Below are 71,832 nucleotides of genomic sequence, written 5' to 3' on the forward strand. Positions count from 1 at the left end.
ATGAAAGGGGCCAGCTCGGTGAAGAAACGTTTCAAATTCGGCCGCGTCGCTGGAGCATAAATGTTTAGTGCACGAAATTTTTTTTCACCCCAGAAAAAATCAAAGGCAATCACTCGGCCTTCCGTGTCAAACAAACGAAAACTGCCATGCAGTAATGGTCTGCAAAAAACCACTACGCCCACACCACGACTCCGTGAAGGGCTATAGGAAAAATAAGCTTTAACGGAGAACTCTTCACAGAATCTTTTGACTTCTTTTGAGTTCCGCAGGTTACATTCCTGCAGGAACAGGAGATCTACTTTGTTTTCTCTTGCAAAATGGACTATTTCTCTTTGCTTGTTTCTATTTCTAAATCCTTGTGCATTGAGTGTTACTATGTGTAAGTATGCCATTTCTATTTATATGAAGGGCATTGAAACGCTGGCTTACCGACTTGAACAAAAAACTTTCTGCGGCCCAACGGCGTACAGGCGGGGTACAATGCGACGCACACGCGCTGAAAAAAGTGCACAGAATAATACAGGAGTAACTGCAGACGGCAGATGCGGCAAAGCGGGCAGTGTCCGAGATGCAGACGGTTGGCGTGGCGACACGTGCGGGCGGCTGCCGGAAGATGACTGCGCCGTTGATAGCGAGGCTGGGTAGGCGTGGACAAGGCATTCCAGTTCTGTTGAAAGGAGAGAGGGGGGGAAAGAAGGAGGGGAAGAGAAAAAAAAGAAAAAAGAGCGGACAACGGTGCAAGATGACTGGCTCTAAGGCGATTCCGCATCTGAAGTGAAGTCCATGGCGCTTTCGTCCGGTGTCTTTTTTGACTTCTTAAGCGGGGCAATATCTTTTCTTGTCGCCATGCTGCTGTCTGAGGAGGACAGTTGTCTTTTAGAGTCTTCCGCTTGCGGTCGACTTCTCCCTGTGCTTGTATTTCTCCTGTTGGTGTTTTCTTCTGGTCTGGGCTCGAGGCGTGGCTCTGTTATGTTACTGGGACCGTGCGTGTCGTCGGGGAGGCCAAGATGGCTGCTGAAAGGGGCGTGGCCGCTGTATAAACTATGGCTGCTGGTAGCGCCATATTCAATGCTGCCCGACTTTCGCGCTGCTTCCAGGAGGTCTGATACTTGACTTATAGGGTTAACAAGGCGTGGGTCTTTGGGAATGTTCTGTCTTTCTGTATGTAGGCGTCTTTCTTCTTCCTGGTCTTGCTGAGAGCTTGAGTCTGACAGCTCGGAAGCGTTGTTGTCAGTAGACGTAGTCTCACCCGTGGTCGGCGCGTTCCCTTCGACTGAGGAAGCATCTGTGTTTTGAGTGGTGACCGACGTGACCTGTGTCTTCTCAGAGTCATCTTGTACTGCATCTCGCTGTAGGGAACCTTCTTCGGGATTCCGAATTCCTTCACTTACAGCGGGTGTGGGGGGTTGCTGGGGGGGCAGAGTGGCGGCAGCAGCGTATGAGCGCGGCTGGGCACAGTCAACTGTAGCGTGACTTCCCTGACAGCGTCTGCATGGCTCTTTGCACTCACTAGTTGCGTGGCCGTAAACTGCGCACCGCGCGCACCTCGCCGTCTTGCATGCGACTTTGAAGTGTCCTTCGACACCGCACCTGGAACACACTCTTTTCATTCCTTTATACTCTATCATAACGCGGTAGCCAGCCACAACGATGAAGTTGGGTGCCGGCTTCACCATTTCTAACTTGACAAGTCTGGTGCCGTTGGAGATGTCCGAGCGGTCCTTGAATACGACGTCCGAGACGCCGTGACACTTCCCGTAGGGAGCAAGGGCTGCCACAAGGGCCTCATCGCTGATGCACGGTGGCAGGCGATACACGGTCACGTAGACCACAGGTGAACCCATCTGTTCCAGAGGAACAACCTTGTTCGCAAGCTTGATTGATCCGCTTGCCGCCATCTTAGCCGCCTGGGCCGCTGAGCGGACGGCAGCCAAGAACCTCGTGCCTCCGTGGTGCTGCAGGTAGATCAGCCCACCGGCTCCGACGATTTCTTCGATTGCGTCGATGATAGCATCCACTGGTGTATGCTCCGGCGCACTGAAAAAGAAACACTGCGCCTTTGACGGGCGCTGTAACGGCGATTGGCGGTTCATCCTTGCGATGCCCAAGCAACCACGCTGCGCGCGGCGCCGGGGCCTTAATCACCACTTCTCACCCGCAAATGCCTCTCACCACCGTCCGGTACGACGCACTATACTAACCCTAAATTAGTAAAAGGCGAAAGATTAGTACGTGGATTTGAGGAGAGAACTGAGCGATACATCAACAGCGTTTCGCTCGCCACCCTATTACAGCCGTGCCGCCTACAGGTGTTAGTTGTATGTCCATGCTATGATTAGAGTACTGCCTAACTGCTTCGTAAAATGATTTCCTAACAAAGCATAAGCACTATTATATCTAATAAGCTTCTTCTGTTAGCAAATATTTACAAGATATTGCATAAATTCGGACCTTAGGCTCAACGCATTTCTGGAAACGCACACATTTTATGGTCCATGCACTGTGCGCGGCAATCGCCATCTAGTGACGGTAGCTAGAGGTGCACGCCGAGACGGCGCGCTGCTAGCGCCACCGCTAGCTGGGCGCCGCGGCGCACACATGAAGCACGGCAGGTCGCGTCTCGAGGGAGAGCGCGCTGCCGCCGCGAATTAAGGCCGGCATAACCCGTGTCCGGTCCCCCCCCCCCCCCCCCCCCCCGAGAATAACCCAAAGACCCCAACCAACCAACCAACCCCACTGCTGCGCCTCTGCTACCGCCGTTCACGCGCGAGGAAAACGCGCGCTCGCTCTTCGCTCCTGACATTTCACCCCTTATGGTTTATACAAAGACACCGTATTCAGCGTCTAAGATTTATCGTGTACGAGGAATAAAATATAGTAAGCACCGCACACGCGCGCACGCGCCTTTGCGCCGAGCACGGTCGAATGGAGAACTTTTGAACAGAAATAAATTTGGCTGTGGCTAATGGTCTTAAAGGTACGTCCGACGGACCCGGTGCGTTTTTCTTCGGGGTGCGACGGACGGATCCGGCAAATATTTGTCAGAGGTACGGAGGACGGACCCGGTCGGTGGGGTTCAAGTTTAACGTCCGACGGACCCTATGCATTTTTCTCCGGGATAGGCAAGGTAGATGGATGGAGATGGGCCTTTTGGACTTGGGATACGTCGGAAAAGCCAGATGTGTAGATTGTAGTGTTGTAGCATCCCTTTTTATTTTTTTTTTCTTTAGCCATCTTCGGAAGGACGCTAGCGTTGCTGTGTTGAAAATATAATGGTTACTTGGTAGCGATAGCCAAATGTAGCCAAATCGAAGTTGATACGAGGTGTGCGAGATCCAAGTAGTCCAAGCACGGTGGATCCAAGCATACGTGAAATGTGAAATTACGAGGAACAAATAGTGCCTGGAATGGGTGATAGACTACGTGATGGCATGATGATAGATTTACGTGAGTGCAAGCACGACCAGAGCGCAAGCGCATGTAATCGCGGTGTTGACGGCCAGCCCGAGGCCCGCACGCCCGCTCATTTGGTCCTCGTTATAATGTGGATTATCGTCTACGACGATAGTTATGTAGTTTTGATTCTTCAAAGTTTCCTCACTTCAATCTTGCGATGAGATGCGTCACGTAACGCGTCGCTTTCTGCTTGTATTGAGGTTTATATATGCTTTGCGGTGCTGCAAGTTCTACATACATACAAGCGGCGCTGAGAAAGCTGGGTACCGCCGATGTGTCTCTAGCCCAAGCATCGCGTCATCCTTGTTTGTTGTGCGAATGGAGGTGTACGCGCCGGGTTCTGCCTTCCGTGAGATGCTATGATGTCCATGCTACGTCGTATCGAAAGTGCTGTGTGAGACTAAGAGAGTGCCGTGATGATGTGATGCGTGCGCCGATGTCCGCACAGACGACAGCGTGTACATTTATGATCACCGATGTTCCGAGTGCATTCCAGTGTTTATTAGGTGCAGTGGTAAGTCCAAAACGTGGCGTAAAGAGATCCACACGCACAGTGCGCGACTGTCAGGTGACAATAAGTCATCGACGTGTTATCAGACTGCACTACAGAGCTCAAAACTCGGAAAATGTGGTGTTTCAACAAAGTACCCCCATTGTTTACATTAGTGCGTTTTGAAGCCTCGAAAAAAAAAATTAAAAGCAATATTTTAACCTAGCCTTGCACAAAGTTGTTGGGAATGCACATGATACAGTTTTTGCATGTTGGAGCACGGCCGGTCTCGAGGGAGAGCGCGTTTCTCTCTTCTCTTACGGCCTCTCCAATGGGGTCTGTTTCCACCGCCCGCCGCGCCTCGGTGGGGTCGCCACCGCCCCACTGCTGCTCCTCCGCTACAGCCGTTCACGCGCAAGGGAAACGCGCTTTCGCTCTTCGCTCCGCCCGCATCGGTTGCACCGGCAGGTCCTGATATTTCACCCCATATGGCTTATAGGAAGAAGCCGTAATTAGCGTCTGATTTATCGTGTATGAGCAATAAAATAGTCAATAATGCGCGTGCGCGCGAGAGCGCGCGCTCCTTCGTCAGTGCTGTCGCGCACGGTCGAATGAAGTTTCGGGTGCACTTACATCAACACTTTTTGCCCCTAAATTTTTCACAAAACTATATGTACCATTTTATGCACTGTGCCTTTGAAAGCTGTAAGCATGTAGAGCGCGACCTGACGCTAGTGCATGGCAAACTGTTCGGTGGATATTCTGTCAACCGCTGCCGTTTTCGTTTAGAGCAAAAGAGGCCCTGACGAAAATTCATAGCACGTCTCAGATTCAGAGTAAGGAACAAAAATTTACGCATACAGTTAAAATTTCAGTTGTCTAGTGAAGTGGGCTGTTCTAGCTTCGTTTAAAAAAAATCAGTAGGTTGAAAGAAAGCAGATGTATACGTAGTCTCGCGACTGACGCACACGTAGACAGTCGTAGTCAGTTTAATACAGTGATAAAAAACATTTAATCAAGGAAATGGGCACAAACAGATATGCATAATTGAAAAGAGCGGCAAGCAAATAAAAAAAAAATGTCCTTCAAAGTTAACACATTGCACTCATTCATCAAAACAGTACATGCAGCTAGAAAATTAAAGTCTCAAAATCTTTCTGGACGGTTTGTGCACATAAGGAGCTGGCCTTTCGTTCCTGTCTGTCACTTTCTTAGCATAATTGACAAGAAGGATTCTGATAAATTTCTCACATATTAAAGAAGCGGACCTTATAGCATGGCTATTGTCAATGCCTTCCGGGCAACTCAGCAAAGGTGAGTTCTCAAGTTCTGGCTGGATTAAGATTTGAAGGACTTCAAGGACATTTGTGGTAGGTGCACGACAGCTTTTTCAAAAAAAGACACAACCTTGTCCAAGAGGGCTACAAACTCTGCTTTTGGATAATGTAGTCCGCTAGAATCTTGTCCTCGCAGAATAGTGTACATGGGGCTGCTTCTTTCGCTGGTTTCAAGAAGGATAGCACAAGCGTCACACCCGAAGTCACTGATTAACTTCACAATGTATCCAGCGACGTAAGCTAAACCAGAATACGTGACAGTGGGTAATGGGATGACAGGAGATACCATCACTTCTTTCAATTCCTCAGTTACTGATTGCGGCAGAGCTGAAATGATTTCGTCGGTGTCGACACTAGATGCCTTGATTTGGCTCCCAGATGAAACTTCCATCTTGACAATGTGGTCAAGTGCCGCTGTTACGGCTCTCGCATCTAGCATGTCGTTCCCTCCGCACATTTGCCTTAGTTTTCCGAAGAGAGCCTCAATATTATGCCATGATAGGATCTGCCCCACTATGCGCAGAAGCAGATCCGATCATGGCATAATATTTGAAAAAATTTTATTCGCGATTCGTTATTACGGACAACTCGTTTTAAGGACAACCCGAGAACAAAACTGTCCATATTAATGAGGCACTACTGTAATTAATTTTTTTGTTCTCCTCCACTTCGGCCCAGCTATCGCTCAAAATATTACAGTAGTGTTCAATTTCAGTTTTGGTCAAATGTTATTTCGGTGTTCCTAACGTTCTTTTTTTTTAACGCCTAATAGAGCTATAAATAAACGTTAGCATAACCTTTCTATAAATATTTTAACAACATATATCTAATATATGTGCAGCATTATACTAGCGTTCTTGAAAATGATAAAACAACCCTGCACGAGCATGTAGCCTACGTACCATTGGTGACGGTACACAGCTACGCAATACAGCGCGACATACAACTCCTATAGTCACCTCTGAATAAATAGCACAGAGAAAAGTTTTTATATCCATTATTGAGGAGTGTCCCTTGAGTAACAGTGCCGAATGTGTAATAAGCAAAGCATTCTACCAAAATAATGGGACAGCGATTGCTCTCTAAGGCAGGCATTACTGCACAGATAGTTACAAGGAATTATTAGTTCAAAAACATACTAGAAAAAGAAAGAAAATATTGCTAGGAATTAGTGCTTGAAATAGATTTCCTGTTCTTTTTTTTTCATGAAATAGTTATGATATCATGCAAACATTTCATTAAACCAACGTTTATTTGCAAAATTAAAATAATGTTTATAATACAACATAAAACATTTGCTGGTCTATAAATTATAGCAAAATTGATAACAAAACTTAAAAGCGTTTTGTCATGTAAGCATTGTGCAACTTACATTACATTTTTATAAAATTATTTTCATCTTCGGTGCTACATCAATGGTTTCTCGCTGAAAGACGGTTTTGCTATTGTCGCTGTTATGTTTGCCTTGAAGAAGCTTCGATGTGATCACTGCTCATTCATTTTTTTTTTATTCATCTTCTTGTACAGGCTTGGGAAAAAATTCAGATTAAAATGAACAAAAGTAGATACCATGCCGCAATACATGTCATATGCTTGTCGAACGTTTGCTGAGTGACAGTGTTTTTTTAATATAAAGACTCCATTCACGTGTGTAGCACGTTGACAGGATGCCGCTGCAGCATCTACCTTCTGTAATCTTTCATTTAGGGGCTGCACTCACCACGAAACCCGCGGGCGACAGCGCGAAATCAGGCAAAAGCTACCCGCCGCCACTGAAGCAGATGCGGAGCGAACGGTGAGCAGGTCGCGCCCCTTGCGGCGGCGGAGAGCGTGACTCAAGGAGAAAAATTCCCATTGTTCACGCGGCGATTGAGAAGGCCGTAAGAAAGAGCGCGCGCCCTCTCCCTCGAGACCGGCCATGGTTGGAGTAGACAGAAAAATAAGTGCCCAGCCCACACTGTCGAGATATTACAGGTGAAATGGTTCAGGCTTCTGGGAAATATTAGCTGCCTGGCACAGCATCTTCCTAAATGTTCAGGCTTTGTACTATTGTTGAAGGCCACTTTATCATTAATAAACGAACGAATATGGTTTATGTGGTAATGGCTAGTGCTTTTTCAATGTATTATGTTCTTTTTGTTAGTTTTTACCTTAATTTCTTTTGTTTTTTAGTGCTAGAGAAACACGAATGGTTCACTTTTAAACTTCTCAGTCCAAAGCTGAACATGAATATCTACCATGCATATGACAGCTGAAATGCAGGGCCAGTATTCCGCATTGTTATCGAAGTGTCGCTATCTCACGTAACCTCGAGTCATCTGATTGGTTGAAACGCTGGAACCGGGCGGTGCCACTACGGAACCTGAAGAGGTAGCAAATACATGTTCCGGCGTTTCCATCAATCAGGTGACTCGAGGTCGGGGAGATAGCGACGCAAACTTGGAATACGGGCCCTGGAAAGGTTGACATGCATAGCATGTGCGTACACACTGCAACATCTGAGCGACGCGACGCGTTCAGCTACTTGACCCAGTGTCGTGATATTTAATCCTAGTGATGGCAGCCGCACTTTGGTGGAGGCTAAATGCGCGCATTTGTTTCCTGCGAGATGTCAACGCAAAGTACAAAGTCCAGGCAGTCAATTTATCTAGAGCTCTCCACTGCAGTATTCTTCATAGCTACATATGTCACTTTAGAATGTGAAACCCTACATACCACATGTAGGATGTGTTGCTTTGTTAGATTTTGTAACCTCTCATCTATGTTGCGCAACATTTGGCTAATTGTAGTTCTCAAACAGTTGTTGAAGATGAAACCAAAGCAGTTCTCGGCACGGTCTCCCGCTTGGATTGATTTGCTAACTGCAGTTCTTTGAAACTTGCATCACTGCTAGACAGTTCAAATAGCAGGCAGTTGACTTACAGGAATGATGTGGATCATGCACTTCAGTTGACAAATAGAATGTAATGGTCCCCTCCATGCATGCACCAGTGCCCTAGATAAATATATAATCGGGTGTGTGATCGTGAAACATATCAAGGTTCTACAGAAAGCCATGTGGAGCCAGTGTGATATTCTTCATGAAGACTAAAATAACATTGTACAACAGCTGCTGTCCTTTGCAGAAAAATTTGGTCATTTTGTGTGTGATTAACTGACCATAAATAGCATTTTAATCAGAGTGATATATAATATCTGGTTTAGCATCCTAAAACAACTATGAGGGACACAACAGTTGAGGGTTCCTGTATTATTTCGACCAAGTGGGGTTCTTTTACATGCACTGACACAGCACAGTGCATGACAACCTATTATTTTGCCTCTATTGAAATGCCGCTGCTGTGGCTGCAATCAAATCTGCATCCATGGGTTCAGCAGCCAAGCACTATAACTACCGAGCCAGCACAACGGGGTCAAGTAATAAAATGCACGCCATTACATTTCCTTCTGGCCTGTGGTTTCCTTTACAGAACTAATGTATACAAGAAAAAGCAAATAGCAAATAGCTTTTTATTGCACATTATATTCACACGTCAGTAAACATTTTCTAGGAAGAAATTTCTCATCATATTTGCATGGAAACAATGAACTTCTTACAAAAACAAAACAATGCACTCACTGCACTCCAATTGTTAATGGGCAAGTTGCATTTATGCTACTATACCACTGCACTTCTCACCAAAAAAAAACCACAAGCCCCATCTGCTTTGGCCAATCATTTGATGAAACTAACAGAGACAGATGTTGCACACCACAGACTGGTCGCCTCGCAACATATCTGCATTCGTTGGATTTCAATTTCATGCCTTTCCACTTAGCTTCAACTGTTGCCAGCATTACTAGTCGCCCATCTTTTGTGAAATATTTTTTACGCTGTTCAGATCGGCATCCTTGTTAACGGTGGTCTCGGGCATTCTCTATGCTATCATTTGCACATCTTTCTCACCTGAAAGAATGAAGAAAATGACAAGCCTTGAGAAGACAAAAAATTAGGCAGGCACCTAATCTCCACCTGTAAGGGTATGATGGACCAGTGTTAATGGCTCTTGTCTGCAGATCCTGCTCTGGATTCCCATTCATTTACATGCCCTTTGCTACAAACTTAATCACTAATTCCTTAATTCATGTCTCTGTTATCTCACACTTACTCATTAGCATATGGTAGCAGGCTGCCCTGTTATGCGATAGACAACCTGGCGTTGACCTTTGTAAGCCTCGCTTTAGCCACACTGTACAAGCATGCCTCCATGGCCTAGGAGTAACCTTTTTTACTCAATGCTGAAGCGTCCCGGAACATATTTCAAAATATAACTTTGTAAGCTCGAGTTAATAGCTCCTACCATGTCGTGTGGCCTTGTGACAATTGGCTCGTGGTACTTTTGGCTTGTGCGCAGGGTCTGTATGTTAATCATGGTGGCTAATAAGCATAAAAAAGACATTTTTGCACAAACATTGGTGGCAAATCGTCAAGTGGTGCACTGCAGATTCTGAAATGTATACCTATATGCATGCAAGGGAGGCATTATCTCATAGCATAATCACGAGTTCTGTCGGTACCTGCAGTTACATGGCACTCAAATGTCCATTAAAGGACCACCTCAGACAATGGTTGTTGTTACCACAAGACCTGTTCTAACAGCGTGCTGGCACCATTCCATTGAGCGATGGACATATATATGCATACCTTAGATAGCTCATGATTATGGGTCGTGTTTATTTCTATGACTGCCAAGGAGTTCTTGTCGTCAGAAGCCCTGGACTTTATGAAAGCGGGACAGCTGTCTTGAAAGGTGATGAAAAGAAATAACCAGGTTACCTTACCACAACGCTAAATTACAGAGGGTGAATATGCTGAATGAAGGTACCAAGAAGCTTGTACAAAGAAATTTGAAAGCAAAATGGCAGGATTTTTGAAACATTGAAATAAACAACAAACTAAACTTTGTCGAACCTGTCATCGAGGAATGGAAATCATGCAGTCATCAAAAACACATCATGGAGTACATTTTAGGTCATGTTCACAAAAGACACTCCCACACCTGACACGCAGCTTCATACTTATGAAAGATGACAAACCAATATGCAAGGAAAGTGGATATGAACTAACAATAAACCATATCTTACATGTGTGCCAGACTCGAGAAAATAAAAGGAAAACATTTTGTACAATTTTGCAACATCCTTTTCCATCCCGGCATGATCCTAGGAGAGACTGCACTAGTCCAAATACTCTGCATTTTTGGTTTCCTAAAATGAAGCAATGTTCCTGAACAAGCCACATCCTAAAGAACACAAGTCATTACACACAAAATAAATACATTCAACCTTATTCTTGGTGCATGGCAGCATTAGTCGCTTATGCACCATAAAAATCAACACAACACTTATAAGCTTTCGGTCTGGTGTGGTCCTTATTCACATGACAGCGCTGTCATGCGGGTCTCCCAGCGATCGGAAAGTAACCTTTTCCAAATGCTATCATAAATTTAAAAGCTGTGAAGGCGATTCTACAGATATCTAAAGACTCGCAGGTGTTTGGTTTTGGCTAGGGTGCTCAAGTGTTTTATCAGTGTCCACCTGCTTTGTTTGTTGGAAAGCCTGTAGTGAAAGTGTTAAAGAGAAGACATTTTTGAACAGTGCGTTTCTGAAGGCGTTGCTTTACATTACGGGGCCCACAAAGCAGCTGAATGTCAAACGCCGCCTAGGTAGGTTTTCTAGCAAGACAGCGGTGTAGCGTGAAAAATCGCTCCGCCGGGCCAGCGCTGACCGCGGGCTTGAAAGGCGAACTGTTCGAACTTTTAGCTACTGACCACATCTGAAACACTGAGTTGTGCATGGTCAAGGCAGAATTTTTCCACTGAGCACTGGTAGCTATCGATTTCGCGCCCTATATTATCAACGAAGTGTCTAAAGGTACGTCAGACGTATCCATTCGATTCTCGTAAAGATACGGCGGACGTCGATATACAGGCTCATGGCTATACGCACGTCGAACGCGGCCACATTCCGCTCACGATTCCGCTTGCTACGCGTGAATGAATCTTATCCTCTATGATATCAGCTAGCCGCGACTCTCGATGAGGTGCTACGAAGAGTGCATCCGTTCTAACATAGATCACGGTCTTCACTTAGGGTTGTGTACGGCAAGCATCGCTGTCACGCACATAGCTGCAGGCGATGCTACGTACTGCACCCGCTCCACCAGCTGGCTTTCGCTTCGCACTAAACTATTACCTCGATCTGCCCGTAATGTAAGCGAGCTACTCCTAGCATTTACGCTGTCTTAGGTCCTGCATCGACCTCCGAAGATCTAGCGCCGGCACAACACACACACACCTAGCCGTGCAGAACGATCGGCAGTCCAAAGTATGTATGTGAAATGGCATTATGCTCGTTCCTCACATGCAGACCGAGGAAACAGGATGTTTCTAGCTAAATTCTTCGTTTGAATTCTACCTCAGAGCCGTGGCAGAAGACATGCCGAATTTACCAGAGGCCTGCGCTGCTACTGCGGCGAGCTGCACATCGACTCGTCGAGGCGAAGACCTACTGCACCGCACCGCAAGAGTACACAACCGGAAAGCCGGAAGCGCGAATGATCCGAATTCCCTGTGAACAGCAATGTTCTTTGGTATTTAGGGGAAGACTAGACTAAAGTGCTTAGCCTGCATCTTTTTCTTGTCGTTGAATTTTGCGTACATGTAGTTTAAACCCCCGCATGCTCGAGGTTAGCATGACCCGACTGAACGGCCGCGCAGCTTTGAAACGATCGGGATCGATATGCATGCATCGCCGCGGACTTGGGTACGCGGTAGAAAATGTGCGCTGCACATTTCGTTGCAGAAGCTGACTCTTGGAATTTTGCAGAGTGCGCCATGCAAGTGGTCGTTGCTACAACCACACATCCATGTTCCAACGGCTGGCCTACCCCGAGGCGCATAAATGTTCAACCGTGGACGTATCAATGATCGAAGAGAGGACAGATTTTCACAATATTGGGCGCGAAATCGATAGCTACCAGTGCTCAGTGTTATTCTGCGTTGATCATGCGCAATTCAGTGTTTCAGGTGTGGTCAGTAGCTGTAAGTTTGAACAGTTCGCCTGTCAAGTCAGCGGCGCCAGCGATGGACCGGAGGAGCGATTTTCCACGCTACACCGCTGTCTTGCTAGAAAGCCTACCTAGGCGGCGTTTGACATTAAGCTGCTTTTTGTGGGCCCCGTAATTGAAAGCAACGCCTTCAGAAACGCGTTAAATGTTCAAAAATGTATTCTCTTCAACAGTTTCACTCCAGGCTGTCAAAGCAGGCGGACGTTGATAAAACAGTTGAGCACTCCAGTCTTTAGAAATCTGTAGAATCGCCTTCAGTTTGTAAAATTATTGGAATAGGTCACTTTCCGATCGCTGGGACATAGACCCTCATGACAGCGCTTTCACGTGAATAAGGACCACACCAGACCGAAAGCTTGTCTCATATAACACAGCTAACCAAGGTATACCTTACAGCACTGTGTTGATTTTTATGGTGCATAAGCGACTAATGCTGCCATGCACCAAGAACAAGGTTTAATGTATTTATTTGTGTGTAAAGACTAAAATGTTCTTTAGGATGTAGCTTGTTTAGGAACATTTTAAGAAACCAAAAGTGCAGGAAATTTGCACGTCTCTCCTAGGATTACAGTTGAGAAGAGCGTGTTGTCGGGCTAGTTGGTTCTGCATAGTATATAAGAGAAATGCGCAACAACTTAAACAGGACACATATTCTCTTATTTCCTAGGATCATGCTGGGATGGAAAGGGATCTGTTGCAAAATTGTACAAAATGTTTCCTCTTATTTTCTCGACTCTGGCGCACGTGTAAAATATGGTTTATTGTTAGTTCATCTCCACACTCCTTGCATATTGGTTTTTCCTCTTTCATAAGTATGAAGCTGTGTGTGAGGTGTGGGTATGTGTTTTGTGAAGATGACCTAAAATGGCCTCCATGTTGTGTTTTTGATTACTGCATGATTTCCATTCCTTAATGACAGGTTTGACAAGTATAGTTTGTAGTTTATTTCAATGTTTCAAAAATCCTGCCATTTCACTCACATTTCTTTGTACAATCTTCTTGGTATCTTCATGCAGCATATTCACCCTCTGTAATTTAGCATTGCGTCAAGGTAACCTGGTTATTTCTTTTCATCACCTTTCAAGACAACTGTCCCGATTTCATAAAGTGTAGGGTTTCTGACGACAGGAATTCCTTGGAAGTCATAGAAATAAATGAGATCCACAATCATGAGCTGTCTAGGGTATGCATATACATGTCCATCGCTCAGTGGAATGGTGTCAGTACGCTGTTAGAACAGGTCTTGTGGTAACAACAACCATTGTCTGAGGTGGTCCTTTAATGGGCATTGAAATGCTATGTAACTACAGGTACTGATAGAACTCTTGATCATGTTATGTGATGATGCGATCCTTGCATGCATATAGGTATACATTTCAGAATCTGCAGTGCACCACTTGACCATTTGCCACCAGTTTGTGTGAAAATGTATTTTTCATGCATGTTAACCAGTATTTAACAGATGACCCCTGTGCACAAGCCAAAAGTGCCACGAGCCAAATGTCACGAGGCCACACGACATGGCAGGAGCTGTTAAGTCAAGCTTACAAAGTTATATTTGAAATATGTTCTGGGACGTTTCAGCTCCAATTAAGAAAGGTTGAGGCTTACAGAGGTCTATGCCAGGTTGTCTATCACCTAACAGGGCAGTCTACGACCGTATGCTAATGAGTAAGTGTGAGATAACAGAGACATGAATTAAGGAATTAGTAATTATGTTTGTAGCAAAGGGCATGTAAATTAACGGGAATCCACAGTGGGATCTGCAGACAAGAACCATTAACGCTGGCACACCATACCCTTACAGGTGGAGATTAGGAGTCTCCCTAATTTTTTTTTCTGCTCAAAGCTTGTCATTTCCTTCATTCTTCCAGATGAGGAAGATGTGAAAATGATGGCATCAAAAATTCCAGAGACCATTGTTAACAAGCATGCTGATCCCAACAGCGTAAAACGGAATTTCAGAAAAGATGGGTGACTAGTAATGCTGGCAACAGTTGAAGCTAAGTGGAAAGGCATGGAATTGAAATGCAACATATGCAGAGATATGTTGCGAGACGACCAGTCTGTGGTGTGCGACATCTGGCTCCGTTAGTTTCATCAAGTGATTGGCCAAAGCAGATGGGGCTTGTGGTTTTGTGATAAGTGCAGTGTAGTAGCATAGATGCAACCTTGCCCATTAATAATTGGAGTGGAGTAAGTGCATTGTTTTTTTGTAAGATGTTCATGGTTTCCATGCAAACATTATGAGAATTTTTTTCCTAGAGAATGTTTGCTGAAATGCGAATATAATGTGCAATAAAACTAGTGTTTTCTTGCTATTTACTTTTCCTTGTATACATTAGTTCTGTGAAGAAAACCACAGGCTAGAAGGAAATGTAATGGCATGCATTTTGATACTTGGCCCCATTGTGCTGGCTCAGTAGTTAGTGCTTGGCTGTTGAACCCAAAGATGCAGATTTGGTTCCAGCCAGAGCAGGAGCATTTCAATAGAGGCGAAACAATAGGCCGTCATGCACCGTGCGGTGTCAGTGCATGTAAAAGAACCCCAGGTGGTCGAAATTATACCGGCGCCCTCAACTATCGTGTTCCTCATAGCCGTAGTTATTTTGGGATGCTAAACCAGATATATATCACATCATACTCTGAGTAAGATGCTATTCATGGTCAGTTAATCATACACTAAACGATCAATTTTTTTCTGCATGGTACAGCAGCTGTTGTACAATTCTACTTTAGCCTTCATGAAGAATATCACACTGGCTCCACATGGCCTTCTGTTGACCCTTGATATGCGTCACAATCACACACCCGAGTATGTATTTGTCTAAGGGCACCTATGCATGCAAGGAGGGGACCGTTACTTTCCATTTGTCCGAACTGATATGCACGATCCACATCATTTCTGTAATTCAACTGCCTGCTATTTGAACTGTCCAGCATTGATGCAAGTTTCAAAGAACTGCAATTAGCAAATTAATCCAAGTAGGAAACCATGCCAAGAACTGCTTTGGTTTCATCTTTAACAACTGTTTGAGAACTAAAATTAGCCAAATGTTGCAAAACATAGATGAGAGGTTACACAATCTAAAAAACAATGCAGCCTACCTGTGGCATGTAGGGTTTCACATCCTAAAGTGACATATGTAGCTATGAAAAATACCGTAGTGGAGAGCCCCAGACTAATTTGACTGCCCGGGCTTTGTACTTTGCGTTGACATCTTGCAGGAAACAGAAGCATTTGCATTTCACCTGCACCAAAGTGCGGCTGCCATCACTGGCATTAAACATCACGACCTTGGGGCAAGTAGCCGAACGTGCCACTAAGATGTCGCAGCGTCTACGTACATGCTATACACGTCAACCTTTCTAGCATTAAAGCTGTCACATGCATGGCAGATATTCATGTTCAGCTTTGGACTGACAAGTTTAAAAGTGTACTATTCGTGTTTTTCTAGCATGAAAAACAAAGAAAACTAAGGAAAAACGAAAAAAAAAATGAACATATGTTGAAAAAGCACTAGTCATTAACACATAAAGCATATTCGTTTCTTTATTAATAATAAAGTGGCCTTCAACAATAGTACAAACCCTGAACATTTAGGAAGGTGCTGTGCCAGGCAGCTATTTTACAGAAACCTGAACCATTTCACCTGTAGTAATGCGCATCCCGGCGGTGTGGGCTGGGCACATATTTTTCGGTCCACTAGCTCCAACATGCGAGAACTGCATCATGTGCATTCCCATTTTCCGAGTTTTGAGCTCTGTAGTGCAGGCTAACAAATTGTCGATGACTTATTTTCGTCTGATCGTTGCACAGCGCGTGTAAATAAATTACCACCGCACCTAATAAACACTGACATGCACGTGCAACATCGCCGATCATAAACGGACACACTGATGTCCGTCCGGACATCGGCGCATTCATCACAGCACTCTTCGTAGTCTCACACAGCACTCTAGTAGGACGTAATCCGTACATCACAGCATCTCACGGTAAGCACAAACCACACCTCCAACAAACACGAATGACGCGATGCTTTGGCTAGAGACACGCCGGCGGCACACAGCTTTTTCAGCGACTACGTAGAACTTGCAGCACCAAGAAAGCGATGCGTTACGTGACGCATCTCATCACAGATGGAAGTGACGAAACTTTGAAGAATCAAAACTACATAATTACATAACGACCGTCGTAGACGTTAATGCACATGATAACGAGGACCATGCAAATGAGCGGGCGTGCGGGCCGCGGGCTGGCCGTCAACACCGCGATTACATGCGCTTGCGACCGTGCCGCGGTCCAACTCACGTAAACCTATCATTATGCCATCACGTAGTATATCACCCATTCTAGGCACTATTCTTGCCACTGTACTATTCTTTGTAATTTCACATTTCACGCATGCAGTAGTAGTACATACTTGCTGCACCTCGCACGTACACCTCATACCAACTTCGATTTGGCTACATGTGGCTACCATGTTGTTGTTACAACAAATGGTTACAACCACATCTGGGGATATCTCGGATCCGTCCGGCTTTCCCGACGGATCCCAAGGCCCATATCGGAGAAAAATGCGTTGGGTCCGTCGGAAGAACCCTACCGATCGGGTCCGTCCGCCGTACCTCTGAAAAATATTTCCCGGATACGTCCGTCGTATCCCGAAGAAAAACGCACCGGGTCCGTCGGACGTACCTTTAAGACCATTGATCGGGTCCGTCGGACGTACCTTTAGCCACAGCCTATTATCAAACTCCGTCCTCTCTTCGATCACTGATACTTCCACAGCGGAGCATTTATGCTCATCAGGGCTGGCCAGCCGTGGGAACACGGATGCGTGGTTGTAGCAACGATCGCTTGCATGACACTCTGTGCACAATTCCAAGAATCAGCATCTGCAACGAAATGTGCAGCAAACATTTTCTACCGTGTACCGAAGTCCGGCGACGCATGCATATCTCCCGCGCTCGTTTCAAAGCTGCGGCCGTTCAGTCGGCTCACGCTAACCTCGAGCATGCGGGCGTTTAAATTACATGTGCGCAAACTTCAACGACGAAAAAGAGATGCAGGCTGAGTACGTGTCTAGACTTCCCCTAAATACCAAAAAAACATTGCTGTTTGTAGGGAAGTGGATCATTCGCGCTTCTGGCTTTCCGGTTGTGCACTCATGTATTGCGCGGAAGTGGATCTTCGCCTCGACGAGACAACGTGCAGCTTGCCGCTGTATCAGCGTAAGCCATCTAGTAGATTCGGCATGTCTTTTTCCACGGCTCTGAGGTAGAATCTAAAGGAAGGATTTAACTAGAAACATCCTATTTCTGTCTGCATGTGAGGAACGAGCATAATGGCATTTGACGCACAGGACGCGTATACACACTTAATTTGTACCCTAGCAAAAAAATCCGATAGAAAACTAATAGCCTATCAGATTATTGATATTGGTTTTATAGGTCTGCCAGAGTATTGGTCTTATGGGTATCCTAGCCGATTGGTTTTACAGGTCTACTGGAGTATTGGTTTTATAGGTCAATTGTTTACTGGTCGTATAGGCTATGGTTTTATCGGTCCTATGGCATCTGATAAACTGATAGGTCTGTAATGCTAGTACACCTATAGCTGTCAATAATCTGATAGACCTACAAAACCAGTAGGCTTCCTATTGGTTTTGTAGGCCCTATGGAAAATTGGTCTCATCGAGTAGCTGCGGGTGTTTTACCTCTCCGGACACCTGAAAGGAGAGGGCAGCTATGTTCCATTTTCTAGGGATGAGTTACGCAGCAGGTGCATGTATACACATTTTAATCCACAATGACAGCGGCAACGCATACTGGCACATAATCCAAACATTGACTGCATCCAGATAGCCCTCGATTCCAAGATTGCGGATTTCGGCCCGATGATGTAGTCTCTCAAATGCTAAGGCACCTGAAAGAAATAAAAAATTGCGTTACAGCTTGAAAAATAAGCGATTTCAAGAACGCGACACCACCATGACTTCAAAAAATCGGTCCACACATATACCGGCAACCGCGATTGCGCGCGTATTCATGCGGAGGCAGTTAGGAGAGGCGCCGCCATTACTGAACGCCGAGGTAGCTGCTGAACCAACATTCCGCCTTTCGCCTCACCACAGGTTCTGCCACTTAGACACAGTGCGCACGATATTCGAAAACAGATTAACGCTAAAAAGTTTCATCAATGCTTTCAAGAAATCGTGCCGACAACTTTAAAACTCGACGCTGCGTTATATCACACCGCGCGATTCAAATTCCTTTGTTGGCGTGCAGGCAACGGCATTCTGCAACGCAAAGCCACATCATACACTGACAAAGTATAAACGTCAGCCCGAAGTTGCAAGTGATGCACACGCACCTGATCAAAAGCTGAACGTGCGCTGGAACGTTGATATCCTCGAGAAGCACCCCGAAAATCGGCGAAAACTTATAAACACAGGGCACCGACCGAACTGCTGCCCGATCAGCGATCGCGCAAGCGCCAATGCCTCTACGGAGCTGCGCATGCGCGCCCAGAGGAGAGGTGGAAAGGAGGATGAGAGAGGCCAGCACGGGAACGCTTGCGCGGGAGTGGGAGTGAGAGAAAGGAAACCTACCTCTCCGCTGCGAAGCGCCGCCGGCATCGCGCTACCGCGTCGGCAGCTCGAGCCGTACTCGTCGCGTGCTCGATGTCGACTCCTCTCGCTTCGGCGGCGGCTGCAGCGTTGCAGTTGCTTGGACGCGCGCCTCTCAATCCATTTCACCGTCCTGCTCTGCACATGTAGGTGATTGTGACTGAGCTGGGCCCCGACAGAACCGTGCTATATCCGCGTGCTTTCCCATCTCCATTCAGTGATCCAGTAGCAACAGCGTCGCGCGTCTTGCGGCTCCAACCGTACGTAGTTTGTTGAGAACGCGCGCAGCGTTCTCAATTGTTATTGCGGCTAATATTGTACGTTACGGCAATACTCAATAAACGGGATGAATGCGTGAGTTTTGGGGATGTGTCCGAGATGGAAAAGGAAACAATGACATAGACCTAAAATCTCCAACGTACTGATCCTGCATGCAAGACCCATAAACAAAGGCATACTGATGTATCAGACACATGAACCAATATGTAGTAGTCTACAAGACAAGCATGTATCAGCCTATAAGATGTATGGGCTTCTGCACTGGTCTGATACTTTTCTTATACAACCCACCGATAAACCTATGAAACCAATACTATTGCCTATAGGACAAATATGTACCAGTCTATAAGATTTATGAGTTTCTGAATAAGTCTCATAGAAATGCAGATAAAACACATAGAATACCTACAGAACCAATACCGATTCTTATAAAACCAATAACGCACCCTATTGGTCTTTTTTGCTAGGGTACGGCCGAATGTTCTGCACGGCGAGCTGAGTGTGTTCTGCCGGTGCTCGATCTTCGGAGGTCGATGCAGGATCTAAGACAGCGTAAATGCTAGGAACAGCTCGCTTGCATTACGGGCAGATCAAGGTGATAGTTTAGTTCGAAGCGAAAACTCGTGAATGTGCGCGTCTGGGTGCCAGCTGGCGGAGCTGGTGCAGTACGTCGCATCGCTTGCAGCTATATGCGTAACAAGCGATGCTTGCCGTGCACAATCCTGAGTGAAGAGCGTGATCTATGTTAGAGTGGATGAACTTTTCGTAGCACCTCATCGGGAGTCGCGGCTAACTGAAATCATTGCGTAGCAAGCGGAATGAGAACATACGCGTTCGACGTGCATATAGCCATGAGCCTGTATATCGACGTCTGCCGTATTTTTGCGAGAATCGAATGGGTACGTCGGACGTAAGTACCTTTAGACACTTCGAATAAATTTATCAGGCTATGCAGTGTTCCTTCGAAAGCTGTAAACAGATGTAGCGCGACCTGACGTGAGTGCATGGCAAACTGTTGGCTGGAGATTCTGTCGAACGCTTCTGCTCTTATTTAGAGCAAAAGAGGCACCGACGAAAATTCATGGCGCGTCTCAGATTCAGAGTAAGGAACAAAATTTACGCATATAGTTAAAATTGCCATTGTCTAGTAGAGTGAGTTGTTGTTCTAGCTTCGTTCAAAGCAAATCAGTCGGTTGAAAGACAGAATATGTATATGTAGTCTCGCGACTGATGCACGTAGGTACGTATATAACAGACGTAGTCGGTTCAATACATAAGCAACAATTTTTAATCTAGGAAATGATCATGAACAGTTATGCCTCATTGAAAAGAGCGGCAAACAATAAAAAAATTGTCCTTAAAGTTATACATTGTACTACATATTCATCAATTCATCAAAACGTGACTTGCGGCTAGAAAGTTCAGTCTCAATCTTCCTGGCCGTTTTGTTCATATAGGAAGCTGGCCTATAATTCCTCTCTGTCACTTTCTTGGCATAATTGACAAGAAGGATTCTGATAAATTTTTCAGATATCAAAGAAGCGGACCTTATAGGCTGTTAATTCCTTCAGGGCAACTCAGCAATGGTGAATTCTCAATTGCGCTGCTTGAATCAGGATTTGAAGTACTTCGAGAGTATTTGTGTGTGATAGATGCACAATTTCCTTTTTTTTTTTAAGAAAACCTTGTCCAATAGGGCAATAAACACTGGTTTCGGATAATGCAGTACACTAGACTTCTTGTCCTCTTGGAAGAGTGTACATGGGGCTGCTTCTCTCGCTAGTTTCAAGAAAGATAGCGCAGCGTCACACCCGAGGTCACTGATTAACTTATCAATGTATCCATCGACGTAAGCTAAACCGGAATATGTGACAGTAATGAGATGGCAGGAGGTGCTAGGCTTCATTTCCTCGGTTACTGATTGTGGCCGAGCAGAAATGATTTCTTCGGCATCGACGAAAACTGCCTTGATTTTGCTCCAAGGTGAAACGTCCATCTTGATAATGTGGTCAATTGTTGCTGTTACGGCTTTAGCATCTAGCATGTCGTTCTCTCCGCACATTAGCCTTACTGTCCCTAAGAGAGCCTCATTGGGGCCACTATTGAGTTTCCTGGTGAGGACGGAGCCGACACCTTTCCCCAGGAGGTATTCTACCGCTTGTACAGTAGACTCGCGATGAACAGCATTTCTTAAAATGTTTCTTCGGTGAAATTTTCCTTCTTTAACGCTTTACAAGTTTCTTGGATGCTTTCGATAAAGCAAGTGAACTCGTTTGTCAGCCACTGCAATCGACTATCACCAGCTGAGTCATTTATTAGCCTCTTTTTACCGCTTCCAGCACAAGCGGTGTCATGAATATCAAACAATTTTTTATTGTTTTCATAATAAGCATAATATCATGTAAAATTTCATTAAAACAGCATGCATTTATTTACAAAATAAAATAATGTTTAAATACAACACATTTGCTAATATATAAAATATAATAACATTGAAAACTCAACCTTACAGTATTTACTTTGACTGTTATACAAATATTTTATGTCATGCGAGCATTATGCAACTTACATGACATTTTTATGAAATTATTTTCATCTTCGGTGATATATATGGATGGTTTCGCATCTAGCGCTGAAAGACAGTTTTGCTGTTGCAGACGAGTTGCTGTAATGTTAGCCGAAGAAGCTTCGATGTGATCACTGTTCATTCAGTTTTTTTTTTTTTTTTTTGCTGTTCATGTGCAGGCTTGAGAAAAATCCATAATAAAGGGACAAAAGTAGCTACCATGCCGCAATGCATGACATATGCTTGTCGAACGTTTGCTGAGCGAATGTTTTTGTATAAAAACTCGCTTCACATCTGTAGTACGCTGACGACATGCCGCTGCAGTATCTGCCTTCCGTGTTCTTTCATTTCGGAGCTGCACTCACCGCGAAACAAGCGAGCGACAGCGCGAAATCATGCAAAAGCCACCCGCTGCCGCTGAAGCAGATGTGGAGCGAACAGTGAGCAGGTCGCGCCCCTTGCGGCGGCGGAAAGCGTAACTCAAGGAGAAAAGTTCCCATTGTTCCCGCGGCAATTGGGAAGGCCGTAAGAAAGAGAGCGCGCTCTCCCTCGATGATGATGATGATGATGATGATGATAAACTCTTTATTTACTCCCAAAGCAGGGTAACCAGCCGAAAGACTGGTTGCACTGCTTAGAGAAGGTCAGCAGGGATCCCTTGAGACTCTGCGGCCTCCAATGCGCGCTCTCCCTCGAGACCGGCCGTGCATGTAGGCTCCCTAGCCGCCGTCCCGAATGTTCTCACTGCGCCGCCGCCGACGGTTTCTCTCGGGGTGCTATCGCGCACTGTCTTGTTTCATTTCGGTCGCCTAGACAGCGGCTCTTCGCGAGACAGCGGCGGTCGCGAGACAGCGGATGTCTCGCGCGCGGTGGTCATTTGACGCCTTCCATCACCATTTGGGCCTCGAAGAGGGGATCCGAGCACCGGTGGAAAGGGAAATAAAGAGGGAAAAAGAGAAAGCAGATGGTTTCCTGTTTTGCAAATCGTTTTATACAAAGGGGAGAAAGCATTGCTTTTCTCCATCTCTGGTTCTCGAAATCTTGTTAATACTCACTGTGAAAGTGTCGAAACGCCAGAGAAGAAATCTTCCGATTATACCCCTGACAAAAACAAAAATTATTGCCTGCTTTGTATTCATTCATACAGTCCTTATACATTCAAGCTCGGGGGGTCTCGGACCCCTCTTAAATATTACTGGGGGGTCTCAGACTCCCCGAGACCCCCCTGACTTCTTTAAGCTCTGTGTGCGCTGCGCTTAGGGCGAATCAGCGCCTTCGCAATTAAACCCGCCATCCCCGTTGCTGCCGTGGCGCAAAAAAATTACACACACACACACACACACACACACACACACACACACACACACACACACACACACACACACACACACACACACACACACACACACACACACACACACACACACACACACACACACACACACACACACACACACACACACACACACACACACACGCACACACTTATATATACACAGAGTCTTGAATATTTGGGGGCTGGGATTTAAAAAATTCCTATGCAAAATCTACTACCCCATTCGAGCTGAAATAACGTTCACAAAGTAGCAAAATATAGTCTACGTTATCTGATAAGTGATTCAACATCGGTACTTGCCTAGATTTTCCAAAATCGAAAAAAAAAAAACTGTTCTCCGTGGCGTGCATAATCTATTTTGACATGGTGCGTTATCTGTCGGGCAGCGAGGCAAGCGCACCAACGGCCGGGATGGGGTGTAGGGAAAAGCGCAGCGTGCCTACACAGCGCCAAGCGGCGCTGCCTCCGAAATCAGTTCGCGCGTGCGAATGTTCTGAAGCGTAAGCTTCGCTTGTGCGTAGAAATAGTTTGTTTTATGCATGGAGAGTATTTCAGCACGTTATCAGCCGATTACTGTTGGAATTACCTGGCGAAGAACGCTGCATTTGTTTCCTTATCCGTGGCCTCGACAGCGCGCGGCGTACAAAAATGGCAATGTATAAAAAAGACTAATAGTCAACATTGCTCAAATCTCAGGCCTATTCCTAGCGCATGCAAGGAGGACGACAATGTGACTGACTGGAAGTGTGTTTTCAAATGCAGATTCTTTTGACAGCGCGCATTTCTAGTTGCTTCAAGCACTTTCACTTAAGAACAATATTATCGGCAACTATAGACCAACACCGTGTTTACAAACAAAGGGGGCGCTCGCGGCGTCGGAGCCGACTGGGGGTGAAAAATAGGGTTAGCGCCCATAGTAATACATGGAACCGAATTATTTCTAAGCAGTTTTCTCATTTCACAGGGCATCTGTATGTCATCATTCAGTACAAAGCAACTATGAACATCCTAGAACAGATCACGAAAGTATGAAATCTCATTAACGAGGCGAAGTACTTTTAAAACACCGCGAAACATGTTGGGCTGCGAGTTGGGAGGGCGACCCGTAGAAATACATGTAAACACAACTTACCGGAACGTTTTTCTCATTTCGCACAGCATCAAAAGTGGTGGCCGTTCGTTGAACGTTGACCAGCGATTTGAAGTGAGAAGTGTATGGTGCGTCATTACGGAGGCAGTCTACTTTTTAAACTCCCCGAATAACCTGTGTTATGAATCAAGACACCGCCAAAAGGCAAGCTGGGAGTAGCGAATCACACAGGTTTGCTACACAGTCTGATATGCTGCCGCATAAGGTGAATAAGCTTGATAATACTGTCGCTCTAGTGATACGTGTTAGACAGAATTACATTTAAAAAACAGTTGTCAAACGCCATACGACAATATGTATCGAACGAGATTCGCGCATTGCAGCAGACGACAGCGTAGCTGGCGATACCCACCGCGGCCGCCTCCAGCTCCGGAGCGTCTGCTAGCGACAGCGGGTAGTGCATGGTCGACTGCAACTGTGCGCGGTCAGTTTATCGTGCTGTGAGCGGTCCCGCAAGTCGTCAGACTTGCATTACTTGCAAGAGAATGTAGTGTGTCATTCAACATGACATCGGGGCATCATACAAGACGTTCACCAAAAAATGAGAAGGGTTCAACGCTGCTGAACCGAGCAAAATGTTGCGGTAAGTTGTGTTTACATGTATTTCTATGGGTCGCCCTCTCAACTCGCACCCCCATACGTTTCGCGGTGTTTTTAAAAATTCTTCGCCTCGGTAATGAGATTACATACTTTCACGATTTGTTCTAGGATGTTCATGGTTGCTCTGTGCTAAATAACGACATCATATGTGCCCTCTGAAATGAGAAAACCGCTTTGAAATCTTTCGCTTCTATGTATTCCTATGGGCGCTAAGCCTATTTTTCACCCCCAGTCGGACCACGCTGGCGATAGAAGCGCCACCGCATCATGCTTACGTCCCAGATCGGTGTTGGTCTATATATAGTGAACTAAAAATTACATTTCTAGCTCACTTTACCGCCAAATTAAGTCATAGAATTTCATATTTAATAAGAACTCAATCTTTTAGTAATTGTAACATGTGTGTATGCGAACTTGTTATCGCCTGCTCGATAAAGAATACGTTTGACGTGTGTCTCATCTTACGTACGTAGCCAAGGTCATTCACAGGTTAATATGAATACATGAAGGCCTGTGAGAATGCTCTCATTTATTTCTCTGCTCTCTAGGAAAGACGCATGAGTGCAGATCGCTTGCAGCGAAATTTGCACGATCTGCTGATGTTTTTGAATATACCTGGAAATTTTTTATTCGAATGCGCGTCATTTATTTGCTTATTTTACACGCCTCATAGTCGATTCCACTTTGGGACATTAAACTCCATGCTCTATATATACTTAAATACCCTGCTCGACCAGAGCTAGGTTGTATGTGGATATTTAATTCGTACGTTCGTCAGGATCTTACGGCCTTCAAAAAGAAAATTTTAGACTATGAGGAAATAACGCTGCGGGTCTGCCCGGATCATAACCATGTTGCTAAAGAACCGGTGATAAAGATCACTCAATTCTCGCGAAAGTACAAACAAAGAAAAGCTACTTACAATTAAGTCCGAGGGCCTGTTATATCTGCAATATCGTGCTGGAGTGACTGCTCAAGGTTATTGCAGTTACCTTCGCAGCAGCTTTTGTGTCGTTTTCTCTGTAAATATATGCACGGGCAATACTACAGGTGACTGGAACTAGTGCAGCTTCCCTGCGGGATCATACGCACACGGAATATCGCGTCTAAACTTCTTATGACTTGATAGTATATTAAAACGGGCACGAGCTGCAGGCGTTTATTGTTATTGTGCTCTTCGTCGTGCCACCGAAAAGTAATCACGACAATTAAGGGTTGCAAACGAACTCATCTAGTTGCAATGCAGAAGTGCAACGCACGTTAGCTGCGAAGATAATTCGTCACCGAAGTCTCGCGCTCAACGCCGCTGCCCTTCGCTCTCATCTTTATCCGGCCGCAAGAAACATGTTAAAACAAGTGCTATTTTATGTTTTTTGTCCCTCAGCGCAATCAACCGCACCACAGCTTGCAGAAATATAGGGACTTATACCCGAAAACGCCGCAAGCGCCGCGCATACAATGCAGACGGTTCTGGCTCTTGCCTACACCACGAAAGTCACTGCTGTTGCCAGCGCCGCCGCATCTCCACTGACGTCACGGACTGACGCTTGTCGATAGGGTACCAGTGTCCTATCCCTGATAAACGGGCAAGAGCAGAGGCCGAAACGCCAGGAAAAGCTGCCGTCTATGAGGGCCAACATTCCCCAAACGCCACTTGAACTTGAGCAAGTGGTGCAACACTCAGCAGGAAGTAGTTGCCGTATTTACGTGGGACCCAAGCATCGCAGGGTGGCGCTGCGGGCGCTAAAGATAGAGGGGCTTTAGAGGGCGCCAGTGAACAGCGCCCTTTCCGGCCAACGCCATGTAATCGGTCGGGCAGAGTGAATGGCTCGCCTGTAGACTTTCGTGTCTTTGCAGACTCTGCACTCGGTTGGTGGTGGTGGTGAAAACATTTATTATAATACATAGAGGTATATAGACTAGGTGGGATGCCTAGACAGGCACTCCATTGGCGTTTGCCGCAGTCCGGGCGCGCTGCGTTAAGACCTTTTGGGTCTCTAGGGTGCAGCAGCGGGACAGGGTCGCCTCCCAGTTCTCTCGGGTGGGGTTGGGGATAGGGGCAAAGATGGGTTTTTCTGGCAGGCCCACACCATGTGGTATCCCCACAGTGCGAGCACAGCCCATCGAATTGCGGATCAAAATGTTTCAGAGTAGCCGGGCACAACATTGTATTGGTGAGCAGGCGCAGGAGCACCCGTTCGTTAGCCAATTCCCCAGCCCTTTGCACGGGGTGGAAGAGTTTGGTGCGTAGATCTGTAATATTCACGTATTTTTTTAATTTGTAAACTGGGCTGAAATCAAAATCCTGGTCAGCGTCGGGTCCCGTGGGAAATGCCCGGAGAGAAAGCGCGCGGGCGGCGGCGTCGGCTGCCTCATTCCCTTGGAGACCTTGGTGACCTGGAGCCTAAACGAGAGATCGGTACGCGGGATCCGAATCTCGACTGCAATTTTGATATATGCGGTAAGCTAGGGGAGCAGTCCACCCTTGCTGGACGTTCCGACACTCCCCTCGCGAGTCGGTTATGATGTATTTGGAGGAGGAGTCAGAGGCTGCGAGGGCGATGGCAACCTCTTCTGCGTGTGTGGTGACTGGGCCTTGAACGTAAGGCCATCTACTGTTTTGCCCTTGTGGATGACCGCGGCTGTGTACCAACCCCTAGGGTTTGGGCCGGAGACGTCCACATAAGGGGGGGGGGGGGGGGTGAACTTTTTGCAGGTCTCCAATACAGCGCCCCTCGTAGCCTTGTCGCGCTGAGGTGTACGTTAAACATTACAAAACTAAACGAACATGTTCACTCAATTGTATCCTTGCTTGCAGGTCATTTTATATATCCTGTCTTGGAGCTTCAGTGTCTGCTTTCTAAAGAAGAAACAATTTGCGTCTGAGCATGAGTTGCAAGGCAGCATATCCTTGTTCTCTTTTGTTAGTTTTGCTCCTTATGTCGTGGGTTCGAAATGAACCAAGCGGCCCGTCTCTCTTATGTGACATGTTTCTTTGCAGCTAGCATGGACATGCCCAGAGAAGAGCCAGCTTGCGATTTCCCGTGCTAAGTGTACCTGCAAGGCAGGAATTCAGGGGCGCTGCAAGCATGTTGCTGCTGTGTGCTGTTTCATAAACTCCCACGAAGATGAGTCCTGCACAAGCCAGGCACAACAATGGGGCAAACCCAGCGGCAAAACTCCGAAGCCCTCTATAGAGAGCATAATATAATAAAAATGAATAATAAAAATGAAATCCTTGCCTCAAATCCCACGTCGTACACGATGTGGTAGACTTAGCCTTCACGATAACAGCGTTGTCTTCTACAATCTGCTCAACAGAATGCACATGTCTGACTAACAGCTCTCCCTTTTTTGACGTTTGCGCTGCGAAAATAGCCACCGCTGTCGGCTATTTTCTGAAAACCCTATCGAAGCGTGTACATTGCTGCACACTCTCTTCAAACACTACTTCGTCCAAGCGCGAGTTTGAAAAGTAGAAGCAGGAGCGCGCGCGCAAAGCGAGTAGACTGCGGTCAGGGCGCGCGCGCGCGCGCAAGCAGCTTTCAACAACGCGAGCTGCTTCCGCATGCAGAAGGCGCAAAGACACGAAAGTCGACAGGCGAGCTGTTGCGACAGCCAGCAACAGAACAATACACTTCCCCACATTTCGAGCGTCGCGGAACCACTCCAGCCATGTTTTAAACTCAGCTGTGACACCTGTTTGCATGCCTGCGAAGCCACGGCGGCGGGCCGGCGCGAGCCCTCACAAAGAGAGGTAACGCGAGTGATGCGAGCAGTACACGAAGCCACCAGAACACGTTCGGTCAAGCGCCGCATCAGCGCCGAGCCCAACCAATGCTTCAAAATTTTGCCGCTTGCGGAGGAGCGCGAGCTGCAGTCGCGCAGCCAAACTTGAGGTTGGGTTCCCGAGTACGTCTGTACGTCTCCGGTGAACGTAATACGTCTCCGACAAGCTAAATCTCTCTATTGCCATCTGAAACGTACGACGACTCAGAACAAGTAGCAGTGGATGTGAAAAACTGATGATAGGCTTGCGATAAAAAATAAACCAGACCTAACTAATAGATGTATCATTATTTATTGTTTGTAAAAAAGACAAATGAGAAATGTGAAATCGCGGCAAGTTATTTAATAAAAGATTGTTTTTAATAGCGAAGAGACTCAAATTTTTATTAGAGCAGATTGTTTTGCCCGTGCAAGCAGTAAACTTGACTGCCAAAATAGCTACCTGAACAGCAAAGGACCCAGGAAATGAAAACAGAAGAAAAAAAATGAATACTGCATTGAAAAAACGACATACATGACTGCTGTGCGCGCAGCTTCCACAGCGACTTCATCCGCACATCATAATAAAAAAACGATTAATTTACTGTGGCAAGCTATCACAGTGATAGAAAGCACACCATGATGCAAGGAAGCATAAGCGTATATGGCGTATAGAGACCCATTAGCTTAATCAGGAGCTTTCTAAAGTAATAGGTTTGTAAAAAAAAAAAAGTGTGAAAGGAAAGCTGCAGATGTTTTAGATTACAGCAAAGCTATTAATCCATACCAGAGGCCTGTGGTAGTTAACCGCATTTCTCTGTTATGATAAACCCACACACAAAACGTGCAAGCAGCCGCTCACCCCTCCTATTCAAGGTCGCGTCACAAAGTAGTGGGATAACGAAATGCAAAATGCCCACGTACTATATATGATTAAAGTGCCCGTGAAACACCCCAGGTGACCTGAATAATCTGGAGCCGTCCACTACAGCCTCCCTCGTAAATTAAGTTGCTTCGGGACCACAAGCCAAATAATACGTGTGAGCGTACGCGGAAGTTAACCGCATGTATTCATAAACCGAACCTAGCAATCGTGTCGATAATGGAGCTGAAATCGTGGCCTGAGCTTATTAAAAAATAATAGTCGTAAAAAAGGAAGGAAAAGAATTCCTGGCAGCGGCAATTGCTATGCCCGAGCTGCGGCTGGAGGGAAAGAAAAGGGAACTGTACAACATAACGAGGGGAATCATAAATGGGAGGGATGGCAAGAAAGGTAAGGGGGGAGCTTTGTACAAGTTCCTTTTGCTGGCGTGCAGGTGTGCAAGCACTGTCCAAAAACAGGTGCGCGCGAGCTGCCACGGCAATTATTTAAGCTGTCACTCCTCGTCCTGCCACAAAAGTTCGCCCCACACACGCTACGTAAAAGTGAGGTAGGGGCAAAGTGAACCGGTTCCCCAGCTGAACGCTTTTGTGCAATCCCACCCTGCAACCTCACAAACACCTGCCTTTCCGGTAAAAAGACGTCGCAACTTTAGGACAGGTCCTTTGTCGTAAGCTATGCCGTTTTCCCAGGCATGAGGTTGCCGGTTAAGTCACCCTTGCAACTTGCCTGATCAGGTTTGTTTCACCACTGACCCCTTCCTTCTCACGCGACGTCCATTGTCCCGTCCCACTAGGCTGAAAGAAACCTGCTTTTCCTTCCAAGGCGATTCTTGACCGCGCAGCTGCGTCCAAAGAATCTTACGACGGAGGCCTGGCAGTTACGACTTCCGTGGCTTTGTTCCAGCACCTTCTGCTGGTGCTAAAGATGTTTTTCCACATTCCACAAGGATCACTATTCATGGTTTCAGTATATGTGAACAGGGGGCCCGAAAAGAACAACTAATAAAATGATGCACTTAGCAGGGCCCAAGCAGAATTTTAGTTCGATGATTTTCGAGGCGGGTGCCTGTATGCTTTGAAAAATCTCCATTTACGCAGACCGTCGCGTGTTCGTGCTGTTTTGAATCGGGTTTTCCGATATTCGTGCGCGTTCTGCAAACTGCATCTGTTTTATAGAGATACTTTGCGGATCCTTGTTGGCGTACATGCCACTTGCTACTCGCTTATTAACTAATCCCTCAGTTTTTGCCTTCGTTATCTCAAACATGGACTCGTGCAAGTTGCCTCATTATATGAAATACCACCATACAAAGCCTCCCTGTAACCAAACCGGATATGCGCATGCGTGGTCTAGCTGTAACGTGTATAACTCGATATTGAAATGTCCCGGTTGTTTTCGATTTCTACCTCACTCTCCCATCTCGAATGAAAAGCCCGAATCAGGTCACGTGGTCTGTCAGACAGCCTGACGACCAGCTAGCGCACGTCGACTGTTCCGAGAATGCGAGCGCACGTACCATGCATGGCAGTTGTTCTCATCTTAGCCGCTATATCTGGGGCCACCTATTCAAAATGGCCACGCACGATAAAACGCTTTATACCACCTGACAAAAGCACGCCCGTGATTTCTCGCACACAATGCCAACGCTGAGAACGCCCACGTGAAGGCGAAACACAAATATGCCCGTGGACTTGGCGATGTGGACAAAATTAATCCTTAGCCCACCACTACCGCGTTATTCACAGCCTCAAGTGGTTTCGGCGTTTCAGAACGATACGAAACCACTAGAGGAAAGCGGGTGGGCATTCAATTGTGTCCATTCATAAACAAGGAAAGTTGTCACTAAATAAAACTTTGTGAACTAGCATCGTGACGTCACTTCTTAGCAGCCAGTAATGAGATGTGTGGGGCACTGTCCCTATTTTCCTCCATGATGTCCAGTTGTGCAGTGCGAAATGCGATAATTGATCAGAAGAAGCCATACAGGAGGTAAAAACAAAACAACAAAGGGTAAATGGAGTCATTCTGGTACCACTCATCTGGACGAGACCGCTTATAAAAAAACAGCATCCTGAAACTGTCCCTATTATTGTTGGTTTTTTTTTTTTCTCTTTTTTTTTTTTTTTTTTTTTTTTTTTTTTTTTTTTTTTTTTGCTGAGTCCATTTGAACTGGTTCGGGCAGAGTAGAACCGGAAGAGAATGTGTCTGCGGAACCAAACCCAATCGAAACATGAAAAAATTCTGGTTTGACACCTTGCAAGCAACACCAGAAGCCATATTTACATTAAGGCGACAGTCACATCACATCGTACGCGGTTTCGCATATCAAAAGCATTAGTGGCACAAGGTTGCAAATTTTTCAAATTCATTTACACTTTATTTTATACATACCAGAATAAAATGAAAGCTGTAATAAATACCAACACAGCGTGTGAAGCGAAATTAAATACTTCTCCTTTACTTGTTTATCCAACCCGAAGATATTTGAATACACCGCGCTTTCTGTCAACGGCGCCCAACAACGCTTACAGGTTTCTTCGATTTGCCTGTACCAGCTGCCCTAGTTCAAGCAGTGCAGCACCGCCGTCCTCGTTTTGCCAGTGCCGCACGCGCCGTCTACACTTCTCTCCTCGTTTTGTCAAGGTGCAGAGCTAGTTCTGCACGAATTCTCGCTCACTCTGCACTCGCTCCAGAAGAGGTGCAGAAAAAAGTGCAGCATGGCGTACGCTCCGCTACAGTGTACTAAAATATCTCCGCTCGGTCAAGAGCAGACGACGCTACGCATCGTTCTGCATAGCTTTTGTAAAGTCCGTCTCCTTCAGAACCCGGACGGTTCGCTGCTAACGGATCCGCAAATGGTTGCGTATACAAGGTAGTTGGGCTGCATGCTGGTGATTGGCATTTTGTTGATGGAGGAGAGGTATTATATGTAGTTGTGGCCACATACGTAGTGGTACGTGGCCGCGATACGGCACCTTCGCACGCGTTGTCCTATGTAGTATTTTTTTTTTATAGCGTTGTGACCTCGGAAGACGGGTGGATGCGAACAGAAATCAGTTGCGACCGATCGAGTTTCTGTCGTGCCAAGTGTGCGTGCCACAAGACAGCTTGCGCAGCGACTATGCGACATCTAACTTGTCGCCCACGGAGCACATAGAATGTCTGAGAGCGCAATGAGGTACAAACATACGTGCGTCAGCTATATATATTGCTTTTGGACAGAAGTAGTTCGTGGAAACCAATCAAGCGTCTTGTTATGCAGTCTTAATTATTTAAACTAGTACTCGTGGCAACTGCTTACAACGTTAATTCTCTCGTACCCAGACGCATGAATGACACCTTCGCAGTCCGTCCGATATAACGATCGTGCGCAGTCGCACGTATTTGGTTAATTGGTGTCACTGTTAGTCGTCGTCACTTTCCGATCGAGCGCTGTAGGCCTACGGCAGCTGGCTTCGAAACTGGACGTGATCATGTTACAGCACGCGATGCATGATGCGCGCACGCGTCTGCTAGGTTGCAGAGTCCTACACTTGCGTACTCGTTTTGGCAGCTGCCGCCGCACGCCAGTGTCGGAACTGGCACTGCACGCTCATGTGACCACCTGGCACCTCTGCAGCACTTTTCAGAACTAGTGCAGCCAGTGCAAGCCAAATCGAAGAGACCTGTGTACGCGGACGACATCGCACTTTGGTGCCTGGGGCCGCCGGGCGAGGCTTCCCGCGTCAGAGAGTGCCTCCAGGGGGCCCTTTGCGCGATAGACGCCCGGTTGCGGGATCTCGGTCTGGCGCTCTGCCCGGGCAAGTCCGCGGCCATGGCCTGCGGCGTTCGCAGGGGCGCCCGCCTTTCACCGCTAACGTTGGCTGGGATGCCGCCGCCGTGGAAAAGCTCCGTGCGGTACCTGGGCCTAGATATCGACCAGCGCCTTTCCTTCCGTCCCGCGGCGACCAGGGCATGCCAGCAGATGAAGAGGACCACCGCCGCCGTGCACAAGCTCACCGCCCGGGGCCAGGGGATTTCCCAGAAGGCTGCGCTGCGCCTCTACAACGCAGCAGCCGTGGGGGCGATTCTCTACGCACTGCCACTCGTGACGGTGCGCAAACCATCGTGGTAGGGCACTGGAGGTGCAGCATCGCAAAGCGCTGCGAACCTGCCTTGGCCTGCCGGGTAACTCTCAATGCGAATTAAGCGACACTCGCCGAGGCAGGCGCGTGGCCACTGCAGCTACAGGCCACACAGCGAGCGCTGCACCACATCGACCGCCTTCACCGCGCACCAGACGGCGGACCAGATCGCGCGCAGTGGGTGCTCGGCCACTGCGGCATACACGGCAATGAGCAAGCCGATGAACTCGCCACCGCCGCATATCAACACCCTCCCAGCGACGAACTTCTCGCTTTGGAGGACGTACGAGCAGTAGTCTATGACCACCTCCGTCAGCAACACCCGGACCCACGCATCGCGCGAGGAGAGCGCATCCCTGCTGTCGGCGCGCGCTCATTGTCGCGCCTACAGCGTGCAATGCTCATCCGAGTGCGCGTCGGCTGCGTGTGGCCCGGGGTAAGACGGGTGCGCCACGAACTTTCGTCGAGCGACGTGTGTGGTTATTGCGGTGCAGTGGAGACATTGGAGCACATGCTGCTTCGCTGTACCTAGCTGTACCGCATCCGCAGAGCCACGTCGCGAGATGCTCGCGGCTTATAGGGCGCTCGGAATCATCCCGGACAGCATCGAGACGCTCCTGTGGCCGCGAGGCAGTGCGCGCACCCGTGACAGGGCAATGGTGAGCCTCTGTGCGTTCATCGAGCGGGCGGGCTTGAAGCCTCGCTTGCTCTTCGCCAGGTAGTGCGTGCGTGACCTGAACGCTCCGTGTGCGCTACCTTGAACGTATGCTGCCGGGCGCCCCACCCCGGCAGCTGGTGCATTGTACAGCGCGCGCGATCTGTCTGCGACAGGACGCTACGTGCGCGCGACTATGTATATACATCAATGGATATTTTGTAAACAATTGCAGAGGCCGCTCGCGCGCAGGCATTTGTGGACAGTGCTCGGACACTTGCGCGCGAGCGATGCGAACTCGTTGACCGTCTTTACTTTGTAAATAATGTACAAAGCTCCCCCTGTCCTTTCTTCCTATTGCTCCCCTCTCTACTTCCCCTCGCTATCCTCTCCCTATCCCCTTTTCTTTCCCGCCGGCCGCAGCTCAAGTGCTTCAGTTTTTTAGATAGCAGTTGCCGCGGCCGGCAATACCCTTTTCCTTTTTTTTGATTATTTATATAAAAAAAATCAACCACTACCACCACCAAGCCTATCACCTGCCCGATTCCAGAAGTTATCTTAAAATCTGAGGCATTTTGTCGCCAGAATTACGTGGTGCGGGCATCTTCCGACAAATAAAAAGCTTCTTTCACCACTCGTTTGCAGCGAACGCGAGACAGTCCGCCGCCAGACCGGGTTTACATGGACGGTGAAAGTCGACTTGCCCTCTCAATCCAGCCCTGCCTGGTGCATTAATGCGATGCGCTTTCCTAGCGCATTACCACTGTTTACATTAATGCGATTCGATGCGCTAGCTGTCGCATTCGTGTAAACACGGCTGGAGAGAGCGAACGAGAGTGCCTATGGCATTTGTTGACGCCAGCATCTGTTAAATCTGAGCTGTGGTTGCAGGGCTTGAGGGCATGGCATTGCAAAGCGTCTCGGGTGTCGGACAAGCGAGCGGTGCACAGCAGAGAGGAGTCAAATTACTTAAATCTCACAGCGACTCACAGAATGCCGCGTGGGAAACATTGCACGCGCGCGCGTGTGTGTGTGTGTGTGTGTGTGTGTGTGTGTGTGTGTGTGTGTGTGTGTGTGTGTGTGTGTGTGTGTGTGTGTGTGTGTGTGTGTGTGTGTGTGTGTGTGTGTGTGTGTGTGTGTGTGTGTGTGTGTGTGTGTGTGTGTGTGTGTGTGTGTGTGTGTGTGTGTGTGTGTGTGTGTGTGTGTGTGTGTGTGTGTGTGTGTGTGTGTGTGTGTGTGTGTGTGTGTGTGTGTGTGTGTGTGTGTGTGTGTGTGTGTGTGTGTGTGTGTGTGTGTGTGTGTGTGTGTGTGTGTGTGTGTGTGTGTGTGTGTGTGTGTGTGTGTGTGTGTGTGTGTGTGTGTGTGTGTGTGTGTGTGTGTGTGTGTGTGTGTGTGTGTGTGTGTGTGTGTGTGTGTGTGTGTGTGTGTGTGTGTGTGTGTGTGTGTGTGTGTGTGTGTGTGCGTGCGGGCGTGCGCGCTTTTAGTTTCAAACTTTGCGAAGCAATGCCACCAGCGAATCGCAGGTTACTGAAGTATTCTCTATCAACTCTCATTCCTAACTGTTCCCACTCTTAACCGTTACTCTAAGCAGATGGTAAACAGTACCGGAGAGATGGAAGACGAGTGGCACGCAGTTCTTCAGGTCTGAAAGCGGTGAACGAACAAGTACTTCGCTTGTTCGACTTCCTTTCCGAAAGAACCCCACTGGAATAACGACGGCTCGAGCTTGCGTTCAAAAACCCGAATGGCATGTGATCGCTGGGAGTCCAGTTAGAACTGCTTGTTCGCCACTTACAGTGGAGCGGATCATGTTGAAAAAGCCAGTTTCTGTCACGAAGCAGATACAAAAACCATGCTGTCGGCATGATTACTGAAGTAAGGCAACATTGCATCGAGTAGGCTCTGGAGAGCGTCCTGACCAAGAAGTGGCCAGCTTTGTGAAGAACGTATGCAGCCCCTGCGGAGAATCGCGCCGGCACCTGGTACATCAAGATGCGGGAGGCACGCGCCGCAAACGACGCAGAGGCCCTCGTCGCAAACGGCAAAGCAGCGAGTTCAGGATCGGCTTCCTGAATATGCAAGGAGCCAGAAGGCAGCAGAAGTGGGCAGAGTTGGCGAAGGAAATGCGGGACAACGAGTTCGCGTTGTTCGCGGTGGCAGAAACCCACCTTAGGGATGCGGAAACACCTCCCACGGAGCCAGGTTTGCGGTGGGAAGGCTGCAACCGAGAAGCAAATGAAAGGCGAGGGGGAGGACTAGGGTGCCTGTGGATGGATTCCCAACAGTGGACTCGGGAAAGACCGTCGTGCCGAGAGCATATGTGGCTCACGGGTAGTGTGGCGAATAGGCCTGTGGCGTTGGCGATAGTGTACTGGTGGTCGGGGGCGCCAGCAGGCCAGAATGAGGTTTTCAGTGCCTGCTTGTGTGCGGATGTGCGTGATCTCCGGAGTCAGTATGACATTTTGATAGTAGGTGACTTTAACGCGCACTTGGAGGAGCTTGATGGTCGCACGGACGCCAATGGCAAACATCTTCTGGATGTGGCGAAGAATCAGTTTGATTATCGTCAACCTCACGGAGAAATGCCGGGGGACGGTTACATGGGCGGCCCGAGACAGATCCTCCTGCATTGACTACTGCCTCATGTCAGATGGACTGTACGAGGCGCTGGATAACATGACCATCGACGAAGACGGGAGTGGGAACCTGGCCAGTGACCACAACCGGATACGCTTGGTGTTTGGCCGGGTAAAGTCGCACAGCAGACGGCTGGAGGGACAGGGAGCCCGGCACCCTACGGAAGACGAACTGCAAAGGATGGCAATGCTTCTGGAGCTACGGGTGGACGAGTTTGACTCCTACGAGCGAATGGTGGCTATTATGCAGGAGATCCTCAATAAGCGTCCCGCACGGAAAGCCGGCCGACACGGAGCGAAAGGCTGGTGGACGGCGGAGGTAGCAGCGGCCATCCAAAAGAGACGGGCGGCCAGCCGGAGGCATCGCCATATCTGCCAGAGCGGTGATCAAGGAGCAGTGACGGTAGCCTGGGAGCAGTACCTGGCTTGCAAAAGAGAGGCGGCTGCCATGGTCCAGACAAAGATCAGGAACCTCGATCAGCGTTTTATGGAGGGCCTACAGAAAGCGGGCAGGCAGGCCCCTCGGCGTTTCTGGCGCTACATACAGAAGGGAAGAAGAACGGCCCCTCAGAGACAGCTCCGCGCATCTGAAGATACAGCCCCAGTGGAGGGTCCAGCCTGCCTGCAGCTGCTGGAGGCGTGGCGGAAGGCGATCTTAGAGGTTGATGACGGGAGCTGTGGGAGTGTTCTGGATGGGCAGGTCGTGCGGCAAGCGGCGGACACCTCTGCCATGGACGACACCGACGCTGGAGCCAATCTGCGTCAAGCGCCGTCAGACGGAGAGCTGATACGAGCGGCTGGCAGAATGGACGCTGGGACAGCGGCGGGCTGCGACGGCATTCCCATGAGTCTAATCAAGGTGCTCGGGCCGAGAGCACGCGAACGTGTGGGGGATATGCTATCCGAGGTGATGACGGAAGCCCGGATTCCTGCAGATTGGAAGTTGAGCAGAGTCCGCCCACTCTACAAAGGGAGTGGGGACAAACGAGATCTGACCAACTACAAGCCCATTGCCGTCACGCCCGTCCTTTACCGGATGGCGATGCAAATTGTCAGGACGCGACTCCAGAGCTGGGCAGAAAAGAAGAAGATTCTCGGGGAGCTGCAGACGGGTTTCCGAGTCGGCCGACGCATTGAGGACAATTTATTTGTCCTCACTCAATGCATCGAGATAGCCCTGCAGACGCGGAGCCCGTTATATGTGGCTTTTCTGGACATCTCGAAAGCATATGACCGCGTAAATCGCGAGCTGCTATGGGAACTACTGCAGGAGTACGGGCTGACCGATCAAGACGTGGACCTGTTACGACAGCTGTACACAGGAGTAGTGGCATGTGTCGAATGGGACGGGGGGAGTACGGCACCGATAGGAGTTCCGCGAGGTCTCCGACAGGGTTGCCCCCTTTCGCCGCTCCTGTTTATGATTTACGTGGCAAACGTGACGTGCCTGTTGGAAGTGTCGGGACTGGGTTTCAGCATGGAACATCGGGAGGCTGGCTTGCGAGTTGTTCGGCGTATACCTGCGCTTGTGTATGCGGATGATTTTGCGGTCATGGCGGACTCACCCGCTGAACTGCAGAGCTTGCTGGACATCTGCGGCAGGGGGATGTCTAGGCTTCAACTGAGGTTTAGTCCTGCGAAGTGCTCTGTGCTGGTGTGGGGTGCGGAAGAGCTCGACCAGGCACAGACGTGGACTCTCCAGGGAGGCGCGGTGAGCATCGCTTCAGCCGCTAAATACTTGGGAGTGCGCCTATGCTGTGACTCTGACTACATGACAGCACAGGAAAAGGCCCTCAAAGCCAAAGCGGCGCGAGATAGAGGGATCCTGGGCCGACAGGCGCTGTGGGCGTACAACAAGTATGAGGTGGTACGTGCACCGTGGAAGATGGTGGCTGTGCCGGGGCTCACGTACGCCAACGCAACACTGTGTTTATCTGCCGGCACAAGGGAGTTCTTGGAAAGACGGCAGAGGGACGCAGGGCGATTGGCGCTAGGAGTCCACAGGAGCTCACCGGTGGAGGGTGTACAGGGAGATCTTGGCTGGTCCTCATTTGCAGCTCGTGAAGCTGTAGCGAAGCTGAGCTATGAGGCTAGGCTCCTTCGGTTGCCGGACACGAATCTGGCGCACCAAACGTTGGTACACATCATATACGCGGGACTATCGACGCGATGGACCAGACGGACGGCTAATTTACAGCGTCGTTTAAGGTGGCACCCTCCTCCATGGCGTCGGCGCCTGCTAAGCCCAGCAACGCAACGAACGCGAAAATCCGGGAGCAGGTGCTAAAGACTGAGACGCGAGAGTGGATGAGTGGAATGATGGCGAAGCCCACCTTGGCTCTCTACCGGGCGGCGAAGACAGCTATCGGCCGTGAGCACTTTTTTGACAATTCGTGCGGTAGCGGCTTGCTGGCGGAGGCTCGCTGCGGAGTGCTCCGCACGCGCGTATGGCGCGCAAAATTCGTAAGCGGTCTGGGCACCGCTTGCGGCACCTGTGGAGGGACGGAGGAAACGATAGGGCATGTGGTCCTAGAGTGCCCCGGTATAACACCGATCTCGGAGGCCTCAGCCCTCCCTGCTGCCCTGGGTTTCGGCCAGACAGAGCGAAGTGTAGTGGAGACCACTAAACGACGCCTGGAATACTGGTGGCGGAATGGGGCGGTGCAACAGAAGAGCATTCCGGCTGTGAGCGTGCCAGAGTGAACTAAGTGGTCACGTGGAACAGATATTGTGTGTGTGTGTGTGTGTGGGGGGGGGGGGGGGGTTTGCATTATTATGTTGTTTTTTTGTTTTAGTTTTTTTAGCTCCGCCACGCCGACAGGCGGAGGCGACCCGTTAAAAAGGGGACAGCCATCATCACCATCACCATCACCATAATATACCGCTTTCGAAGGCTGTTGTGACCTAAAAAAAAAAAAGACTGATTTTGCTGGCGTCATTCAAGTGCACTGTTAAATATTAGTGCACTCTGCCCAAATATTCTCCGACGTGCGCATTATTAGGTCTCATTTTCCATACCGCTGGTTCTACTAATGCGCATCGATCGCAGTGGTTGTTCTGCACTGCACTCACACAGGGTGGCATAAATACACGGGAGGCGTGTTCGCGAAAGTAAGTTTATCTTAGCACTACCTTGCGCCCAACTGACGCGGTATTGTTAACCGCGGATGTTACCTGCAGTCACGCCTTATGTAACACGTATTAATGAGCTGAAGACGGAATACAGGGTGTGTCCGGAAATTAGTGCAATTTTATAAGTAAAAATGAAGTTATCCAAATGATATCACTACCAATGTTTAAAGTTCTTTGAAGTAGTCTTTTTGGGCCTCTACACATTTTTGCCAGCGACTCTGCTATGCAATGTAGGCATACTGGAAGGCGTCAACAGGAACCTCGTTTGGGGCCTTTGGCATGGTGGTTTGTGTCGTTGCGACGTTTGGAAACGGACTCCTTTCAGGGCAGTCTTGATTCTCGGTAACAAACAAAAAGAGTCTTCCGAGGCTGGGTCACACCTTTTCAATAAGTGGTCGTTGGGGCGGGGTAGTGTCGCCTAGCTGTGCTTGGCCAGAAACTCGCGTACGCGCAGAGAAGCGTGGCTGGGAAAGTTTTTCCAGTAACGCGCTCCTCTTCGGGCCCCAAGACGAAGTAGGATTGACGGGACGGGTTAGCGAGAATTTGTGCAGAAAATCGTTGCTATTATACTAGTGTGGTGGGCTTATTTTTCAAACAGTAGTTGAGTGCAGGGCTGATCTTGCCGAGCCTGTGCAGAGACGCGTGAGTCATCTGTGAACATACCTTGACATACTACCCCCCCCCCCCCCCCCCTGCCTGTTAAACCATGGCCGTGTCTTCTCTGTTGAAGCAACCTAGGGGAGGCGGGGAGAATACAATGCATCCATAACAAAGGCCTAAGAAGATGCTAGCACTGGACGCAATTACTGTGTTCGTCGCGTCCATGAAGTGAGGGACGTCGTTTCCTGGAAAAACACGTGCACCAAATTACTGCCCCAATTTTCGTGTGGCTTCCCGGCGAAAATGGCAGCTGAGGAGGCTTCGCGCATGCGCAGTAGCGCTACTTGAAAAAATTGTCCCTTTCCAGGTATCGGCGATTTCGTTTCCTGCTAGGACGTTTTCTCAATCTCTCGAGCATATTCCATGTGGCATACAGCGTTGATTGCTGTCCTAGAGGCACAAATTCTTTACAAACCACACACGTGGCGTAAAAAAGATACTTTGCATGGTCTTCTTTTTTTTTTTCTTTTTTCGCTTTCGACTGGCTCGTTGTTGCCTTTTTGGGACGAGGGAACTCCGAGGTGTGCCATTCGGAACGTTGGTGCTTCGCGGTGCTATGGGAATGTGACAAAGCAGATTTGCCGCAGAATCGCTGAATCATTTATTAGATGTCAACAAGTCTCTTGTTGACTTTAATACGGAACTTGATCGCGTACCGTTGTTTGCGTGAGGATGTCATCGCACGCCGTGGCAAGGGCACTATCAGTAGGTACACGGAAACAGCGATCCTAACGCTCCCAGAGCTTACAGCAGATGCGCTAGGCGCCACTGAAAAGTTGAGTTTCCCTCGCCTAGACCAATTAATCCAAGCGCGGCAGGGCCAATACAAACGCACCCCCCCCCCCCCCAAAAAAAAAAAAAAAAAATATTGCATTACTTTCCCGACACACACTGTATTTTTCACCGAACTTTCGCTTTATCTTAGTTGTTGGTTGGAAGATCACTTTTAGCAGTAACACCTTGTCTTTGTCAGGCCGAACGTAATTTAAATGAAATAACTACTTCTTCGCCAGCCAAGCACGAAGCTCGTGCGCAGGCTACCATCTTCGCACCCGACCGCCCACAGGAGATTATTTTGCCCACTGCCGAAAGGCCGGATGGGGATGAGACCTACACTGCCTCCCCGCCGTTCCGGAATCAAGCCCTTAGAACAGCAACATAGGTGGTTACCTTATACTTCATCTCACAAGATGGTTGCACCACTAAGAAGACGGAGGTACCCCGGTCCAACCAGGCTCACGCGCACTACAATAGGCAATTGTGCTCCTACGCGCCTCTCTCCCCCCAAATTGGCGGGGGCACTTAGGAGCACAATTGCAAAGGCAGCATGCTGCAGATATCTTGGAGAAGTAGCATTTTTTTTTTTTTTTATCGCGTGAACAACTTCAAAACAGTGAATAGCGATTCATGCAGTTTTGGTTCAGTTCACCACGGATAGATGAGATAAAAAGATGACACACAGGAGAGTATTTTTTTTTTATATCCTGTAGCTTACCGTACTGCATCCACCATAGACAATAGGAGCGAATGCCGGAGAAACCAAGTTTCATATTTGGCTTTGCCATTTTGTTGGACATACAACGTGTATTCAGCCATCACAGTACGATTGTTCTCCGGCAAGCCCCGAAAAAATGCAGTCAAATTTTCTATACCAGCCGTACAGTTTGAAGAGGCAAGCATTGCTTTATTGAAATAATTTACTCTATGCAGACAGGAGGCCATCGCGGCGGCGCTACTAATCACGAGGCATAATCCATGTATTCGGCCCAACGCTGTCCAAGAAATATTCGGTTCTGGTTACTGGCTCAGACGAGGCGTGACTTTGCCAAATGAATTAAGAACGAAAAACAAATAGACGCTGTCTTTAGGGACTTTTTGATGGCTTTCGGTGAGACTTCCCACTGAAAATGGTTTTAAGATTCTGGAAAATTCCAGACTTATTAACTAGCTTGCAGCTTACCCTGAGGGCCTAGAAAATTTTTATATTATATGACGACCTTCAGGAGACTGTCGTTCCCCAAGCCTCGGGTCGTAGATCCCTTCCGTTTCGTTTGTGTATTAATAAGGAGTTCCACAACCCAGAGGGCTATGGAACGAAAAATGGTAGGGGTAACATTAAGAGATGGAAAGCGTGCAGAGTGGGTCAGAGAAATAACTCAAGTTACCGACATTCTAGTGGAAATTAAGAAGAAGAAATGGACATGGGCAGGGCATGTAGTGCGAAGAGAGGATAACCGATGGTCGCTGAGGGTAACAAACTGGATTCCAAGGGAAGGAAAGCGTAGCAGAGGGCGGCAGAAAGTTAGGTGGGCGGATGAGATTAAGAAGTTCGCAGGGGTCAAGTGGATGCAGCTTCCACAGAACCGGGTTAAGTGGAGAAATATGGGAGAGGCCTTCGCCCTGCAGTGGGTATAATCAGGCTGATGATGATGATGATGTATATAGAGGCCCTACAGGTTAGGGAGACAGGGTAATAAGAGCGGGACGACAGTGCGCATGTGGGGAGTGCTGCGATTAATAGACGAGGGGTGCGGTATTTACTCAGGGCATACGCACTCGCGACCCGCTATTGCCCTATTCCCCTAACGGATAAGGTAAGCCTGTTCTATGTATCTTTAATGATGCGCTGAATGGTATTCGCACTGCGGTTAAGCTGGATGCTTATTACTGCATATATGATACTCCGAAATCTGTAACCCCACTAACCAAGCGTTACTCAAAGATGCAATAGGGCAAGTTGCTGAACGAAAGGAAGGTTTGCAAATGGCCATTAGCATAAATAAATGTCCGCGGCATCTGCACGGCAGCCTGTGCTGTCCCCTACGAGCCACACGAGTCCTCATCCGCGAAGTGAGGCGAGGAAGAACGCCGAACGTCGTTTGTCCCAATTAGACCAAATTTAAAAACGCCTGCCAGCGTTTGTTTCCAGCACTGCCTGAAAATATGCTGTCTTTGCTTGCCGAGTGGGTGGAACAGCGCGAAAACACGAAACACAAGAAGAGACGCACAACAGATGAGCGCTCGTCTGTTATGCGTCTCTTCTTGCGTTTCGTCTTTTCGCGCTGTTCCTCCCACTATGCGATTGTACCAACTCGCTCAACTGTCCATCCTACTTTGCTTGCCGAACAGAATAGCCAAGCCGTGATAACCTGATTTACTTTCTCTTCCTCGCCGGTTTTATTGTGTTCAGTACATACATCGACCTCCTCAAGTTAAAATCACTTATAAATAAAGACGATTTTACGGAAGGGTGAAGGATGCTGCCATATTGGGGCGCTGGGTTGCTTCGGCAGCAAAGAAAAGAGTTGACGACACCCGCCCTTAACTGCCCAGTCAAACCGGTTTCTCCGAGGGTCGTAAAATGGGCATCGTCCAAGCGGGAGTGCTCGACAAGAGACTCGCGTACACACTGGCACTGTAGGAAGTAAGAAGCGTTGTGCAGTTCACAACCGGGTGTGTGCATAACTTCCCCCAACCCTTCCGGCTGCTTGAACGAGCCAGAGTCAATGCCCCTGACGAATACCTTCCGTACTCTCTCGATCTTTTATATGACCAAGGCGAGTGGCCAAACGAAATCTGCGAACAAAGAGATGCGACCTTGCAGACGTTAAAGACATTCCTGGCCACTTAGTGCTCGGGATAAAACAAGGCTTCTCCGTTTCAACTTTGATGAGGGCGAAATGTAACGATCGTGTTTTTTAGCGGCTGACACATGACGGAAGGAAATGAAAAACATTTTTGAATCCAAAGGCGGTCTTCCACTTGATGGTTCTGGGTTTTCAAAGCTCTGAAAGATCAATCACTCGCTGCAGTTCCTTGAATCCCAGATGGCCTCAAAAGTACCTACGCGAAGCATGTTTTCCAAGGCAGCAGACGTAACTGCCCCATCTAGAGAGAATGCGAACAAAATGAGACTAGAGAGGCCATTCGCAGCGATCGAGTTGACCGATAAGGTGCCCCCCTCAACTGCGATGAGATTATTAGGAGGTTTACACGAAAATTGATAAAGATCGAAGAAGAAAAGTATAAAAAAAAAGAATTCAGAAGTGAGTAGCCAACGAGGTGTGCCTTACCCTTTATATTCCCGCTCTTCATAATAACAGGCTTGGTTTGGGCTCTGTCGAGTTCATTTAAACGCTGCAAAACATGGAAACATAACACTATACCTAGCCACGAATAACTTCCCGAGGGCTGAGACACCGGCGTTAATGAAGTGATGGTCTGTATGCTGCTTATGTGTATTGGTACTACAGTAGACGTACGTGGTTCTTCTTTTATTGGTAGTGGGCAAAATCCCCTACGCTCTAAAAAAAAAAAAAAAAAGGGGAGAAGAAAGCATTGGCATTTCCATCTCCGTCCATTTGACGGCAGCTGAAAGAAAGTTGCATAGTCGCCTTCCGTGCCAGACATCATGAAATCCCTCAGACTAACACACACACACACACACACACACACACACACACACACACACACACACACACACACACACACACACACACACACACACACACACACACAAACAAGCGTTGGCATTACACTGACTCAAGTAGCTTTATTAATTCTAATCAACGTATAAAACTACAACTATGTACATAAAACGGAGCCGTGCACATGCAGTGTTTCTGTCCGTGTTATGGCGCGCTCTTTTCACATCTCAAGGGACAAAGGAGTTCAGCGAATCTGGGGACATGTAGTACGGCTGGCCGTAATCAGAGGTGCGGATATTCGCAAACGAAGGAAGCTTCTCATTCTCTGCTGTCCTGCTGTCGAGGGAAGAGGCCCCGATGTTACTGACTGCGCTTTCCGATGATTGCTCGCCAGCATTCTGTTCCACTGTCATAGTCGGGTTATGGTTCTCTGACCCTGGGCCATCGTTAGGAATGGTACTACGGGCGTTACTGGAGAACCCTTCATTGTAGTCTACACGCACAGAAAGTTCACGGGGGTCATCAGTGGTGCCGTCAGTATTGAGATCAGAAGGCGCACAGAGTCCACTCGACTGTGGTTGCAAAGTCTTGCTCTGCCACGTCTGGTTCGGTGCGGTAGAGGATAGTTCTTGAGCAGCACGGTTCGTTTGCTCCACCGCCGTGGTCGGGTTGTGGTTCTCTGAACAGGGACTATATTTAGGTGAATGAGCCAACGCAGTAATAGAGAATACATCATCGTAAGTAACACTTTCCTGGCTATGGTTACAATCTCGACTGTCATACACGGAAGATTCGCCTATGTTGTTGACTAGATTTGCACGGTTAGTGTTGCTATCCGAAGACACACAATGTCCACTCGAGTGAGGTTGCAGCGTTTCGTTAACGCGGCTGTGACACACACTGTTCGGCATGAACGGGGCGAGTTCTTCAGCAGTAAGGCTCATTTTCTCTACCGCCGTGGTCTCATTGTTATTGTCTGTACCGGGACCCTCTTGAGGAGGAGGAATTTGGGCGGTGCTGGAGGATGCATCATTCCAGGCAACACTTCCTTGGTCTCGATCACAATATCCGCTGCGGTATAAGAAAGGTTTACCGTTGTTGATGACTGGATCATTCTGACCATCAACAGCGTCGTTTGTGATGACACTGGCAGACACATTAAATTCACTCCGTTGCCGCTGCAGCGCTTCGTTCATGCGGCTTTGCCATGTTTGATTTGGCACAGCAGAGGGAAACTCTTGGGCAGCAAGGCTTACTGCTTGCAGACAAGGTAAGCTGGGCCCCGCAGTGTCACTACTGGGCGACTGGGCAAGAGAATTGCACTTCTCTAAGTTCTTGGCATTTCTCGGTTTTCTCTGCGTACCCCTTTTGGCGGGCGGTGCGATGTGATCAGGAGTGCTCCCTGCTTGCAAATCGGGGGTGGATACTGTCGCAGAGAACGGAGAACTATACCAGGCTGCGAATGGCGAGCCCATAGTTTGATTTCTGTGCAAATTGACGAGGGAACTGTAATCCTGTTGGTGCTTAAAATTCGTCGGCTTTTTCTTGGCATATTTCTTTGCGGGAGGTGCGATGGTTTGGTCGGGAGCACTGACCACTTGCGGGCTCGGATAAGCAGATACGGCTGCTCCCTCAGTGTACTGCGGGTAACTGGGCCAACCTGCGACATTGGTTCCCAACTCTTGATCACACTTCAATTCTACAAAGGGAATGCACTTCGCTGGGGTCATAGCATTCTTCGCTTTTCTTTTCGTACCCTTTTTGGAGTGCGGCGCGGATGTTTGTTCAGGAGTCCTGCCCACTTGAAAAGTGGGGGGTGTGGATACTGTCGGAGCGCACTGATAGCGTGACAAGTTTACGACGGGTGATCCCACATATTGAGTGACGTGCAAATTGACCACAGAACCATAATTATCTACATTTTTAGCCTTCCTAGGCTTTATCTTAGCACCTTGCTTGATGGGAGTTGCGACGATTTGGTCAGGAGCACTCACCGCTTGCGGGCTTGGAGATGCAGATACGGCTGCTGCTTCGGTATACCGGTAGCCAAGCAAACTCTCGTTGGTTCTCACAGTTTGATCGCAGGGCAAACCTACAAGGGAACTGTACTTCTCTTGGCTCATGGCAGTCTTCGGTTTACTCTCGACGCTCCTCATAAAGGGCAGCACGAATGCTTGTTCAGGAGCCCTCCCCACTTGTAAACTGGGAGATGGGGATACTGTCGGAGCGCACTGATAACGTGGCAAGTTTACGACGGATGGTCCCACATTTTGATTGCCATGCAAATTGACAACAGAGTCATAATTATCTACCTTTTCAAACTTTATAGGCTTTCTCTTGGCACCTTTTTTGATCGGAGTTGAGAAGATTTGGTAAGGAGCACCCACCGCTTGCCGACTCGAAGATGCAGATACAACTGCTTCTTCAGTGTACCGGCAGCTGGGCCAACTCGCGGCACTGGTTCTCACAGTTTGATCACAGGGCAAACCTGCAAGGGAACTGTACTTGTCTTGGGTCATGGCATTCCTCGGTTTACTCTCGGCAGCGAAGATTTGTTGAGAAGCGCTCACTGCTTGCGGGCTCGGGGATGAAGAAACGGATGCTGCTCCATTGTACCCGTAACCGCGCCAATTCACGACACTGGTTCTCACAGTTTGATCGGAGGGCAAACATACAAGAGAATTGTTCATTTCTTGGGTCATGGCATTCCTCGGTTTACTCTCGGCAGCAAAGATTTGTTGAGAAGCGCTCACTGCTTGCGGGCTCGGAGATGAAGAAACGGATGCTGCTCCAGTGTACCCGTAACCGCGCCAATTCACGACACTGGTTCTCACAGTTTGATCGGAGGGCAAACATACAAGGGAATTGTTCATTTCTTGGGTCATGGCATTCCTCGGTTTACTCTCGGCAGTGGAGATTTGGTGAGAAGTACTCACTGCTTGCGGGCTCGGGGATGAAGAAATGGCTGCTGTTCCAGTGTACTGGTAGCCGGGCCAGCTCGCGGCACTGTTGCCCGCAGTTTGATCGCAGGACAAACCTACAAGGGAACTGTACTCATCTTGGGTAATGGCGTTCTTCGATTTACTCTTGGCGCTCTTCTTAAAGGACGGCGCCAATGTTTGTTCAGGATCCCTCCCCACTTGTAAACTGGGGGATGTGGATACTGTCGGAGTGCACTGATAGCCTAGCCAGTTTACGACGGATGATCCCACATTTTGATTGCCTTGCAAATTGACAACAGAAGCATAATTATCTACGTTTTTAGACTTCCTAGGCTTTCTCTTGGTAACTTTCTTGACTGGAGTTGAGGAGATTTGGTAAGGAGCACTCACCGCTTGTAGGCTGGGGGATGTGGATGCAGCTGAACCGCGCTTATTGCGAGAACAGTACACGACGGTGGGACCCGCAGTTTGATTGCCGGGCGAATCGAGTAAGAAATTGTACTCCATTTGGTTAGCGGTCTTCGGTCTTCCCTTGACACATTTGTTGTTAGGCAGTGAGGACGTTTGCTCCGGAGCGCCGACCGCTTGCAGATTGTGGGTTGTGAATATGTCTGGTGAAGCATAATGATAGCTAGACCAATCCGGGATGGTAGATCCCATCACTTGATTAACGGGCGAATCAGCAAGGGAATTGTAATTTTCTTGATTCTTGCAGGGCGGTGCAAAGATGTCGCCAGCAGTAGTGACCGTTAGCAGTGTGGGAGATGCGGACTGTCCTGTCGCACTGTACTGACAGTGAGACCAGTTCACAACGGGATGGTTTCTGGGATGATTCGACGCAGTCGGCACAAACGTTTGCGGAGCACAGCTGACAGCCTGCTCTTCTTGTCTGGCTGACGGTGGCTGCGTCGGCACGAGGAACTGGCCTGGGACGCTCGCAGGAGTGGCTTCGCTCGGAGGGCAAGCTGCCGGACGGGAGTCAGTTCCGAGATTGAGCTGGAGGCTTGTGAACCGCTGCTGGCTTTCCGGATCCTTTACCAGCTCTTCTAAAAACGAAATCCACGACGAGACTTCGCGGTCCAAGGGCGACGACGAGGCCATGGCTCGTCAGGACGCCAAACGAGACGCACGCGCGTACCACTCGCACAGCAGGTGACAGCAAGACTGGTACTGTAGTAGGGATGCATCGCATGCGAGGAGGAAAGCAATTTTCGCGAGGCGAAGAAAGCGGAGTGTCTCCTTTTTCGCGCAAACGTGACGTGTTCACATCTTTATCAGTGTTCCTCCTCCCTTGCCACCTCACATGAGGAGAGGGGAAAGCAACATGAGCGGGTGGGGGAGAGAGCACTGACTGCATTGTCAATCGCTGGCGCTTGTACCAGGAGGCATATTCAGAGAACCCCTTCAATTGTCTTCCCTCTCTCATTCCCGGAACGGCGCGGCCAGGAGGGCCCGCACATGACCATGCTGGGTTTCAATATTTATCCAACGAGTTTGCGCCGTAAGCCAAATGCCGTATTTCGCTTCTAGACGAATGAAGCGGTGCACGCTAAAAGTTACCAATTGTTCTGAAAACGAGCACTGCGGAAAGCGGTAGTTAGAGCTTGTTAAAACAATCTCCGCCGACTAAGCATCATGCGACGCAAGCCACTATTTCAATGCACTGTTTTGTAGCTGGACACAGACTGGCATAATCTAGATAAAAATGTTGTCATAGCGGAGCTTGTGCACTGTTGTCACGTTTGGATAACGTTCGCTATTTACCACTTCCATGACTGAGTCATGGAAGTGCGTGTTTCGTCACGTACGCTCAATACTTGTAATTAATGTCTATATTGATTTTTTTTTTTCTCGTGCAAAAGAAAACCGCGCAGGCGATGGAGCGATTATGCAGGTTAAAAGTTTTCCCCATAATGGTTGTGCCGAATACACCAATTTGCAGCTTAGGCAGCAGCGAACAAGCATGGCGACCGGAACATATACGACCAAATAACGCACAAAGTGTAAACAGAAAAACGCGCAGCGTGAACCGGCATCGTCATTTAATAGCGGCCTGTATAAAGTAGTGCCGATCGGCCGCTACGTGTTTTCGCTGCGACATCAGAATGTGTGTCCACACTCATCGTAAGCTCTCTTGACGTTATATCCTGTCAGACATCGGACGGGAACACACGTGCGAAAAGCGAGTGCGATCCGCTCCGGCTAATCGGCGCTCGCCTCTTGCGTCCAGCCGGGCCGATGTCACCGGCAGTCCGCATGCGGTAAACGCACCGGCGGACTGCAACAGCCAATGCGAGTGCGCAGAGCGCTAATGTCAAGATGACGTAGGAGGGCAGTGCGGTGGTATTCCTGCAACGGGGACAAGCAGATAAAACAAAGGGAAATGAGGGTGCTCGTTATAATACATGAAGGAAAGAAGCCAACAGTCGGCGAGGCCAAGGAAAGAATTGGGGATTGTACTTCATATATATTTTTTTAATTTTAACTTCGGTAATCACATAAATTAGTAATATAATCTGTTTAGGGGAAAGATAAATAAACACAAAGTAGAAGGAAAAACAACGTGTTGATGGTAGGAACCGAACTCACGACCTCCGAATATCGCGTCCGGTGCTCTTCCAACTGAGCTACATCGGCCGCTGTCCCCCCTGCTCCTTTCTTGGGTATTAATGTTTTCTGTATACGAACCTTGAGAGCGTTCACCAGCGCTACCCTCAACCATAGCGGCGTGCGTGGAACGTCCTGTGTTACCGCCAGCGTCACGTAGAACGTGATCAAGAGCGAGGGCGGAAGCTGTGCTACAACCCCCTTACGCTACCTATGGCTTCAAGACTGCCAGAACCGAGACCCCCGTAAGCTACAAGCCGATAAATGAAGGGGAAATGAGGGTGCTCGTTATAATACATGAAGGAAAGAAGCCAACAGTCGGCGAGGACAAGGAAAGCATTGGGGATTGTACTTATCTTTTTTTTTTTTTTTAACTTCGGTAATCCCATAAACTAGTAATATCTGTTTAGGGGAGAGATAAATAAGCTCAAAGTAGAAGGGAAAAAAAGGGTGCCGATGGTGGGAACCGAACTCACGACCTCCAAATATCGCGTCCGGTGCTCTAACTGAGCTACATCGGCCGCCACCCCCCCCCCCCCCCCCCCCACCCGCCCCCCTGCTACTTTCTCTTATCGAGGCAAATATAGAAATAATTATACGTAATTATGGCTCAGGACCAGCTTTGTTTTATTTTTTAGAAGGCATTTACGTAAAGATACGCGGGGTGCGATTTGTTTATTAAGTACGCATAATAGGGAACCAAAGCTGGAGTTTGCTCCGCGACGCCAGCGCTCGGTTTCTAGCGGAGCGGAGAGGAACTACAAAGCCTACGCCACGGCCAGTCTCGATGGAGAGAGCGCTTCCTTCGCGCTCTCTCCCTCGAGACCATCCGTGCCTACGCCATGGCCGGGCTAAAGGGGAGTGAGGCGCGCGCTCTTTCTGCCCCAAACAACCAGCGGAATACGCGCAACCTATCTTGGTCGACCAGTCGAAATCGAAATCGTCGTCCCGGAGCAAGAAAACGTGCTCCGTAGCGACCAGTGGAAATCGCCATAAGACGCGCGCCTCTCTCTCCTTTAGCCCGGCCATGCCTACGCGCATCCGCGCCCGCGCCCCGCCGGGGTGGTGCAGTGGTAAGACGCCCGACTACTGTGCGGGAGTACCCGGGTTCGAACCCGACCTCGGCGGCTGCGTTTCGATGGAGGCGAAACGAAGAGGCGTCGTGTGCTGCGCGATGTCGGCGCACGTTAAAGATCCCCAGGTGGTCGAAATTACTCCGTAGCCCTCTACTACGGCTCCTCTTTCTCTCTTTCCACTTTCACTCCCACCTTCCTTCCTTCCCTTACGGCGCGGTTGCGGTGTCCACAGAAAACAAGTGAGACAGTTACTGCGCCTTTCCCTTCCTAAAAAAAAAAAAAATATTCGCGCCCGCGCTGCGCACGGCTGCCTGCAGAATCTGCGCAGCCCCTCGCTCGGGAGCGCGTGCCACGGACAGCCGCACGTGCACGCGGAACGGGAGAAGGAAAGTGAGGACAAGGGGGGATGGTCGCGCGTCTGTGCGCACGAAGCCGGCGCTCTTTGCCAGCGGGATTTCTTATTTTTGCTTTTTTCTGTGCCCTGGCTGACATAGAGGTTGGCTGGAGGCATGTTTTTTTATCGGTGCTTTCGAAAGCGAGAAATTATGATTAATTAATCGCCGCAGAGATTGCTTTCAAAGAGCGCTTGTTGGAAGGCTCAGACACACACACAAAAAAAATATGACCGCGAATTCGCTACTTGAAGGCGAGAAGTAAGCGACAGGTAGTTTGAAAGGCCTTGAGGCGGCATCTCTTGATGTATCTGTCCATGTTGTTGAGAGAATGGACCAGCCTTCTCGTGGAGAATAACCGATGCGCTTGTACACAGCATCGCGTGCGCCGGGCGCTGATTGGGGAGCTTCTTTTCCCTTTGTGACTGCTCACTTGAAAGGGGTCTATTGGAAACAGACGTTTTAGGCGATGCTACCGGCGCCGTGGTGCCTGTTTTCGGAGCGATGAGGACGCGTTCCCTACAAATGCACAAAGCATGTCGCCTTGCATAGTTCCTGCCGACAGTGGCCAGGGGAAGTTCGCTGCTGCGGCGCTGGCATCCGAAATCAATTACCTATCTACCTTTACCGATGAGGGGTTTCTTAATGACCTAGGTCACTGACGAGAAGCCGAGGCATGCCATTTTTGCGGCAGTTTCCTCTCCACGAGACGAAGAGCGAGGAAATGCCTGCCGACTTTCCACGCAGGCGGGGACATCTCTCCACGGAAACCTTTGTCTTCTTAATTCCACAGCTACGCTGTGCAATTCCTAATTCAGTTATCTCATCTAGCGAATGCGGAGTTTTGAGCTCCCGAAGCAGGATCGCGTATGAGGATAGAACGATTGACGTATGTGTTTTTCCTTTATAAGCGCCAAGTGATCGCATTAATGACGAATATCTGTTTCTTGAGGCCGACTCGGTTCCGCGATGGCTGCTACGGCCCCGCCAGTTATAAACAGAGGTGCGAGATAGAGAAAAAAAAATCACCGACAATAACCCTGTTACCGTTTCCACACAAGCTTTTGCGAAAAAAAGCGAGCCGTCATTTTTTTTCTTATTCTAGGTCTTTCCCCCCCCCCCCCCCTTTTTTTTTTTTTTTGTTCTGTCCTCTTTGTTGGAGCGCGACGGCGGCCAAAACGCGGCCGGAGGAGGAGAGAAATAACCGATCGCGCGCCGCAAATACATCCTGGAAAGCAGCGCGAAGCAGACGACAACATGCTTTTCCATGCGGCGGAGAACAGACGACGCGGCCGCGCTGCGCGGAGGTTTTGACGGGGTCTCCATGGAGGGCGCTGACGATGGATGGATGGATGGAATATAGAAGGATTCCTTTTTAAACGGGCTGGTAGCAGTTGCTATCATGCTCATTTCCCCCCTATATCTTAGTTATTGTTTTAGATTGGTTAACTATACCATCATTCTATTTATTGAATTTTTGTTTCTAAGTTACTAACATTATGTCACTTTTCTGCTTTTAAGCCACCAATCTTCCAGTCGTTTTTTGCTAGCTTCCACCGCCGGTTTATTCACCCGGCCACTGGTATCTCTAAACCCCAGAGGTTCAGGAAGAGTGACTGCGCCTGCATCGTCTTCCGGATGGATACCATTACATTCGAGTACAGCATGCATGGTCAACTGTTTCAGTGGAGTTACCACATACTGCACATGAGTCGTCTTCATCGCTAAATTTCTTTTTGTAGCTGCGTGTTCTAAGGTACCCTGATCTAGCTTCAATAAGTAGGGCAGTGCCTCTTGAGTTATCAAAGAAAGCTTCCTTCCTGATCTGCCTTTTCCACTTTCGGTACAATTCCACACTCTTTCTTTTCCATCGAATTTATCCAATTTTTACCTTCTGTTTTTCACCTGTTGCTTAACACTCTATTTCTTCGTCCTTGTGACCAGCATACTTACTGGTTAGTTTCCTCCATTGTCAGTCAACGCTTTTTAGGTATAGGTATTTAAATACTTTAGCAGCCCATGTGTTACTGTCTAATTTCCTCAGACGTTCCTCATATAATACTTTACTCTGAGCTTCCCGTACTTCGAAAGATGCCCAGCTCATATCTCCCTGTACCACTTCATGGGTGACGCAAAGAGCGGCGCAGCGCCCCCTGACACAAGTTTTCTCCCCTATAGCCGTTTTACTGACTGGAACATAGGATATATCGCAGTACAGCGTACTTTACATTTGCAGCGGCCATTGATCTTTCAAAGATCTTTAGTTTGTCATTGGCTTCATTATGTACCGTCTCCAATAGCCGCTTTCGAGATGCGAGTCTTGAATGTACTTTTGGAAAATTGATTGCTATTGATCAGGCGAGGTAGAACTAGAGGAAGAAAAGACTAGAGGGGGGAGCCTCAGTTCGCAGGTTGAGCCAACGTTTCGACAAGTGGACTTGTCTTTGTTAAGGCAAAGCGATTATAGCGCCCGCCGACGCTATAAAGCGGAGCGCTGAGGTCAGCGTTACCAGCCCATGTTAGAGGAAACTAAAGATGTACAGCGCGTGCTCGGAGCGCAAGCACGGCACGGGCTGTTCAGAATGAGAAGCCTGCCACGCTGGTCATCTTGCTCTGGTGCTCCGCTGCGACCCTGCAAATTTGCAACACGATCATCACCTGCAGATGTTTAAAAGCTGTTGCCACCATAGAAGAAAAGCTGGGGATGGGGAGAGTGGGCGAGAAGAAAGTAGGTCAAGGAGTGGAAAAAAAAAAGTTTCCTCAGTATGTATTTTTCAAACTGGAACACGTGATTCTGTTGACTGAAAAAGAAATAAAAGCAGCAGTACCAGGAAAAACTACAATGCCGGGTGGATGATTAGTCGCCACCTAAAGCAGCAGATATACTTTTAAAAACAGGCAGGCATTCCAAAGGGTCCTGATAAGGACCATATCTGCAGGGGAACAATTATTAAAAACTTTCCACAAAGTGAGGTGAGGGGGACAAAGAAACGGAATAATAACCACGCAGTGAACCATAGCTGGCGGGACAAAAGAAAAAGATGGAGGGCCAACTCAAGTGGGAAGTGAGAAGAGGAGAAACACCTGCAGCCTATGCTATTTCAGAAGGGGATAGAGTGTACACAAGCTGTGAATAAACTGTACAATATTAACGCTATATGGAATTGTTTTTCCAAATATTTGTGGTGCAGAGGAAATATATTTAAGGGATTCTATCTTTCCTTTAGAGATATTTATTCCTGCTGGTTCCAATGTTATAAATTTATGGATTTGATATGCTTCTCTATAATTTCTCTCCCTTGCAGATTTCAAGCCTGACTGGAGAATATATAATTTAATTTTTTCGAATTTGGCATTCTTTCTTATTACAATGCTGGGAAACGGCTTTCGGGAGGCTTTTGTTCGTGTCTGCCCGATAGCCATTAATCCTAATGTTCATTGGTTGCCCTGTCTTTCCGATGTACTGTTTATGGAGTGTAGGCAAAAACGCCCCCGGAAAAAAGGTCCTCTGAAGATACGGCCCCGGAAAAAACGTCCCCGGAAGAAACGGCCCCTAAAGAAGCGACAACTATAGGAAAAAACGTCCCCAAGGCAAAAATTGGCCCTAAGAATTATTTCTTCCATTACTCACCTGAAAAAAAAAAAATAAAAAAAATATATATTCACATTTTATACCATTCTTTCTTGGCTTTGGGTTAAATGCAATCATTTGGAGCCTCTGTCCTCTAGGTGCCCGAGATGTTTACAAGCACTGCGTAAAAGAATGAAGAAAGAGACTCCTGGCTCTTTATATCTTGCGTGGTTCCGAGCAGTGCAGCTTGTTAAGCAATGATTAAGAAAGGTCTAATCAGCTTGGTAATACTGGCCACTGAGAAGGGTACAAGCAGAACAGTACGTGGTAGTCTCGGGGAACCGCCTAAAGCAGAAGACATCACTAGAATTACCTCCCAGACCTTCTGGTGACGAGGTTCAGCCATTCCTCTGAGGATGATGTAGAATGTGATAAGGGTGATGATGGTTTAAGTAGGAGAAGGCTTAACCAGCCGTGCACCATGGCCACCCTAAAGCACCGCTCTAGGCTTCTGGTCCGGTAAAGCCGGTGGTCAGCTCGCCTTTTCCTCGCAAACAAAGCGAAGACGAGGCGCTGTCACTGTATTGCCGCTGTCATTTTTTTTTATATATATATAGACGCACGCATCAGTTCAACGTTCGCGGTCACTTCCAAGCAGACAGGTGGAACCGCTGTAATACAGTTAACACACATCATTCATCATTGCAGTTTGACACAGGGAAACGCAGTTGTTCGGGGACATTTTTTCCTACTTCGCATATAGCGACATTTTTTCCGGGAACGTTTTTACCGGATCGCACTGTTTATGACAGAAGCAGCACTCTAGAAGGTAGACAATGTTTGAAGATGTCCAATTAAAGCCTGGTTTTATGTGAAAAGTGAAATCGCTTGCATTACTTTTAACCGTGGTGTCTTTTTGGATATGATTGCACGTCTTACATCTAGGTCGAGAGCAAGAGTATGGTTGTGTTGGATGCATGTCGAGTTTAGAATGTCCTAAAATATCTCTGAATTTTGTGTTACGTTTGTATGTTACCATTGGTGCTTCTATGATTATTTTCTTCAGGAGTTCATTACACATTAACATGGAGCGGTATTTCCACAGCATATATTGTTTATGTTTGAAAGGGCATTGGAGTATTTAGTTACAAAAGAAGGCCGGCTTTCAGTGTTGGCCTTTGGTCGTTTCGTGAGCACATATCGCTGCGGTTTAAAGTGCTTGCTTTTTCGAGGGCCATATTAAGGGAGTTGACCAGATAATTCCTCTGAATTAGCATCGCTTTCAATGAATGTAGTTCGTTTCGGTAGTCATTACCATCGCTAGATCTGGCAAGCCACTCATCTTTCGATAGGTCGCCGAGGCCGCCGTGGCCACGTACTCCACTACGAACATTAAGATGTGACGCGATAAAGTCGGAGAGTATCGCTGTGAACGCACGCTTTCAAAAAGAACACAGAGCACCAGCGCCGGCTACCTGCCCAGCTAGGAAGTTGGAACCAGAATGGTCTTCAACCCCCCCCCCCCCCTTCTTTTTTTTAAAGCGAGAAAACTGAAGGGTGATGGGAGGGCAAAGCTCATTAGTTTTCTTCAGCACAACATGCTCGAGAACCGGGGTGACTGCCCTTTTGTAAAAAAGCACGGTGCAGCTTGTGGAGCAGCGCGAACTTGTGTTATAAAATGCGGATACCACTTCAGAAATATGGAGCGTTTCATTGCTAAAAGCGCAATGATAGCAAGGCGCATCCAAAGCACCTTCTGCACATGTACACCATTGAAGTGATGCCACAGATGCAGAATTATGTAAATCATGGCAATAAAATGCAACTTTTACATAAGTTCATTGCTAGTTTCACACTAACACATCAGCATATGCTTATGCAAAAGACTTCTCAAGACTGCCATTTCACTTCAAAACCACATTATCTTGCTCAAGATGCAAAAAACAATGCCCTTCAATACCCCTATATTTCCTTGAACAAGCCACAAAGTTTGAGATTTTATGTATTGCTGCTTCATGTAATGCTTGCAGCACATGCAACAAGAATGAAATTTCTCATAAACTGTAATTTGTCAGAATTTTCCAGTGCACCGCCTATCTCTTTAGATGCCGAACTAATGAAATTGTAAATGCTGACAAATAGTATACAAGAATGCTTATTAAAACAGTGTCTCCAACAAATTTCTCTAAGATGATGTTCATCTTTACAGATTGAATATCCTAAACTATGAAGAGACACCTATGCAGTCTCTGCCGGTGGGTTGTGCAGCAAGGTGGACTTTGGGTACCCGGTACAGCTTAATGATTAGACTTAATTACCTATACTTAACCAATCTATTTTTTTTATTTATAAGAGGCAATATGAGAACATCAAAATATTCCTTTAAAAGCTTTATAAGTTGGTTTTCCCACATTATATAACTAAAAATGGTGTCACTGACATTTCTTATTCAGAGAATACAGACATATCTGTGTTTTTGATGATGTAAAGAAGCTAACATGATTCTGGCAACAATACCAAGTGCTTATCTATTATAGTGTGCAGGGGTGAGAGGAACTAACCCCCTCTTTTCAGTTTCCCCTTCTGCATCCCTATCCCAAACAATCAACTACATCTCCCAAGCTGTTTGCAGCACTACGAAAGGCAGAGGTGCCTTAATTGGCCCAGTCAGGATTACAAAGATCACTTGGCCAAACATATCCTCCAAGCTTTAAGACGAAGGAAAGGAAGTTCTTATGTTGGTGTGCTGTTTGCAAATTGACCCCCTCCGCTACCAAAGCCCCAATATCTAGAATTTGGAAACCTCACTTGCTCCTAGCTGACTGCAGGTTTTTTTTTCTTTTTTTTTTAATACAGTATATGTGCTTGTATCACTGTAGTAGTTCTTTAAGTTCCTCTTTTCTGAATTACGCTTCTTTGGCTCTCCTTTTTTGCTTATCTCGTTCCCTTTTTTTTTTCTCATTCTTATCTGTGTACCTTTTGTTCACCTTTGCGGCAGTTTTGTGCATCCCTTTCTATCTGGCAACAGTTTTCTTCCGCACTCCCCTCCCACTTCTCCAGCCTTCCTGTTTTCGTCTCCACATACACGCGCGGACACTTTTTCATTCTCTAAAGCGGATGTGCTCGCCGTTCATGTCGTCAGAATATGCCAAGTGATCACTTCTCAGACGGAAATAGCTTATCATAACCAACGCCACACATTATGCCAGGGCCATCGATCTGATATGCCAGACTACACTGCCCGTTTTCACAATGCGTGCGCGGCTGCAATATATAATGATGCAAGGCGAACTGCTAGCAGGTTTTCCGACTCTTGCAGGTTAGCTTTTACAATGCAAGCTCATCAATGCCTCTGTCCGATTCCGTCTGCTCGTGTCGGTTATCTTGAAAGAGCTTTGGTGTGCCGCTCCTTCGCTCCGTGTGCCAACGAGCTTTTGCCAACTTCCAGCCTGGAAGCACAGCTGATACCAACAAGGGAAGAAATAGAGGTAAAAATGTTTGGCTGGCTGGTTTATGGGGTTTAACGTCCCAAAGCAACTCAGGCTATGAGAGATGCCGTAGGAGAGGACTCCGGAAATTCCGACCACCTAGGGAACGTGCACTGACATCGCACAGCACACGGGCGCCAAGCTTTCCGCCTCCATCGAAAAGCGGCCGCTGAGGCCTGGGTTCGATCTCGCATCGTTGGGCACAGTAGTCGAGCGCCCTATAATCACTGGGCTACCCCTGCGGGACAGGTAAAAATGCTGGTTCACCATTGTAAAAGTAAACCGGATGATGTTCGAACCCTTTGACAACACTGCATGTGTACTATAATCTAATTTCTAAAAGAAAACTACCGTGTTTTGCAAAGCAGCCTTCCTAGAGACACCGGGAAGTTGTCCTCGTATTTCAGTAACGTTCTCGCCTTAAAAAAAAAAAATTGCCAAGGAGATCATTATAAAGTGCAGCGTAGCAGTAAAAAAAGAAAAAAAAGGAAAACCATACTCTTATTGGAATAACAACAAGAAGCTTAGCACTAGGTAGACAAGGACAATTTTCTTCAGCAGAATGAATTTACTTAACAAGTGGCTGCAGTATTTAAACACATTAACAGCATTCAGTATGCTCAGCAGCAATCAGGGTAGACTTAGAAACCTCCCAAATATTTAAATACAAATAACTGAAACATGACCTCGTCGACATTATCATGTGTACACTGCATTAAAAATAAAACAAGCCAAATTGAGACAGTCTAGAAAGAGCACAAAAAACTCAAATGAAAACCACAATAGCTAGCAAACAGTTGGCGAAGCCAAAGAAAGTGTAGGGGATTTTTAAAAATTTTTCTTTTTGGTAAACAAAAGAGAAAAATAAAAAATCCCCCTATGCTTTCCTTGGCCTTGCCAACTGTTCGCTTTTTTTCCTTTCATTTCCCTTCAATTTTCTGCACAATTTGCACTTGATACATGAAGATTAGCAGCCAGACAGCCATAAAAGTAGAAATACACTGGTTCCCTACTGCAGTAATTACATGATAGGGAACCACATATACACTCTGCAAGTTCAGTCACCATTTCTCCTGAAATAAACTGTGACAAGGAAGACAAGACAGGTACAGTATAAGACAGAAGACAAACATCTGAATTGTTAGGCTTCAATGACACAAAACAAGCATGGTACATTGCAATGAAAGACGGGCACTGGTTATGTTGGCCAAGGCTGATTCCAAACTGGCACAAAAAATTTCACAACTTACGACATATCTTAGTTTGTCTGCAAGGCTTGTTTTAAAATCGAAAACTCTTGCTACCAGACAACACTAGCATTCTTTGTTGAAATGAAAAGAAGCATGTATGGCACATTCACCACTGCGAGTCGCAAACGTGTGTCGCAGGTGGGGGGGGGGGGGGGGGGGCAGCCAGTTTAAAACTATTCGTCAAACCAAATGTTACAGCTGCTATGCGTACACTGTGTAAAAAGTCCTAACTAGCAAACAGCATATCTACAAAAGAACATGTGTTAAAGGTGGGCGGGCAGAAATCACCACACACAGAAACATTAACAGAGGCTCTTTGCCCAATCTTTATATGATACCAACGCTTCCGCAAAAGGTGTCATTCAAAGTGACCAGAAAAAAAAAATCTGCAGGCCGAAGCTGGGTACATAATTTCCAGCTACATTTCCTACCTGATTTCTAGCGCACATAATTAAAGCCCACTGCTGGAAATGAAGTTCTGGCCGGAGCACCAGCACTTTTGCTGACTGTAAAGTGCGAAATTCAATCAAAAGTTTCAAGTTGGAAAGGGAGCCAGTATTCATGTGCTGACTATCAGGAGCCTCTCGCAGTTAGGCTCTTTCCTTTTTTTACTGGAACTTTATTCCTTCTTCAAAATAGTTAGCGGAGAACCATATATGTGCAAACCAGACGCTTCGTATGAAAAAAAAATAATAATTTAAGCTACACAATCCAGGAAGCAGTGGACTATTCATACGGCATTCAGCTCATACATAGATGTTAGAATGAAGCCCAGGTGCCAATGAGAACCCATGAGGACACAGACTGACTTTGCTTGGTCCATACACACAAACAAGAATGCATCACCTTTTGCTGTAACAACCCTATGTAGGTGAATTAGGTGAATCCACACCCAACGTTTAGAGATCCTTTTGAGCTCTGGAACAGTGCCAGAAGCAGCCACGCTTTGTGCCATGCCGGCCACACTACAATAAAGAAAGCGCTACCAGCTCTGCAGTAGCTTTGCGCATTTGCTTTGTGTTTGCTTGCTGTCCAGTGATTGCTATCCGGTATTGCCGTTAGAAAGTAGGTGGTATGTGTCATATCTTGTTTAGACTGGGCAATGACACGCCAACCTGTTATGTACCAGGATGTACCAGTGGGTACCAGTGCAGCATTAAGAGACACTTCTTTTCTCTGCTGTGTAATCAGCTCCTCCTTGCACAGTGGGAGAGAGCAATACCCTGCACTGACAAAATGTTGGGTAAAACGCGCAAAGTGTGTGACGAGCGATTCCAAGAAGGTGACATTATGAAATCGTATAAGCATGTGAAACACAGGAAAGTGGTTGAAATCGAGCACTGAGCATCGTGTCTCAGAAGTGATGCCGTTCCTTGCATATTTTCCAATCACCCACTGTACTTTTCCTCTAACTGATGAAAATCTCCAAAAAAAGAGAGCGAGACAGAGGAAGGTAGCATGCAAGAGGAGACCATGCAAATAAATTGCTTGGATATGAGTCGGCTAGCGGAGGAGAGCACTTTTTTGCAGTTACCTCAAGATTGGAGATCAGCAGCTCTTGAAGAGAAAAATGGACAGTGACCACAGGTTGTTTCTTACCTCGAAGAAATGGACGCAGATGTTCACCATATCATACTCGAATGTAATGATGTCCATCCAGAAGTTGATGCAGGCGCAGTCACTCTTCCTGAAGCTCTGGGGTTTAGAGATACGAGTGGCCGGGGGAATAAACCGACGGTGGAAGCTAGCAAAAAACGACTGGAAGATCGGTGGCTTAAAAGCAGAAAAGTGACAATGTTAGTAATGTGGAAACAAAAATTCAATAAATAGAATGATGGTATAGTTAACTAATCTAAAACAATAATTAAGATATAGGGGGGGGGGGGGGAATAAGCATAATAACAACTGCTACCACCCCGTTTCAAAGAGGACGCTCCTATATTCCATCCATCCACCCATCCGCGATGGTCGGCTGTAGTGAGCGGCGACGGCTTTCGGCGTCCTGTTCTCTAGTTATGCGCAGTGTTTGTGAAGCATTTTACAATTGATTTCCCAGCCAGATTATCATCAGACCTACTTTGTGAGTGAGAAGAACCTTAATGCGCACAAAAAAAAAAAAAGAGACTTTTGCTTTACAGGGAGACACTTTATCGCCCAAGTCGTCGACTTTCGTTGAGCGCGATGTTTTACGGGTGGCGAGTAGTGGGCGTTTATTAACCTCTCTGCGTCATGCCTGTTTCTTTTGCGTTTTTTAGGGTAAATTTTGCAAGCTCAACGTTCAAGATGAAAGACCTGAATTGAATAATCGAAAAAAATTATTGTTTTAACACGGCGAATGTATACGCAAACTTCGCTTAGAGACAAATATGTTATGGTGTAAGTGCTAACGCTTCGCTATGTTTGATTTGTTGTTGTTTTTTATTTGGATAATATATAGAAGTCATTGCCCAGTGTGTAGATATTACTATCTGGTAATGAACATCTCACCTTCCTGAACCGCAGCATTGTCAATATAGAGCTTTGTTCTGATAATATTATGCCTCGCTCGTTTATAAGGGAGGTTCTAGCTGGACGAGATTATGATTGCGCACGTTCAGCCTTCTTTCACAAATATTATTTGGAGTGGTCAGCAATCATCAAAAAAAAATTTGGAGGACGCTTAAGCTTCGCCTTCAAGAGTGGAACGCGATAGCGTTATTGCACATCATGTGATCTCACTTCAATGGTGGCCACCGCCGGGAGACGACCGACGGCGCGATACGAGGCCCCATCTGCAGCCGGTGTGACGTCATGTCACGTGACCCCACTTCAGGGTCAATGATGGCCACCGCCGGGCGTCGCGCGAAGGCCCGAAACCTACGTTAATATGCTTCGCATAAAAAAATTTCGAGGACGCTTAAGCTTCGCCTTCAAGAGTGGAACGCGATAGCGTTATTGCACCTCGTTCGCACCGCCCAGCGCTACCGGCACTGGTAGACGGCGCCGCTTCCATCACACGCGTCTCAGGAGCGAGCTAGCAAGGCCCTGCAATACAACACCCGTCGACCTGCCAAGGAGTGTAAGACAATGCGCTACGGCGCAGCAATCACTGATGAGGCGCCCCGCGTCGGACTTTGCACTTGTCAGCGCCTTCGATGCGCACCACAAATATATATAAAAAAAAATGAAACGCGCAGGCATTTCATACAAAGCCAGAAAGCCTTTCAAAGTTGAATACGTGTGAGCTGTTAGGTAGTCGTGATCATCCACTTGCCCGCCATAATGCAAAGAACACCCAACCACTTCCCTTCTCCTCCGTTCCACTCTGCCCCGCGGCGCGGCCTCGACGGTGGTGGAAGGAGACGACGGCTGACGCACTACCGGAGGGAAACACGAAAAACTGTTGAAGCCTGCGCCGCCGGGGTGGTGCAGTGGTAAGACGCCCGACCACTGTGCCGGAGTTCCCGGGTTCGAAACGGCGGCTGCGTTTCAATGGAGGCGAAACGAAGTGGCGTCCGTGTGCTATGCGATGTCAGCGCGCGTTAAAGATCCCCAGGTGGTCGAAATTACTCCGCAGCCCTCCACTACGGCTCCTCTTTCTCTATTTCCACTTTCACTCCCACCTTTCCCCTTTCTCTTACGGCGCGGTTAAGGTGTCCACAGAAAACAAGTGAGACAGTTACCGCGCCTTTTCCTTCCTGTGAACCAATAAAAAAAATTGTTGAAGCCCTGCGCCGATATTTTTGAAGCAAAATTTCATGCCTTATAAGAATTGTGCAAGAAAACTTGTGAAAAGGACCATCATTTAAGGCGTAGAGCGTCCGCAAATTCAGAGTGCGCGTTGTTGAAGCACGACGCATTACCGCGGTATATGCTCCAACACGCGCGTAATGTCGCAAAATTGTCAGTTTCAAGTTTTGACTGCATAGCAGTAGTTAAATGTGGTTGGGAAGGCTTACTTGCGTACCTGTTGTACAAACAAAATTTTGCTCGCCCGGCGCATGAATGATTAACTTTACTGGGTCAGCAGTGCCTACAGCAGCTGGGCCACTCTGTGACTTTTACAGATGTGAAGTTGATGTGCGAGTTCTGGCGACCATGAGCAACGTTTTCACTCATGGACGGTATCTATAATGCAAACAATATACACAGGCTGTTCTCAAAGCGCAAGATATCGCCTATTTATTCATATTGCAAGAGGTTAGAATTTGATAACAATGCCGATCTTGGCGAGAGAAAGAAAAACTGGAAGTAAAAAAAAAAACGATCTCCCCATTAGAACCAGTAACAGCGCTAATTCTCTAACTGTACACCGCATGCGCCTGCATTCTTTCCCAATGTATATTTTCGCCGAGAAACAGCGTCTCCATAATTAAAACACCATTGTGGAAGTAATAGAGACAAAGAATTGTTTTAATCAGAGGAACAAGCACGCCCTCAGTATTTATCGCGCTGACCACAACGCACCTGGAAGCGCAGTGTGCATTCCAAACAGCTTACCGTGGTCGTTAAGATTAGGAATGCACGACAGCCTTGGAGCGTAAAGGCGGGGACGCATGTCCGAAAAGCGAGTGCGATCCGCACCGGCGCGCCGCGTCCGGACGAGCCCGATCCGGCAAACCGGCACTTGCCGCCTGCGTCCAAACGGGCAGATGTCTCCGGCAGTCCGCATGCGATGCGTGGCGAAGCGACGCTCCGGCGGGTGGCTGCAGCCAATGCGAGCGCGAACAGCGGCGACGTCACGGTTACGTAGGGAGGCTGTGCGGTGGAGCCATAGGTGGAGTAGTGTTCCTGTATATGCTCCCGCAGGGAGCATATACAGGAACACTAAGATGGAGCGCCTCTCGGCTCCACCGTCGAGGGGTCGAGGTACTACCGAGCAGACGACGCGGACGCGCCGGCATCTAAAAAACCCTTCAGTATTGTTTCTTCGTGTGCATAAAAAGTCACTAAATACAGGACTGTCAACTACAAGTAAATTGTGAAGATCGCCAGCCAATCTGAAGAGCTGCTACGAGGGATAACTGCGACACAAGCGAGTTTGTTCGCCCAACCACTGCTGCTGCCCGGTCGATCGCCAAACGTCTGCTCGCTCCGCTGCCGAATGTGCCGCTCAAATCGAGCTTATGTTCATTCTATTATAGATGGCCTTCTCAGTACGCTGGTGATAAAATTCGAACCTTTATTACAGCGTCGTCCCGCTCCGAAGCGTGGTCCGCTGCCTCCGGTACGACACCGGCTAGGCCTAGCGACGACTAGGGCAAGCACGAATCGGTGGAGTTCGTCGCCCAGCGCGTCCGCGGGTGGTATCGTTGCCGAACGCTTCGTACGTGTGCAGGCATGCTGTTGTTGCACGAGTACAGTAGACAATCCTGATAACATACATCGCTGTTTTGTCATTTCTTGTACGAGCGTGAATTCATGTGAAGTTGATAAAGCCAAGCAGTCTTCCGTCTCTGCTACGCGGTGACAGCTGCTGTGGGCGGAGCTTGATGGAGCTCGCTCGCCGGACGCACGGTGCTCCATGTGTCCCGGCTGGCACTGCGGCGGCAGTTCGCATGCGGCGATCGCTGCGGCATGCCAGTCAAGCTTTCGCACATGAGTATCTAGCTTAAAGTCTTATTTTGATTAACGAATTTGGCCTCACCCAAACGGGTAAGGCCTCACAAAAATTGGCCTATAGGCTCATTGGAGTGTCCCTCCCCACGGTAATCTTTAGTAAAAGGCGAAAGAAAATGTTTTATTACACCCGAAGGTGACATGTCATGTACAGCAGTACAAAGCAGACCCATCAACACCGTAACATGGGATCAATACAAATATGTGAAAACATGACAGGATGCTGGATGACAACAGGAGGACAACACCCTCCAAATCAAAATTGGCTGTAAGCATGAATATTGTTCACAAATGACAACCAAATGAGCAAATCATCACTTTGCACACACCCAAAAGTTACGACAGACAACAAAAGAGGCCTAACCTTATAGGTTACACAGCTGCTGGTGTGGGTCTGAGCTTGCCGCTATGTTACATCAAAGACCCTCAAACAGTTAAAAACACTGTTTTTGGATACAAGAAAATATCGTGTTGACCATTGACGGAGGAACTCTTGTTCCCCCAAAACAAACAGCCGTTCCTCTAAATGAGCATGAATGATTGTACGCAATTTGCGCAACCTGGGAAACATTGCTCTGTTTTGTCTTCTCGACCTCTCGGAAACATTACGGAAGTGCCACAGTACATACATCACTGTATAGTACACCAAATATTCAAATTTATTCCGCTGTCTGGGGGCATGTGTAGGAAACACACCGAAAACCTTCCCAACAAACTTCCACATAGTAGACGCGACTACACATTCTTTTATAGGATGATTATTAGTCTCTACTTGAGCACAGTTTATGCATTTGTTATTTGGCACCATGCCCCATCTATTCAGCCTGTCCCTGGTTGGCAAGATGCCCCACGAGTACTGCCAGTAGACATCTCTGACAGATGATGGCAAGTCACGCGAAGATACAGGTTTCCAATTGTGTGTCGGACCTGGCAAAGACTTCGAAGGCGGGGCCGACATACACATGGTTTCACACAGCCTGGATACTGGTGCTGAGCGCCACAACACATTCGGAAGCGCTTCAAGTTGTGCATACATACGTGCTGCAGCAGCATACTGGGGCGCTGGTACAACAGCTGTTTGTGCTAAGTTGCCTAGGCCTCGAGGCACTAGAGTGCGCTTGTAATGGCCTAACCAATACAATAATAATACCTTTCCTTGAAAAGATTCATCTTCTAGAAGATCACAAGTGCACTTTGTACAGAGAATTCTGCTGAAAGTGACGACGCAAGGTAGGCTCCAGCCTCCATTTGCCTTAGGAAGACGGAGGGATGCTTGTGTTACGTACTGCGATTTCCCAAGCCAGAACCAAGAGAAGATGAGAGTGTTTACTGTGCGTACCGTTGATGACGGTGGTAAGGCCACTCGTGCTGCAAACCAGAGCATGCTACACATTACGTTCTTAATTAGATAAGCTCTTTCTTCCAAAGACAAAGATCCTGCCGACACAGCTTCAGTCTGTCGTCGTATCCCGCTCACAATATCTTTCCACATGTGCGGGGAAACACCACTTGCGCAAAAAATAGCGCCCAATATACGCATGTGATCCACTTGTCTGATTCCACCTGGCAAAGCGATGTCGTTATTTCCCAGATTTAGTGCTTCGCACTTATCGATGTTCACTCTGGCACCCGACAAAGTGGAATAAACATTGTAAGTTGTAAAGACCCCTGCAAGGCTGTCCACATCTTCTAAGTAAAGGGTAACATCATCCGCGTAAGCAGAGACTTTAACGCGGCTGGAACCTGGCATTGGGAGGCCCCTTATTGTTGTATTGTTGTGCCAACGCCTTAACAATGGGTCAATTGCCAACACGAACAGTACAGGGGAGAGAGGGCATCCTTGCCGGACCCCTCTTGTGACATTAAATGTTGGTGTTACGATCCCGTTCAACAATAATTCCCCAGTCATATTTGAATACAATAGTTTAAGAACTTGGATGAACTCATTGGGAAAATTATAACAACGCAGCACTTCGAAAAGGTATTGATGTTCGAGGCGGTCAAAAGCTTTCGCCTGATCTAAAGCAACCAGAAGACCTGGTGCTGCCCGCGCTTTCGTGTATTGTATTATGTCTCGAGTAAGGTTGAGTGAGGAAAATATGCTCCTTCCAGGAATGGAACAGGTCTGGAGAGGACTAACTATTTTACTTAATAGTCCTTTAAGACGCTGGACGAGTAGGGCTGCAAATATTTTATAGTCTGCATTCAAAAGAGTTATTGGTCTCCATGATGCTGGCTTTGCAGGATCTGCGCCGGGTTTAGGCAGGAGGGTTACACGCCCTCTTGAAAACGATCTAGGTATCCCTTTGCATTTCAGTACTGCATTTAGTAGGGCTACTAAAGCGTCGCTGACTTCCGACCAGCAGGCTCGGTAAAATTCGACGGGTAGGCCGTCCGTTCCGGGAGCTGCTCCGCTGTTCATAGTTTTCAAGACGAGGAAAAGTTCTTGCTTGTCGGTGGAGGCGGTTAAATTTTTTCCTTCTGCATCATCCAATTGTGGAAGACTACAACAAAAATTAGTGATTTCATTCTTGAGTGTTTCGGCAGTTTGCGTGCATTCTGACATAAAAGCATCACTGAACCAGTTATAGAACATCCTTTCGATGTCTCGACGCAGTCCGCTCTCGCTCCCATCTTCAACAAATACTTTTCCTATAAACGACGAACTACTGCGAGCGGAACTTGACGTGCGTGCCAAACGCAGCACCTCTGGATCGGAGACTGGTCGATTTGTTGTCCATGCCTTTGCCGACGTCTGTGAGGTTCTGCACAAAAGGCGGCTATATCGGTCGCGCTGGCATTCAAGGTATTCCTGGAAAAGTTGAGTCTTCGAACCTCCCGTTCGCACTATGCGAATGCGTCGCAAAATTTCGCAGATCTGCTCCGTCTCTGCTTTCTTCCTCTTTCTGCTTGCTCTTATGCATGCGGACCTCCAGCTTTGTTTCAAATCGTCCCATTTGTCAATGTCTTGCTTCCGCGGAGTAAGCGATTCCTCTACTGCTGCCTTGATTTCAGCTAATGCCGCGGGATCACGTAGAGAAGCTACGTCTAGCCTCCAGAGGTCTCCACGATCCCCGGGCTTCCCTTCTAAATGCAGGATAATGGAAAACGGCTGGTGGTCCGAGATGTGGCCAGCGTCAGGGGAGAATGCTAGGACATTGCATTGTACAAGACGGGGGACTAGTTCGGGTGGAAGATACACGCGGTCTAGCCTGGTCTGTGTTCGCCTTTGTCGCCATGTGCCACCAAAAGTGTCGCCTTTCATGTGCACCCAGGCGTCAGTCAATTGATATTCGCGGACGAATCGTGCTAATTCGGCCGCATGTGCTATGGACCCATCCTGTCCAGGTCCTCGTATGTCGCGCCTGGCATCTAGAACGCAGTTGAAATCGCCTAGTACCAAAAACGGATGGTTTTCTAAAATGAAAGGGGCTAGCTCGGTGAAGAAACGTTTCAAATTCGGCCGCGTCGCTGGAGCATAAATGTTTAGTGCACGAAATTTTTTTTCACCCCAGAAAAAATCAAAGGCAATCACTCGACCTTCCGTGTCAAACAAACGGAAACTGCCATGCAGTAATGGTCTGCAAAAAACCACTACGCCCACACCACGACTCCGTGACGGGCTATAGGAAAAATAAGCTTTAACGGAGAACTCTTCACAGAATCTTTTGACTTCTTGTGAGTTCCGCAGGTTACATTCCTGCAGGAACAGGAGATCTACTTTGTTTTCTCTTGCAAAATGGACTATTTCTCTTTGCTTGTTTCTATTTCTAAAACCTTGTGCATTGAGTGTTACAATGTGTAAGTATGCCATTTCTGTTTATATGAAGGGCATTGAAACGCTGGCTTACCGACTTGAACAAAAAACTTTTTGCGGCCCAACGGCGTACAGGCGGGGTGCGATGCGACGCACACGCGCTGAAAAAAGTGCACAGAATAATGAAGGAGTAACTGCAGACGGCAGATGTGGCAAAGCGGGCAGTGTCCGAGATGCAGACGGTTGGCGTGGCGACACGTGCGGGCGGCTGCCGGAAGATGACTGCGCCGTTGATAGCGAGGCTGGGTAGGCGTGGACGAGGCATTCCAGTTCTGTTGAAAGGAGAGCGGGGGAAAGAAGGAGGGGAAGAAAAAAAAGAAAAAAAAGAGCGCACAACGGTGCAAGATGACTGGCTCTAAGGCGATTCCGCATCTGAAGTGAAGTCCATGGCGCTTTCGTCCGGTGTCTTTTTTGACTTCTTAAGCGGGGCAATATCTTTTCTTGCCGCCGTGCTGCTGTCTGAGGAGGACAGTTGTCTTTTAGAGTCTTCAGCTTGCGGTCGACATCTCCCTGCGCTTGCATTTCTCCTGTTGGCGTTTTCTTCTGGTCTGGGCCCGAGGCGTGGTTCTGTTATGTTACTGGGACCGTGCGAGTCGTCGGGGAGGCCAAGATGGCTGCTGAAAGGGGCGTGGCCGCTGTGTAAGCCATGGCTACTGGTAGCGCCATATTCAATGCTGCCCGACTTTCGCGCTGCTTCCAGGAGGTCTGCTACTTGACTTATAGGGTTAACAAGGCGAGGGTCTTTGGGGATGTTCTGACTTTCTGTATGTAGGCGTCTTTCTTCTTCCTGGTCTTGCTGAGAACTTGAGTCTGACAGCTCGGAAGCGATGTTGTCATTGGACGTAGTCTCAGTCGTGGTCGGCGCGTTTCCTTCGACTGAGGAAGCATCTGTGTTTCGAGTGGTAACTGACGGGACCTGTGTCTTCTCAGAGTCGTCTTGTACTGCGTCTCGCTGAAGGGAACCTTCTTCGGGATTCCGAATTCCTTCACTTACAGCGGGCGTGGGGTGTTGCTGGGAGGGCGGAGTGGCGGCAGCAGCGTATGAGCGCGGCTGGGCACAGTCAACTGTAGCGTGACTTCCCTGACAGCGACGGCATGGCTCTTTGCACTCGCTGGTTGCGTGGCCGTAAACCGCGCACCGCGCGCACCTCGCCGTCTTGCATGCGGCTTTGAAGTGTCCTTCGACACCGCACCTGGAACACACTCTCTTCATTCCTTTATACTCTATCATAACGCGGTAGCCAGCCACAACGATGAAGTTGGGTGCCGGCTTCACCATTTCTAACTTGACAAGTCTGGTACCGTTGGAGATGTCCGAGCGGTCCTTGAAGATGACGTCCGAGACGCCGTGACACTTCCCGTAGGGAACAAGGGCTGCCAGAAGGGCCTCATCGCTGATGCACGGTGGCAGGCGATACACGGTCACGTAGACCACAGGTGAACCCATCTGTTCCAGAGGAACAACCTTGTTCGCAAGCTTGATTGATCCGCTTGCTGCCATCTTAGCTGCCTGGGCCGCTGAACGGACGGCAGCCAAGAACCTCGTGCCTCCGTGGTGCTGCAGGTAGATCAGCCCACCGGCTCCGACAATTTCTTCGATTGCGTCGATGATAGCATCCACTGGTGTATGCTCCGGCGCACTGAAAAAGAAGCACTGCGCCTTTGACGGGTGCTGCAACGGCGATTGGCGGTTCATCCTTGCGATGCCCAAGCAACCACGCTGCGCGCGGCGCCGGGGCCTTAATCACCCACCGTCCGCGACGACGCACTATACTAACCCTAAATTAGTAAAAAGCGAAAGAAAATGTTTTATTACACCCGAAGGTGACATGTCAAGTACAGCAGTACAAAG

General features: G+C 47.9%; 3 protein-coding genes and 1 long non-coding RNA gene across 4 annotated transcripts in view; 1 reads left to right on the forward strand and 3 right to left on the reverse strand.

The window, feature by feature from the left end:
• Nucleotides 1–2,243, reverse strand: part of LOC146195288 (uncharacterized) — a 3,603-nt gene extending 1,360 nt beyond the window's left edge. The window contains exon 1 of the mRNA XM_084597741.1: nt 1–2,243. This exon is cut by the window's left edge and continues 1,360 nt beyond it. Within this exon, the coding sequence (XP_084453867.1) occupies nt 753–2,093 (1,341 nt within the window). The 5' untranslated portion in view covers nt 2,094–2,243 and the 3' untranslated portion in view covers nt 1–752.
• Nucleotides 2,244–18,177: 15,934 nt separating this feature from the next.
• LOC146195289 (uncharacterized) lies at nt 18,178–18,955 on the reverse strand. Its single transcript, XR_014705550.1, has 2 exons — nt 18,768–18,955; nt 18,178–18,320 (listed from the first exon to the last, which is right to left on the reverse strand). It is a non-coding gene; the product is annotated as an uncharacterized LOC146195289 (long non-coding RNA).
• An 18,072-nt stretch (nt 18,956–37,027) lies between these two features.
• On the forward strand, nt 37,028–39,897 carry LOC146195290 (uncharacterized). Its single transcript, XM_084596765.1, has 3 exons — nt 37,028–39,157; nt 39,229–39,391; nt 39,842–39,897. Exons 1-3 carry the CDS (start codon nt 37,028–37,030, stop codon nt 39,895–39,897), a joined length of 2,349 nt encoding a protein of 782 aa, XP_084452891.1.
• Nucleotides 39,898–70,335: 30,438 nt separating this feature from the next.
• On the reverse strand, nt 70,336–71,723 carry LOC146195291 (uncharacterized). The gene has a single exon (XM_084596766.1). It carries the CDS (start codon nt 71,674–71,676, stop codon nt 70,336–70,338), a length of 1,341 nt encoding a protein of 446 aa, XP_084452892.1. The 5' UTR covers nt 71,677–71,723.
• Between the last annotated feature and the right edge of the window lie 109 nt (nt 71,724–71,832).

The sequence above is a fragment of the Amblyomma maculatum genome, chromosome 3, assembly GCF_055883805.1.
Source record: "Amblyomma maculatum isolate TAMU_Amacu chromosome 3, ASM5588380v1, whole genome shotgun sequence".
NCBI lineage: Eukaryota > Metazoa > Arthropoda > Arachnida > Ixodida > Ixodidae > Amblyomma > Amblyomma maculatum.

What these genes read in the sequence shown, in the direction of transcription:
- LOC146195291 (XM_084596766.1), bottom strand. Translation starts at nt 71,676, where the DNA reads ATGAACCGCCAATCGCCGTTGCAGCACCCGTCAAAGGCGCAGTGCTTC.
- LOC146195290 (XM_084596765.1), top strand. Translation starts at nt 37,028, where the DNA reads ATGTCAGATGGACTGTACGAGGCGCTGGATAACATGACCATCGACGAA. An exon ending in ATCTGGCGCACCAAACGTTG is followed by an intron (nt 39,158 to 39,228) that starts GTACACATCATA and finishes GCGTCGTTTAAG; the next exon opens with GTGGCACCCTCCTCCATGGC. An exon ending in GGCGAAGACAGCTATCGGCC is followed by an intron (nt 39,392 to 39,841) that starts GTGAGCACTTTT and finishes CCACGCCGACAG; the next exon opens with GCGGAGGCGACCCGTTAAAA.